Below are 72089 nucleotides of genomic sequence, written 5' to 3' on the forward strand. Positions count from 1 at the left end.
CAAAAGCAGCTTGGAGAAAACAGAAACTGTAAAGGTAGATAAATTTTTTTTTTAATTAACTTGATCCTAGAGAGATTTTTTAAAATTATTATATCCATGAAAGGAGAATAGGATGCCACAGAAACAGAATAATCATGGACTAAGAAAGAAATTTGGGGAGTTAAAACTGTGACGGCAAGAATGTAAAATGCATTCGAAAAATTGGAAAATAAAATTGAGGAAAACAGGAAAAAAAGAAAAGAAAATTAAAGGATCCATCCAGGAGATCTAATATCTAAATAATAGGAGTTCCAGAATGAGTATAAAATTGAGGGAAAGAAATTAACAAAAAGAATAACTTAAGTAAATTTGAAACATGAGTTTTGAAGTTGAGAGTCCCACTGATGCAAAGCCCAATGGATAAAAGTAGATCCACACCAAGGCATGTCATCATTAAATTTCAGATCACTGGGAAAAAAACAACATCTTGTCAGTTTCCAGAGAGACGTAACAGTTCCTGTATAAGGCCCAACAATTAGCATTGCTTTGAATCTCTAAACATCCTCAGTGGAAGTTAAAGGACAATAGAGAGTTTGCCTTTAAAATTGTGAGAGCTCTCTTACCCAGCCAAACTTTCAATTTAATATGAGAGCAGCATACAAATATTTTCAAACATGCAAGGTCTTAAAAAGAGAGAAGTAAAAGGGACACATGGAATTATAATGAAGAGAGATTCTAAAGATGACAATTGTGTACTAAGGTAGAGAGCAACCAGTCTGGAATAGAAAATGTCAGAACAATTCCATCTGGAAAAGATGTCTTTGAGAAGTTGAAATTGATAGAATATTTGATATATTTGAAAATATAAAGAGAACATTTAAACATTATGGGAGTATTTGGAGCTGAGGTTTGTGAAGAGCTCCAGAAGCACTTTTTGGTGATATCTATTTACATATTGGTTCTAATTAATGATAAGTACATTGAAAACTAAGCAAATTATAAAATAAGACAACTAATTACTAACTTTTAGGAAAACAGAAAATGTATAAGACAGAAAAAGTAAGAGCATCTATCTATCTATCTATCTATCTATCTATCTATCTATCTATCTATCTATCTGGAGAGAGAGAGAGCATGGTTCCATGGTGAGCAGTGTTTACATAGTCCTAATTATATAAACACTGATTATTGATACATTCTACATTATCATATAAATATACTGTATCGAGAGAATAAGGGGATGAGAACTGGGCTTGTAGGAGGGGGTTGACGCTATGAAGAAAAGTTAAGTCTTGATTCTTTAGTTTTAGCCATTATGGAGAATGAACTAGCAATATAAGCATGTTACTCAGAAATATGAAGGTAAGTATCAAAAGTAAGACTTAAAATTGCCGCATTACTTACAGAAGACATCATGGCTGAGGCAGACTTAGAGGCAAACGCAAGTTTCCCATAGGCAAAAACGGTGGGAGATTTCAGCCATTAAGAATGGACTGAGTCAAGATACAGATATTTGGAAAGACAAAATTCAGCTGGAATACCAACTATGTGTCGTTATCAATATCAGCCTCATATGGTGCTAAAGACCAAGCTTCCCCTTCTGTAAATCTACCCAGAATCACCTATTAGTCTGTGGCAGGACCAGGATTCAAACCCTGGTCTGCCTATGCAAAATTTGTGTGTTCCTACCATCCTGTGCTGCCTCTTATGTAAACATAACACAGTGTAAAGTTATTGGAAAAATAACTTTGGGTTCCCCCCCAAGCCAGACCAGATAAAACTCAAGTGCAAGTAATTTATTTTGCAGTTGATTCCAGGAAACTTTGGTAAAGGAATGGGGAAAGGAGACAGAGAAGGAAAGAGAACTGATAAAGCGTTCTTTATTAAGCAAGTTGCCATTATAGCTAGAGCTGCGGAATTCAGGGATCCAGTGCACACAACCAGCTGCGGAATTCCAGCTGTGGAATTCAGGGATTCAGTGCACACAACCTGCTCCTCCTGGCTATACCTCCCCAAGGGGGTGAGGGGGCTGGGGTAGTTATGTGTTCCAGTTACTGGCTAAAGGATGCTAAGGGGGTTGTTAATTCTCTAACACTTTAAACAGCCTGCCATATGTGTGACAAAGTAAGCTCTGTGGCCCAGAGAAAACCCCCAGGCAAAAAAAAAAAAAAAAAAAAATGCAAGCACTGTAAGTTGGACAGACATATTGAAGTGGTGAGGGGAGATGGGTAGGAGATCAACGAAAGCTCCATGAAAGCAGGGACTGTATCTGTTCTATTTACCACTGTACATCCATCGCCTGACACATACAAGATGCTTACTAAATAGCTGTGGAAGAAAGGAAGCAAGGGAAAGAGGGAAGAAAAGACAGAGGATTAGCAGAATCAGGGCAATCACATTGCACATCTCCAGGACACTAGAGAAGAGGCCAGAAGGAAGAGCATAAAGGTCCTGAAAGACGTTGTTCGGTGTGCATGGAGGGCTAGTGAAAGCTTTGCAGGTTAGAAAGTTTGCAAGAACTTTGGAAAGTAGAGCAGAAATATGACATGACCACAGCAGAGTTTTAAGGAAATGAATCTGCTACTCTTCTGTTCAGCAAATGTTTACCAATCTTTTGGAGTCAAGAAGCGTTTTATTTTTAGTAAGGATGGGGCAAAAAGTAGAAGATCTACATTGCTGCAGAACATTTTTAAGTTATCTCAATTGTTCATGGAGGAGAACAACTGCCAAATATTATCAGCTTTCCATCTATTTCTTAGAGCTCGTTTGAAAGTATGAAGAGTAGCACTTACCAAGAGACTAGGGACTGTGAAGACAGAGACTGGCAAGGCCCTCTGCTGCCAAGATCAAAGAGGAGGCAACAAGAAGCATGTCCCAAGTGATCTGAGGGTTGTCTCTGGCATAACATCTGGTACATCTCAAATTCACACTTTTTTCCCCCGAGTTGTAACACTGGTAAACTGGTAGAGAAGAAAACAGGAGGTGACGCTTTAGGAAATATTGGGAATAGAACGAGTGTGAACTCCACAAGGGGATGGAGTCTACATGGGGATATTTAATTTCATTATATCACCTCCCTAATAGGCGATTCACTCAGAGTCCCCCATGGACTTCAAGTCCCAAATCCCTTCTCCACAATTCAAAAAATTCCAAAACTCTAAGCACTGATTTACTTTCATAAATTTGCACAAATTCATCTGACATCAAAAGTTGACCTTGCTGTGAGTTCATTCATAGTCTTCCTTTTCCTGTCCTACTTTGGGTGAGTACTCATTTTCCTCTAGAAAATTTTGCGGCTCTGAATTCCAAAACACATGTGGCCCGCAAGGATATCAAACAAGGGATTGTGAACTGTAATTAAAAATCAAGTATTTGGCTTTTTTGCCTGCAAATAGGCAAAAACGTTTGTTGTTGTTGTTGTTGTTGTTGTTGAAAGGCAAGACGTGGAGCATCTGTTTTACTGATGTTGATTATACTAAATGTGACATACTCCTGGTACTTGGCAGCAGTAGGGACATCTCCTGACCAGAGAGGCTCCTCTCAATGGCTGCAGTGGTGACAATGATGATATGGTTTGGGAGCCAGCATTTTCCCGATCTTAAGAAAGGAAGACAACTTCTTGGAGGCCTGATCTTGGGGTACAGTTTTGGGAGTCACTATTGGAAACACAACCTGAAATTTGTTCTCAAACCTCCATTTTACACCCTGTAATAAATAATTTCTTGCTCAAACTAGCTAGAATAGAGTCTGTCTTCTGTAACTGAGCCTGAAATGGTATCCCAGCCACACAGCAACACCGATCCAACCATGCTATAATTTTTTTTAACTCAAACTGTTGTCAGATGCATAACTGCCAGACTTGGTAGCCATAAAGTAAAATAACAAAATAAATGTAAAAATAAGGCAGGTGGCATGTGCCTGTAGTGTCATGTGCCTGTAGTCAGGAGCTGAGTTGGGAGGATTGCTCAAGCCCAAGAGTTTGAGACTGCAGTGTGCTGTGATAGTGCCTATGAATAGCCACTGTACTCCAGCCTGGGGAACATAGAGAGACTCTGTCTCAAAAAATCAATCAAATCAAATCAATCAATCAATCAATCGATCAATCTGCTCACAAAACAAATATTTCCTGCTACCAAGACTGAGACTGCCCAGTGGAAGCAGATGCGGACAAAGATCTTTCAGCAGTTGTTGAAACCACTACATTGCCTCCAAAAGTGATCCTGTTAAAAGAGAACTATTCATCCGGATGTAGGCTTTCTGTCACTGTGTTAGTCAATACAAATCTATTTGGTAACCATTGGAGAGAATGAAAGTAATACAAAGAAAGATAATACAGAGTATTTATTTCCAAAGAGTTTCTTCTCTCCTAGGCTTCTGGTCAGACACCCAACCAAGCATTATGCCCACTCTAAGTGCTGTAATGGGTATGCACAAAGTGCAATTACTTAGCCATCTCCTCCACTCAGCATCCAGGCGTTTCACAGCTTGTACAGCCTGAATCCACAGCTCACTCCTACAGACAGATGCTTAATGTAAACACTTAATCCATGTGTCTGTAACAGTAATAACATCTTGAGAACCCTAAAGGCAAAAAGCCTGTAAGGAGTAGCTAGGCAGAGAGTAACAGATTTATACCAGGAAAATGTGTTTAATGGGGAGTCTGAGTACATGAAAATAACATCAAATCAACCTTATCTCTAAAAATGAGAGAAAAATTAAATAAGTAAGACCGATACTTGAAATATTAGTGTTTATTAGCAGAGTTTTTAGTGCACAAACATACCCACCCTAATTTTATCTTGAGAATTGGATTCTGAAAAACTGTGATCAGCACAAAGGCGTGTCGGTACTCCCATGAAAGCATTGAAAGGGAGAAAAATGATTGGATTGACAAAAATCTTGACAAGAGAGGCCAACAGAAACCAAAAGGCTTCGCAAGTGTAACACAATTTGTTTTTGAGCTCAGAAGAGAATGACAGTGTGCTAGATGGATTTCAGTTTTCCTTCCAGATCTGCTCTCCACTTCTCCACACGGACCTGCACCCTTCATGTGCTTCTCACAAAGTTGAGAGCCACAGAGGAGCAGGCAGGGTGAGCTGTGATGAGTGATTTTCATTTACCTTTCCAGATCCTCTGTCCACTCTGCTCTGCTGATAGACATTTACGGACCATAGCGACAAGCTCCTTTGTCCCCTGGCTTCTGGTTAGAGGGCCAATGAGATACACAGGCAGAGACTGCATGGAGGGGGAAAAGTGAGGTTGGGGCATTGCCTGCTCTCCCTGCAGGGCTGTGAGTCTGAGTCCGTGTTCCACCATCTAAGGCCAAGCACCTGTCAAGCAGGTGGCTCTCTTTCATACCTTTCAGGTCCAGTGACCTTCCCTCTAAGGGTTGTAACAGCACTCAATGCTTAGCAATCACTATTCCTCGCTGGTTTCTTTTAACCCAGTACAACTTTGCAAATTAGCCCTTTTTGAAACTCTTCAGTTTCCCTCATTCGACTGCTTCACTTGTTTCTCATGGAAACCCTGACTTGGGGATTATTATTTAGTGAGCGTTTCCACAGTATTTTTGAAGAGCTAATGGGAAGTTAATTTGCCTACCCTTTATACACCTCAGTTAGATCAGCTTTTGTCTGGAAAGGAGCCTGGCAGGGCTTGGCTTTGTATCCTGTTGGGATGATCATCTCTTCAGTGTCATGACTAAGGGTTGCATCCAGTTAGTGCACTAGCAACTGAAGTTAGGAAGGCTGGGGTGGATGCTGCCAACCAGCAATCCAATTTGCCTGATGGCCAACCCTCTGACCACTGGGAGCCTGGGGCTTTCTGAATCAGACAACTTCCAGACTTCACATGTGCTGCCAAGCACAAGGTATGAAAAAGATTTCCTTTCTTTAGATTCTGCTTTTTCACTAAAGCTGCACCTTTATCCAATTAATTAGAGAAATGTTACTCAAAGCGTAGCCTGGGGACCACTGCTGGTATGCACAGCAGTGGAGCTTGCACCAGAATAAGTTCACTATGTTCCACTGACAGACGTTTGTTGTTGTTGTTGTTGTTGGTGGTGGTGGTGGTGGTGGTGGTGGTGGTAGCAAGACTTTTTTTGGTGACTTGTGGATTTACAATTTCATAAGCTTTTTTTCTTATCATAGATGAGGAACAAATATTTATCAACCTGCAACCTGGTGTTTGGGTACTTGCAGTAGCACTGAATTAGCAGACTATAAAATCAAGCCTAGGCAATAAACTAGGTCAGCATTTCCCATGTTGTGCTCCATGGAATCCTAATCTTGTGATGGCCTATTAAAAGGAGGAAATGCTTAGACAGTCACAAAGGACATGACCATGTTAATGGCTCTGATAAGTCCTGCAGTTAAAGAATGTGCTTATTTTTGTTCAGCACAGAATTTCCCATACTTGTTTGAAATAATTATGTTATGTCATGGCTATTGCCACTTGTGAAATGAGTGTTCTGTGAAACTAACACTGTTGGCAAGGAAATGCTTCAGGAAGTGCTCAGCCAGAGGATCTCTAAAGTCTCTTGGGAAGATATTTATCTTCTCAGGGCCCCTGTTTCCTTAACTATCAATTAATGTCTAACATCTGACTAGTGGTAAGCATTTTCATATGCATGTCCTCAATGAGACTCAGGGTTATCCTGTGAGAAATCATGCAGGAATGGTGCATCCCAGTCCACACAGGAGTAATTGAAGGGTCAGATTATGTGACTTACTCAAAGTCACACAACTTGTAAAAGGTGAAACTAGAATTTGACACTCAGGTCTTCAAATTTTAAAATCTATTGTTTCCTACTATACTGCATTGAATCTTTGAGCTGGAAGGACTCTTAGAGCATAATATGTCTAATCAGGAAAGTAATACTCTAGCAAAGGAATGATTCAATGTGAAATCAGTGCTGGTCATTTAACTTTTAGCTGAAGTTTAAACTTGTTTCTTTACATCATTTCGACATCTTCCTCTTGTTATGGTCAAAGGGAGTTTTCCAATGTCCTGTGTGCTCACCATCTCCGGGGATGGGTCACATCGTCATATTCTTCTTCTGAAGTGAGTAGAAGACTGCCTGCCACAAACATTGGACCTCTGCGTTTGTTCACAGAACAAGGCAATGACATTGGGGAGACAGGAGGGCACTCTACATTTATATTCTGTATTCCTCAGTCAAGAAAAAGGAGTGTGGTATTTAATAGCACTTGGCTAAAACAATTAAGTCACAGCCTATCTACTTGTGGTCAACTAAAAGAAAAGAAAGCGGGATTATTTTTGTGTTTTTAAAAACAAAGGCTAAGAAATAATCTGGTCACAATGTTCTCCATTCTGTATGTGTGTGTGTTTCTAACTAGTTTTTAAAATTCTAATGATTCATTAATTCATTTGTTCATGTATTCAGTATGCTTTTCTTGAGTACTTACTTTGGGCCAGGCAATGTGCTAGGGGTTGAGGAAACAGAATGAATAAAATTAATTTGTCACCCAAGTCAAACATGAATCATCATTGCCATCATAAACAAATATTGAGCATCTTCTGTAAAAGGGGCCAGTACTGGGCACTTCAGGGATCTATAATAAGATATAGCAAGGCAGGGTCCTTGTCCTCCAAGAGTTCGGTCTCCTTCAGGAAATAGCCATGCCCATAAAAGGCTAAGCGTCATTGTGCAATGCTGAGTGCCAGCCCAGTAGCATGAAGAATAAGAGTAATCAGCATTCCAGGGATAAGAGGTCACTCTTGGTCCAGGCAGGTGGGAGCTGTCAGAGTGGCATAATTGTGGTCAAAGCTAATAATAACTGTATTATAAACCACAGCATTGCAAGGAAGAAGGAATAATTTTTCTGAGAGAATGAAATCTTTTTGGTTTAAATCGACCTCACGGAAATAAATCTGGCACTTAAAAGAGTTTCGGCTTTCATTTATGTCATGAGGGTCCATTTGTGGGTGACTAGTTCCCGAAATAGAGAACTCGTCTCTCTAGGCTGGACTAATCTTGAATCTGAGAGATGAAAGTTCATAATTCTTTTGAAACTTAGTCAACGTTAATTGTGTTTGGCACTTTTTAGGTAAGGAAAATTATCCTACACTGGATGGTTACAATTACATTGTTATGTCTGAGAGGTTTTTCTCATGTAATTACTATGTGCTGACTCTCTAATTATAAGGAGGGCCTGAATTTTCTTCCTGTCACTGAAAATGATGTCTCTACTATATTGAAAAAATAGTGAACTTTCTTATCCTCAAGAAGGTATCAAAACTGGTAAACTATGAAGAACTTAAAAATACCATTGATGATATAGATATTGCTACAGCTTTATTTTAAAAGTTTAGGTATCATATCCTATCGGATTGGGAGAAATTTTGATAGTTTGATATAAAATTTTATGTTTATGTTGTTACATTCTAAGTAGAAAATCAGATCCATGCTTAGTATGGGTCTTAAATTTTATTTCTAAATTCTTAGAAAAATGCACAGCTAATATATGACTTACCTGACCTCAACTTCAACAAGCAAAAGAAGCTTGCAAACTTAAGGTATTTAATAAAATGCCTCCCCACCTACCTTGAATTCTCATAGAAAATACTACAGGGTTTGACTATAAACAAGAAACACTAGAGGTTTCTTCCTTCCCAATAAGGACAGTTTTTAAAAAGCTGGGAGAAATAATTTTCTTACTTATTTTTTTCTTAAAAAATCCAAGAGTTAATAAGATAGTGAAGATTTAATCTACAAAAGTATAGAAGACAAAATCCCAGGAAGGTAAGTTGAGTACACAAAGCTACTTTGACCCCAATAGCATTTTCCAAACCTGAAGAAACATGCAAAACTGAGGTGCTGTCTTGGTGGCCTAACAAAGCAAGTAGGAAAAAGTGAAAGCTTGGGTCCACCCATGGTGAGGAGGCCATTCTCTTCATAGATATTAAACTGGGTCCAAGGTCTATGCCCTCAGGGAAATGGAAAGCCTAAAGGAAACCAACTTTTGCTTGGATTTGCCGTCCAGGTTTGCATCAACTGGATGGTCCAAGGAGCCTCAATCCTTGAACTTAGACTAAGCAGATCCCTTACTGGTAACGCTCCAGGAGCAAATAAGAATGGTCTCCAGAGAAAAATTCTGTCATGAGTTCAATCACTCTCAAATTATTTTTCAAATACAACAACCGGTCTACAGGCAAATATGACCAGTTGCACAAACATGACAACATAAATGAGAACCAGCAGAAAAAAATAGACAATAGAACCAGATCATAAAGACCTAAAATATTAGAATTATAAGATACAGACTACAAAATGTGTATTTTTTTTTTTTTTTTTTTTTTAGATGGAGTCTCGCTCTGTCCCCCAAGCTGGAGTGCAGTGGCCGAATCTCAGCTCACTGCAAGCTCCGCCTCCCGGGGTCACGCCATTCTCCTGCCTCAGCCTCCCAAGTAGCTGGGGCTATAGGTGCCTGCCACCTCGCCAGGCTAGTTTTTTGTATTTTTTAGTAGAGACGGGGTTTCACCGTGTTAGCTAGGATAGTCTCGATCTCCTGACTCAGTGATCCGCCCGTCTTGGCCTCCCAAAGTGCTGGGATTACAGGCTTGAGCCACCGTGCCCGGCCAGTGTATTATGTTTAAAGAAATAAACATGTTTCCAAGGAATGAGAAACTACAAAGAGTCCAACAGCACCACCCAACTTTTGTAAAAACAAACAAAATGCCTTTAAACACTTCCTGGGTTCCTTCTTGGGTGGCTCATATCCAGTGACTAATGAACATGGGGACATCATATCCCCTTTCTCTCCTCTTCTCCATGTGGGGCACCTCTAAAGATGATTTCACCTTCAGAACTCCCTGCAGGGTTGACCGTGTCTTCCATTGAGATATCCAGCATCACTGTTCAACTGTGCCCAGTCCTACTTTCTTCTCTTCTCTTACACGTGTTCAATCCCCAAAGCACTCCTGTGTAAACTTCCTGTGTTCAAGTCTGTTATTCAGGAGACTCAGCCTGTGACACTCGGGTCTTCATTGAGTTGAGCCTCTGTACCTTATTGGGGTACAGATGTTTCTTCTTCAGACATCCTCTAATTTTAAGAACCTTATCTAAGGGACAGGAAGTCTTTGTTCTTTCTGACAATCTGGACAAGCTTCAGGACATTTCCTAGAAATCACTCTGCAAGGAGAGTTTTGGTATATGCCCTACCAAACTCATCCCACTTCTTCCCATATTTGACAATGACTTCAGAGAAACCAACAAAGTCTAGATTCTTAGGAGGGGGAAGCAAGTGATCATCCCTCTTCACAGTCGAAAACACTCAATTGATTCAAAGTATTTGCATTTTAGCTTTAAGAACCCAGGCCATTTCTCTTAATGATAGTGGGCCACTCTAATGCCAGCAGCATCTATAACGAGGTGGAAATTGTAGGAATAGCACTAAAATAGGGACATGGGGGACAAGCCGCTGACCAAGTTGCTTTAGCTAAAATCACTAAGTGACTAAGGGTCACTTACTATGAGCGTTGGTAGAGACAAAGTTTTATTCCTTCCCCACAACAATGCCCCATCCCCCAAACCACTGAAAATAGACTCTGATTAAATTAGCCTATATTCGAGGACACTAACACATTCGTATCATTTTGAGGTTAATGTAATCAAGTAGAAACGACAGCTGTGGGAAGCACTTTAATGCGGAGCCCATTTGTTCTTGTCCCCTCCAGATCAATCTAAATGCAATTTCTTGGCATTAGGTTCTTTGCTGGTTTGCAAATAAGCTTTTAGATTTTTTAATTTTAACAAACACTAAGTTTAGAAACATCTATTTTTAACAAGAAAAACAGACACTCTTAAAAACAGAGCTGGCTATTTTTTGGTTTTGGGAGTGGAGGTAGAAGAGCAGTGGGGAAGTTTTACCGACCATGGCCTGTTTTATTGGTTCCAGTATAACATAGGTGTTTTCAGTTATGAGCTACCTCATGGACTTATTTACCTTTAGATGTTTTTATTGGTTTGGGGAGCCATGGGGTTAAAGGAAAAGAGGGAACAAGTAAGTTAAAGCCTTTTAAGGAAGACAACCAGTGGTGTCATCCAGGCATCCCAGCATTAAAACTAAATAGGATTCTGTAAAGTTTCCCTGCAAATTGGTTACGTGGAACCCAGAGCCCTGGAGAAAGAGACTTGCCCAGGCTGCCAGTCAAAGGAATACATATGCATATGAATTCCCTGCAATTAATGCGAGGGGGAAAGTCTATTAGGATTGTAAATGATCTAAGTGCTTAATGCACTTTCTTGACAGATCCAAAGCAAAATTGTTTCCTCAAATTCAGGCCTCAAAGGCTGTGAGCCAGGCAGTTGTCAGTGGGTCTTGTAGTTAGTAGATACTTCTTCCTCTCCCCACACCGACCTTCCCCAGCTTCCCCACGCCGTCCTTCCCCAGCTCTAAAGCTGAGAACCTTGCCCTTTTGCGCTCTGGCCTGCTGGCAGCAGCAGCTCTGCACTTCTGCCTGGAGGGCAAGAAAAGGAGGGGCTTGAGGCTGACGGGACTCACAGAGTTGGAGGGGCGGGCCACTTTGCCCGTTTTGCTTATTTCATCAGTGACTGGTTTTTCATGAGAGAAGGAAAAATGAGAGGCAAGAGTGAAGGTAAAAAGGAAATTCTGCAGCCCTGGGAGAATGTGTCTGAGGGACATTCTGATTCCGGAGTTTACAGCTTGGGCAGGTTGGCACTGATACTCACATGATGCATGAGAACCAGGCTGATGAGTTGAAAATTAGCTTCTGTTTTGATTTTGTCCCAGAATACGAAAACATTCACTTTCCTCTTGATAGAAAGCAGAGTTGAAAAGACTTTCTAGCTGGCAATATTTATAAACTTTATGGGATCCTTACATAATGAGATGAAACAAAGTTTTATTATCTTAATAGCTGTTGCTTAGAAATGGGACTCCAAGGGCTTGGGTGTTTCTTGGCCACAAAACTTCAAAGTATAATGTAAAACTGGTTTGCACTGGATATGAGAGAAATTCACATTTTGCTTTGAGGATAAAGGGAGAAGATACACAAGAAGAGAAGAAATGCAAGGAGGAGGGAGACAGAGCATGGAGCCAAGTGGACAGAGAGGACCAGGTGCGGGTACTGGCAAGTGAAGCACGCAGTCATGGGGGTGGCTGAGGCTGTGGGAGAGGCATGGTGAGGCTGCTCTTCCACATGAAGTTCCTTGCCTTGCTGTGTCATGAGACTCCATTTCTGCTCCAGAATCATCCATTAAAGACTCTTCTGTTCATATTTTCTTTTCCGTGGAACTCAGAAAGGGGGCAGGTGTTCTGTTGTATGGTCCTCATGGTACAGCACGTAGTGTGGGACAAGCATAGGAGGAGGACCTCATGAGAAAGTGGAGACTCGTTGGACTCATGGGCTCCTGCCAGTGGTGGATTTGGGAGAGCAGGGTTGAGTTAATTTGATCCAGATCTCCAAGGGCCAGGGACTCAGGACACAACTTTTGAGTAATAAAGACGATGGGAAGTAAAATATCATTTGGTAAAATCTGTATGACGTCCCAAACAGTAGGATCCAGAATACGTGGGAACACTCTTTCTCTTCCAATGCATTTAGGCTTGCAATATCATCAGTGCTAGGCCCTGCCTGGCACAGAGTAGAAGGACACTGACCCTGCTCTCAAGTAAGAGTGGGTATGTAAATAAATGAATACAAGAAGACGAGTACACTGATACAGCAATGAGGAAAAATGCAGCGGTTGTAGAAGGCAGTTCATGCCTTATCAGGTATAAACACACTACAACATCTGACCTCAGCCTTGATGGGTCAGCCCTTCTTAGTGTGAACTTTGTTAAGAACCTGTGTCTGAAGTAGCTTTCTAGGCACTGCAACTTTCTGAGTATTTCCCTTCAGGACTGTATGTTAAAACAAACAAACCCAAACAAACAAACAAAAAAAAACACTTCTGTATTTCCATGGAAGTGATTTTTTAAGAAAAAAAAAATAATAAAAATGAGTGACTCTTGGGTTGCCGTATCAGGGCAAAAATAAACGAAATAATGCCTAGAAAGGGATTGTGAAGGCAGTGGCACCCTCTTCAAATGGCACCTGTTGCTACAGGTACAGGATTTCTTGGGGAAGAAGATTTCTTTCTGACAGGCAGGTCCACAGTGCAGTGCAGGCCATGCTGATACAACCTGGAACATCTCACCATTAAGGGATATTCCACATTAGGGAACATGCACATTTAGAGATTTTTTTTTCTTTCTATTCTTCTAACATTTATACCTTGCATACTTTTGCTTTAGAAGATATAATTGACATAATTTTTTAAATGGCTTGCTGTGTGCTATGATGACAAGACAGGATTTAGAGTCAAAAGTCCTGGATTTTTATCCCAACCTTTTAACAAACCAGTTACCTGAACTCATACAAGCCACTGCTTTCTGAAGCCTCAATTTCCTCATCTATAAAACTGGCTGCTAATAACATCTGACATTTTTACAAAAGCCTTTCTCAGGCTCAATGCTAAGTGTCGTGCAATTGACAGTCTTTAATTCAAACCTCCTAGGCCTCAGGAAAGCAGTTTGTTAGTTTATTATTTATATAATCTTCTCTGTCTTTTTGAACACTTTCTATGCTTCAGGCACTGTATCCAGTGTTTGAGTTGATTGTCTTCTTTCTTTTCACCACCACTCTATGAATTTGGCACTATCATGACCCCATTTTACAACCAGGGACACTGGGTCTGAGAGGTCAAACAGCTGGCCGTGATCACCCAGCTGGGATCCTGGCCTGACCCAGAGCCCACACCTCAGAGCCCCCTCCAGGAAGCAGTCACCTAGTTCTGTATCTGTCTTGAGTTTCTGTCTAAAGCTGTCCTTACCCCTCCTCCTTTGCCTGGAAAGACAGAAGTTGCCCGGCGCCATTCAACCACTTACATTTACTATAACTATGTCACCAGCATCTCTACTTCATGAAACCTCTGAGTGGTATCATCTTGGGCCCTCAGTGCATAGATTTGCTACAGAGCCCCCGAGCACCCTTCAGTGTTTGGAGAGCTCCGTGTGATGAATGGTACCATTGGTCTTTGTGTACTTGACGCTGGAGCCCCTGATGTTGATTAGACCAGGGCTGATGAGCTGCTTGGCTCCTGCCCAGCTGGCAGGCACTATCCCCCACTTCTCACATCTAATTGGAGCCTGCAGCAACACAGCCCAGGCTCTCCAAGACCACTCGCTGCCAAATGATGAAAAATCCTCCGACCTGCTTCCTGATTGTTTTCAAATTAAAAGGTACTTTAGGGACAACTGAAATTCCCCCAAGTGCTTGTCTGAGTGATTTTGGCAGCTTCTCCCAAAGTGCTCTGGCTCCCAGCACAACCACCCGGTCTCAGACTCTCCACCTAATGCAGGGCCCAGACCCTGTCTGTTTTCTGAGCTCAGGCCCTAAGCACTATGCCAGCTCCTTGCCTGCTGGGGGCTTCCTCCTGCCCCAGCGGAACTGATACCTTTGCCCCACATTGATATGTGGAAAGAAGAGCAAGGGACGGGCCCTGGGATCTGCTCTAGGCTTCTGGGGGAGCAGCTTCTAGTACCACAGCTGAGGAGCAAACCCATCAGCACTGGGCATGGGATGCTTGGGGGCCTGCGCTTAGTCCTATCTGTCAGGGAGGACCCTCACTGATTGAGGGATGCACAGAATCGTTAGTTTTCCTCCTCACCTTCAAGGATCAGATCCACAGAGAGTTAGAGCTGAAAGAGGCACAGAAGAGCTTGCTTTTCTCACTCAACCATATGTTTTGAGATTTATATCTGTAGATACATGCATCTCTTTATCAATTTTAACTACTGTAGATGTGTCCATTGTGAATATGCGGCGTTTATTTATTTATTCTTCTGTTGATGTACATTTATTTTCATTTTTTTACGATTAGAATATACCACAAATGAACTTTCTCATTAATGTATCTTTATATGTGTATGGGAGTCTTTGAGGGGTAGATAAATAGAATGAAATTTCTGGGTCTAAGAGTAGGCACATCTTTATTTTTCTGTGTTGTCAAATTCTTCTCCAAATTGATTGAACCAATTTGGACCATCTCCCACATTGTGTAAGAGTTACCATTTCATACTCATTAGATTGACAAAAGTGGAAAAGTCTAACATTCCCTAGTATTGGAAATATTGTGGGGAAATGGGAGCTCATGGCTGTTTTAATTTACATTTTCCTACTCTTAGTTGATTTCACATTCTGGTTTCTTTGTGTGTGTGTGTGTATGTGTTGCTGGTTTATATCCATTGCCTATTTTTCTATTGAATATTTTGACTTTTTATCCTACTGATTTATAGAAAGTCTTTTTATGTGTTGGATACTTTTCCTTAGATGATTACACGAAGATCAGTTATCTTCCGCCAGTCAGTGGCTGGTTTTTCACTTAGATTACATTAAATTTTAAAACTTAAAACAACAAAAACACAGTTAAATAATCTTTTGCTTTGCAGGTGCTGCTTTTGTGACTTATGGAAAAAATCCCTCTCTATTTTGAGATCATATTCTTCTTTTTTTATATACAATTGTAATCTGATCCGGGCTGCAAAACGAAGTATAGCAGTTTAAATAGCAGGAAGTAGTCAACAACTCATTAAAAGCAAACAGAAAACACGGAAATGTGCATCAGAAAGTCCCACCAGTTTCTTCCAAGTGTTTAACCTTGAGAAGATCACTGAACTCTGTAAAGCAGGCAATATGTTTCCCTGTGTTTCTCACTGGTTAGTTGGGAAGCCCTGAACATATATCATGTAGGGTTGCTATTCATGTGGCCTGCCCTCAGCTGCTATTGTAGTCTTGTCCTCTGGGATTTTCTGGACTTGTAATACCTCAAGCTGCAGTTAAAACACCATCCTCCACACCCTAAGCCAGAATGCCTGGTGCTCATCTGGCTGACTCAGCTGAGACATGGCAAAAAACTCTCAAAACTTTGATTCTGAGCCGGCTTCTTTCATTCAAGTAAGGGCCAGTTTACAGAGCCCCTCCTAGGGAGATGGTGCTTGGAGTACGGAGGTAGAAAAGGGTTGATACGGTTTGGCTCTCTGTCTCTACCCACATCTCATCTCCTGTTAGGGAGGTGCCTGGTGGGAGGTGATTGGATCATGGGTGCAGTTTCCCCCATGCTGTTCTCACGATAGTGAGTGAGTTCTCACAAGATCTGATGGCTTTAAAGTGTAGCACTTCCCCCCTCACTATTTCTGTCTCCTGCCACCATGTAAGATGTGCCTTGCTTCCCATCACCTTTGTAAGTTTCCTGAGGTCTCCCCAGCCACACAGAACTATGAGTCAATTAAACCTCTTTCGTTTGTGACTTAGCCAGTCTCAGGTAGCTCTTTGTAGCAGTGTGAAAATGGACTAATATAGGGGTCCACAATGAAGTCCTGGGTTCCTCAGAAGGAGGAGTGGGGAGAAATGAAATCTTAGTCCTCACTGTCTCCCTCAGCCACATTCCTGTAGGTTTTCTGGAGTAATTGATCAAGACTAAGTCTAGGAAAATTGGAGATAGAAGAGATGAAATTTGTTTTGAACTGAACTTCAGCTTTTGCTATTCTGCAACTCTTAGCCCCTTTTTTGGTGCTCTTTCTCTTTCTCCGGTGTCATGCTCATAGCAGTCCCACCCCCACCACCAATCTCTCCTATTCTGCCTACCAAAACTTGCACCTGGAATAGCATCTGGCCTAAAAGGCCTCAGTAAATGTGGCCATTACTAGTAAAGAATAAAGGGGTGGCATCCTTTTGTAATGTACTTTACATGTAGGTACTATGATCATCACCCCCATTTTATAGATGAAGAAAATGAAGAAAGAGAGGATACATTACCAGCCTAGTTCATGGAAATATTAATTAAAGAAGCAGATTCACATTAAGGTGGAGCCCACACTCTAAACAACTCTGGCTTCTCAGGCCATGTTGACCTGCAGGTGCCTAGTTCCCTCCTAGGGAAATGGGTGAGTTATCCTTAGTGGAGTCCCCTCTTGGGGTGTGTGTGTGTGTGTGTGTGTGTGTGTGTGTGTGTGTGTGTGTTGTGTATATTCAAACAGAGGAACAGGGATGAAGGGAAATCAGAGAGCAGTGAGAACAGAATTTGAGAATGTTGGCTCTGTAAGGATCAGCTTTGAAAAAGAATTTTAAAAAATAATGGGAAAAGAAAGGCCTTATCTTATTTAAAAGGCATTCTTTAAAAATCACCATAACCCACAATAACAACAGATAAGGAGAAGGCAGTAAATACTGATGGATTTCAGAAAAATTTGGGAAAATGTTTAGGAACAGGGAGTCCATACTCATGCCCCTACTGAATCTACCCACATTCATATGGACCAGAAGACAGATGGAAGAGCAAGCTCCTCCTGCCCTGGGTCCAGTGGTTCAGATTGTAGTCACTGGTTCTAGAAGCCTTAGGAACTCCTAGAAGTTAGGAACTCCTAAAGGAGAAGGAGCCGAAGTCCATTCCCAGCTGAGTGATTCCAGGCTCTGGAAGGTGGGAAGTTTGAGGGGAAAGAGGAGCCTCACCAGCTCTTAAATCTATCCCGAGACTCTAATTCTTGCCTTTCCCATGTAAATACCCATAACAGAGAACATCACAACATGGAAGAGAGAAAACATCCACCTCACCCTAGAGAGAGCTTGATTTAGAGATCATAAAACAATTGTGTGTGTGTGTGTTTTTAACACCACTATAGTTGAATTCTGACTCATTTTATAATGTGGGGTGTTCATTCAATATTTTAAAGTTTAAAAACCAGTGAGAGGGGCTTCAAGTTTTCAGCCCAGCACATAAGGAGCTTAGAATTCATCACTCCATCCTAACAATAAGCAAAAAGCTGAACTAGCTGAAAAATTAGCATCTCTTCTTAGGTCTGCCAAAGAAGTGAGGTCACAAGGAAAACCACTGTCCCCAAAATTAAAGAGACAGACAACCACATCTACAGAGAATCACAACTTACTGTGGCAGAAATCCAGAAGTAGAAACGTCTATAGGAATCAGTTCTGTGTAGAGAAACCTGAACTGTAATTGATAAATTGCTGTAGACTAGATGTGAACAAGTGTGAAGAATAAAACTCCAGGAGGACCTAGTCGTGAGGGAGGTGGCACACTTTCATGGGTTTTACCTCCAGGAACTCTACCAAGTTCTCACCATAAGTATCAGAGAAAAATCCTCTTGGGTTTCTGGTCAGGGAAGGGGAAAGAGTACCATCTTAACATATACCAGAGCATTTTGTTCTTCTTAACAAGGCCTGTGCCCAGGAGAAGCTATTGTACTAGAGTCTCACTTGCTGTGGTTTTATAACAGCCTAAACCTACTGGAAAAAGGAAAATAACTCAGCTGTAGCCAGCTCTAGCCTTCCACCTGGGTAAAGGGAAATATACAACTACAGTTCTTTCTAGCCTTTCACATGCGGTGAGGTAATTACCCAATTCCAGCTCACTCTAGCCTTCCAGGTGGAGGAAGAAAAATACCCAACTTCAGTTCTTCCTAGTCTTTCATATGGGGGAAAATAATTACTCAACTCTAACCCACTCTTCCCCACTCGGAGAGTGAAGAGAGAGAGAGAGAGAGAGAAACTAAGAAACACTGGCAAAATTCACAGCCCAGGGTCACAGACTCACCAAAAGACTGAGACCTAATCACAGGGCTGTAGAATACCTCCCCTCCCCTCACACCTTACCACACTACATTGCTAAAGACCTACTTACCATAGTTTCCTTTGCCGAGCACATTGTGTCCCTTTTTCAAGAAAAAATTATAAGGCATACTAAAAGCCAAAATACACAGCTTGAAAAGACTAAATAAGCAATGAAACGAGTGTCAGATATGGCAAGAATGTTGAAATTATCAGATTCAAAATTTCTTAAACCTATGATTAATATGCTAAGAGCTTTCATGTAAAAACTAGACAACATGCAAGGACAAGTGGACGATGTATGCAAAGGGATGGAAATTCTAAGAAAAAACAAAAAAAAGTTCTAGAGAAAAAAACATTGCACAAGGAATGAAGAATGCCTTTGATGGATTCATTAGTGGACTGAACACAGCTGAGGAAAAAAATCTTTAAGCTTGAGGATATGACAATAGAAATTTCTAAAACTAACCGAAAAGCAGGGATTAAAAAAGAAAGGCGGGGGGCGGGGGGGGGGGGGGGAACTTAACAAAATATCCAAGAACTGTGGGGACAACTACAAAAGGAGTTATTTATGTTTATATAAATAACTAAAACAAATTAAAGAAATGCCAGATGGAGAATAATGATAAAGGGGAATAGAAAAAGTATTTGAAGCAATGGTGACTGAGGGATTCACCCAAATTAGTCAAACACCAAACCACAGATCCAGAAAGCTCAGAAAACATGAGGCAGGAAAAATAAAACATACAAACAAACAAAAAACCCAACTACATCTAGACATATCATGTTCAACTTCAGAAAATCAAAGATAAAGAAAAAAATATTGAAAGAAACCAGGGGGAAAATACATCTTACCTATGGAGTAGCAAAGATAAGAATTACATATAACTTCTCCTCGGAAACCATGCAAGCAAGAGGAGAGCAGAATAAAATATTTAAAGTGCTGGGAAAAATGACCAGCTTAGATTTCTGTATCCTGTGAAATTATCCTTCAAAAGTGAAGGAGAAATAATACCTTTCTCAGGAAAAAAAAAAAACAAAACGGAGGGAATTTGTTGCTAGCAGATATGTTTTGCAAGAAAAGTTAAGAGAAGCTCTTGAAATGAAATGAATATAATAAAGGTCAGAAACTCAGGTTTCCAAAGAAAGAAAGAGCATCAAAGAATGAATAAGTAAAGGCAAAACGAAACTTTTATTTTTCTTATTCTTAATTGATCTAACAGATAACAGTTTGCTCCAAATAATAGCAATAATGTATTCAATAGGTATACATATATCCACAAGTGAAATGAATTACAGCAATGATACAAGGGATGGGAGCAATGAATTAGGAATATTTTCTTGTAAGATACTAGTACTACCTGTGAATTGGTAGAGTGTTATTTAAAAGTGGACTCAAATTAGTTGTAAACTTCAAACTCTAAAGCAACCACTAAAAAATGTTAAAGAAATATAACTGATATACTAAGAAAGGAGAGAAAATGGAATAATATAAAATGCTCAGTTAAGGCCACAAAAGGCAGAAAAAGAGTGGAAGACAAGAAAAGGAACAAAGAACAAGGGCAACAAATAGAAAATAGTAATAAATATGATAGATACTAATCTAATTATATCAATAATTTTAAATGTCAATGGTCTAAATACACCAATTAAAAGAGAGGCTGTCAGAGTGGGCCAAAACATAAAAATAAAAAAATTAAGATTCAACTATCTGTTGTCTATAAGAAATCCACGTTAACTATAAAAACCATGACATGTATAGATTTAAAGTGAAAGGATGGAAAAAGATATACCATGCTAACACTGATCATAAAAAAAAGAGAGCAGTTATATTAATATCAGATAGAACAGACTCCAATGCAAGCAGAGTTATCATGGTTAACGAGGCACATTATATAATAATAAAGGGATCAGTACTCCAAGAAGACATAACAATCTGTAATGTGTAAGCTTCTAACAACAGAGCATCAAAATATGAGACAAAAACTGACAGAACTGCAAGGAGAAATAGATTATCCACTACTATAATTGGAGATTTTAACACTCCTTTACTAGAAATGAACAGATCCAGCAGGCAAAAAATCAGTAAGGGCATAGCTGAACTCAACAGCACTACCAATCAACTGGGTATTATTGACATCTATAAACTACTTCATCCAATAACAGCAGATTACACATTCTTCTCAAGCTTACATGAAACATTCACCAAAATAGACCACATTCTGGGCCACAAAACACACCTTAACAAATTTAAAATAATAGAAATCACACAATGTACTCTAAGACCACATTGAAATTAAACTAGAAATTAATAACAGAAAGATAGCTGGAAAACTTCTGACCTCAGGTGAGCTACCCACATCAACCTCCCAAAGTGATGGGATCACAGCCATGAGCCACTGTGCCTGGCCAACAACACATTTCTAAATAACATGTGAGTCGAAGTAGAAAAGAGAAAGTTAAAAATAATTGGAAGCAAATGAAAATAAAAATACAAATTTTCAAAATTAGATGCAGCAAAAGCAATACTTAGAGGGAAATTTACAACATTGAATGCATATATTAGAAAACAAGATTTAAAATCAATAATCTAAGCTTCCATTTTAGGAAACTAGAAAAAAAAGAGTAAATTAAATATAAACTCAGCAGAAGGAAAGAACTAATAAAAATTAGAGCAGAAATCAATGAAATTGGAAATAGGAAATCAATGAAGAAAATTAACAAAACTAAAATGTGGTTCTTTGAAAAGATCAATAAAAATCAATAAGCCTCTATCCAGGCTAAGAAAAAAAGAGAGAAGACACAAATTACTGATATAATTGACAGAGGGAGCATTACTGCAGATCCTGTGGATATTAAGTGACTAATAAAATAATATTATGAACAATGTTATGTCCACAAATTTGATAACCTAGATAAGATGGATCAATTTCTTGAGAGATACAATCTGCCAAAACTCATACAAGAAGAAATAGAAATCTAAATAGGCCTACATCCATTAAAAAAAAAAAAAGGAATCAACAATTAATAAGCTTTTGAAAGAGAAAGCACTAGGCCAAGATGGGTTCACTGGTGAATTCTACCAAGTATTTAAGGAAACAATTATACCAATTTTCTACAATTGCTTTCAGAAGATGAAAATATAGGGAACACTTTGTAATTCATTCTATGAGGCCAGCATTACCCATTACCCTAGTTACCTATTACCCTAAAACCAAACAAAGACATTATAAGAAAAGAAAACTACGGACAAATAACTCTCATAAATATAGATGCAAACTTCTCAACAAAATATTATCATATCAGTTCCCACAATGTTTAAAAACAATTACACACCATAACCAAGTGGGATTTATGCAAGGTATGAAAGACTGGCTCAACATTAGCAAATCAATGTAATCCATCGTAACAATGAGCTAGAGCAAAAAAATTACATGATGATATCAATAAATGCAGGAAAAGCATTTGGCACAACCCAACACCCATTCATAACAAAAACCTTCAGCAAACTAGGTAGAGGAAAGCTTTCTCCATTGATTAATAATATTTACAGGAAGCCTACAGTGGCCAGGCATGGTAGCTCACTCCTGTAATCTCAAAATTTTGGGAGGCCAAGGCAAGAGGTTGGTTGAGCTTAGGAGTTCAAGACCACCTGAGCAACATAGTGAGACGCTGTCTCTACAAAAAAAATCAAAAAATTAGCTGAGCATGGTAGTGTGCACCTGTAGTCCCGGCTACTCAGGAGGCTGAGAGGGGAGGATTTATTGAGCCTAGGAGGTTAAGGCTGCAGCGAGCTGTGATCATGTCACTGCATTCCAACCTGGGTGACAGAGTGAGACCCTGTTTTTTTGTTTTGTTTTGTTTTGTTTTTTAAAGCCTACAGGTAACATCAAACTTGATGGAGAAACTAGAAGCATTCTCACTAAATCAGGAGCAAGATCAAAATGTCTCCTTTTGCCATCACTTTTCAACATTTGTACTGAAAGTCTTAACTAATACAGTACAACAAGAAATGGAAATAAAAAGTATGCAGATTAGGATAGAAGAAATAAAACTCTTTTTTCACAGATGACATGATTATCTATTTAGAAAATCCAAAAGAGTTGACAAAAAAAAAAAAAAAAAAAAAAACCTTAAACTATAAGTGATTATCACAAGTGATTATCATGCTGGATGAAAGAGAAATATACAAGGCCCATTGTTTTTCTATATACCAGCAATGAACAAATGGAATTTGAAATTTAAAACACATTACTTTTTATATGAACACCCCCGAAATTAAATACTTAGGTATAAATCTAACAAAATATGTATAAGACCTATATGTGGAAAACTACAAAACTCTGGTGAAAGAAATTTTAAAGGAACTAATAGAGAGATGTTCCATATTCATGGATAGAAAGATTCGATATTGTCAAGTTGTCATTTCTTCCTTACTTGATCTATAGATTCCAAGCAAATCCAATCAAAATCCCACCAAGTTATTCTGTGGATACTAAAAAATTGATTCTAAAGTTTATATAGCGAGGCAAAATACTCAGAATAGCCAACTCAGAACTGAAAGGGAAGAACAAAGTTGGAGGGCTGACCATACAAGACTTACAATAAAGCGACAGTAATTAAAACAGTGTGCTATTGGCAAAAGAACAGACAAATAATCAATGGAACAGAAAAGAGAGCTCAGTAATATAAATATAAATATAGTTAATTGATCTGTGACAAAAGAACAAAGACAAAGCAATGAAGAAAAGATAGTCTTTTCAAGAATGGTAGCAAAACAACTGAACATTCACATTCAGAAAAACAAAAATACAAAGAATTAAGGCATAGTCTTTTTTTTTTTTTTTAATACTTTAAGTTCTAGGGTACATGTGCATAACGTGCAGGTTTGTTACATATGTATACTTGTGCCATGTTGGTGTGCTGCACCCATCAACTCGTCAGCACCCATCAATTCATCATTTATATCATGTATAACTCCCCAATGCAATCCCTCCCCCCTCCCCCCTCCCCATGATAGGCCCCAGTGTGTGATGTTCCCCTTCCCGAGTCCAAGTGATCTCATTGTTCAGTTCCCACCTATGAGTGAGAACATGCGGTGTTTGCTTTTCTCTTCTTGTGATAGTTTGCTAAGAATGATGGTTTCCAGCTGCATCCATGTCCCTACAAAGGACGCAAACTCATCCTTTTTTATGGCTGCATAGTATTCCATGGTGTATATGTGCCACATTTTCTTAATCCAGTCTGTCACAGATGGACATTTGGGTTGATTCCAAGTCTTTGCTATTGTGAATAGTACTGCAATAAACATACGTGTGCATGTTTCTTTGTAGTAGAATAATTTATAATCCTTTGGGTATATACCCAGTAGTGGGATGGCTGGGTCATATGGTACATCTAGTTCTAGATCCTTGAGGAATTGCCATACTGTTTTCCATAATGGTTGAACTAGTTTACAATCCCACCAACAGTGTAAAAGTGTTCCTATTTCTCCACATCCTCTCCAACACCTGTTGTTTCCTGATTTTTTAATGATTGCCATTCTAACTGGTGTGAGATGGTATCTCATTGTGGTTTTGATTTGCATTTCTCTGATGGCGAGTGATGATGAGCATTTTTTCATGTGTCTGTTGGCTGTATGAATGTCTTCTTTTGAGAAATGTCTGTTCATATCCTTTGCCAACTTTTTGATGGGGTTGTTTGTTTTTTTCTCGTATATTTGTTTGAGTTCTTTGTAGATTCTGGATATTAGCCCTTTGTCAGATGAGTAGGTTGCAAAAATTTTCTCCCATTCTGTAGGTTGCCTGTTCACTCTGATGGTAGTTTCTTTTGCTGTGCAGAAGCTCTTTAGTTTAATTAGATCCCATTTGTCAATTTTGGCTTTTGCTGCCGTTGCTTTTGGTGTTTTAGACATGAAGTCCTTGCCCATGCCTATGTCCTGAATGGTACTACCTAGATTTTCTTCTAGGGTTTTTATGGTATTAGGTCTAACATTTAAGTCTCTAATCCATCTTGAATTAATCTTCATATAAGGAGTAAGGAAAGGATCCAGTTTCAGCTTTCTACTTATGGCTAGCCAATTTTCCCAGCACCATTTATTAAATAGGGAATCCTTTTCCCATTTCTTGTTTTTCTCAGGTTTGTCAAAGATCAGATGGCTGTAGATGTGTGGTATTATTTCTGAGGACTCTGTTCTGTTCCATTGGTCTATATCTCTGTGTTGGTACCAGTACCATGCTGTTTTGGTCACTGTAGCCTTGTAGTATAGTTTGAAGTCAGGTAGCGTGACGCCTCCAGCTTTGTCCTTTTGACTTAGGATTGTCTTGGCAATGCGGGCTCTTTTTTGGTTCCATATGAACTTTAAAGCAGTTTTTTCCAATTCTGTGAAGAAACTCATTGGTAGCTTGATGGGGATGGCATTGAATCTATAAATAACCTTGGGCAGTATGGCCATTTTCACGATATTGATTCTTCCTATCCATGAGCATGGTATGTTCTTCCATTTGTTTGTGTCCTCTTTGATTTCACTGAGCAGTGGTTTGTAGTTCTCCTTGAAGAGGTCCTTGACATCCCTTGTAAGTTGGATTCCTAGGTATTTCATTCTCTTTGAAGCAATTGTGAATGGAAGTTCATTCCTGATTTGGCTCTCTGTTTGTCTGTTACTGGTGTATAAGAATGCTTGTGATTTTTGCACATTAATTTTGTATCCTGAGACTTTGCTGAAGTTGCTTATCAGCTTAAGGAGATTTTGGGCTGAGACGATGGGGTTTTCTAAATATACAATCATGTCATCTGCAAACAGGGACAACTTGACTTCTTCTTTTCCTAACTGCATACCCTTGATTTCTTTCTCTTGCCTGATTGCCCTAGCCGGAACTTCCAACACTATGTTGAATAAGACTGGTGAGAGAGGGCATCCCTGTCTTGTGCCAGTTTTCAAAGGGAATTTTTCCAGTTTATGCCCATTCAGTATGATATTAGCTGTGGGTTTGTCATAAATAGCTCTTATTATTTTGAGGTACGTTCCATCAATACCGAATTTATTGAGAGTTTTTAGCATGAAGGGCTGTTGAATTTTGTCAAAAGCCTTTTCTGCATCTATTGAGATAATCATGTGGTTCTTGACTTTGGTTCTGTTTATATGCTGGATTACATTTATTCATTTGCATATGTTGAAAGAGACTTGCATCCCAGGGATGAAGCCCACTTGATCATGGTGGATAAGCTTTTTGATGTGCTGCTGAATCCGGTTTGCCAGTATTTTATTGAGGATTTTTGCATCGATGTTCATCAGGGATATTGGTCTAAAATTCTCTTTTTTTGTTGTGTCTCTGCCAGGCTTTGGTATCAGGATGATGTTGGCCTCATAAAATGAGTTAGGGAAGATTCCCTCTTTTTCTATTGATTGGAATAGTTTCAGAAGGAATGGTACCAGCTCCACCTTGTACCTCTGGTAGAATTCAGCTGTGAATCCATCTGGTCCTGGACTTTTTTTGGTGGGTGGGCTATTAATTGTTGCCTCAATTTCAGAGCCTGCTATTGGTCTATTCAGGGATTCACCTTCTTCCTGGTTTAGTCTTGGAAGAGTGTAAGTGTCCAGGAAATTATTCATTTCTTCTAGATTTTCTAGTTGATTTGTGTAGAGGTGTTTATAGTATTCTCTGATGGTAGTTTGTATTTCTGTGGGGTCAGTGGTGTTATCCCCTTTATCATTTTTTATTGCATCTATTTGATTCCTCTCTCTTTTCTTCTTTATTAGTCTTGCTAGCAGTCTGTCAATTTTGTTGATCTTTTCAAAAAACCAACTCCTGGATTCATTGATTTTTTGGAGGGTTTTTGTGTCTCTATCTCCTTCAGTTCTGCTCTGATCTTAGTTATTTCTTGCCTTCTGCTAGCTTTTGACTGTGTTTGCTCTTGCCTCTCTAGTTCTTTTAATTGCGATGTTAGAGTGTCAATTTTAGATCTTTCCTGCTTTCTCTTGGGGGCATTTAGTGCTATAAATTCCCCTCTACACACTGCTTTAAATGTGTCCCAGAGATTCTGGTATGTTGTATCTTTGTTCTCATTGGTTTCAAAGAACATCTTTATTTCTGCTTTCATCTCGTTATGTACCCAGTAGTCATTCAGGAGCAGGTTGTTCAGTTTCCATGTAGTTGAGCGGTTTTGATTGAGTTTCTTAGTCCTGAGTTCTAGTTTGATTGCACTGTGGTCTGAGAGACAGTTTGTTATAATTTCTGTTCTTTTACATTTGCTGAGGAGTGCTTTACTTCCAATTATGTGGTCAATTTTGGAATAAGTGCGATGTGGTGCTGAGAAGAATGTATATTCTGTTGATTTGGGGTGGAGAGTTCTATAGATGTCTATTAGGTCCGCTTGTTGCAGAGATGAGTTCAATTCCTGGATATCCTTGTTAACTTTCTGTCTCGTTGATCTGTCTAATGTTGACAGCGGAGTGTTGAAGTCTCCCATTATTATTGTATGGGAGTCTAAGTCTCTTTGTAAGTCTCTAAGGACTTGCTTTATGAATCTGGGTGCTCCTGTTTTGGGTGCATATATATTTAGGATAGTTAGCTCTTCCTGTTGAATTGATGTCTTTACCATTATGTAATGGCCTTCTCTGTCTCTTTTGATCTTTGATGGTTTAAAGTCTGTTTTATCAGAGACTAGGATTGCAACCCCTGCTTTTTTTTGTTCTCCATTTGCTTGGTAGATCTTCCTCCATCCCTTTATTTTGAGCCTGTGTATGTCTCTGCCTGTGAGATGGGTCTCCTGAATACAGCAGACTGATGGGTCTTGACTCTTTATCCAGTTTGCCAGTCTGTGTCTTTTAATTGGAGCATTTAGTCCATTGACATTTAAGGTTAATATTGTTCTGTGTGAACTTGATCCTGCCATTATGATATTAACTGGTTATTTTGCTCGTTAGTTGATGCAGTTTCTTCCTAGCCTCGATGGTCTTTACATTTTGGCATGTTTTTGCAATGGCTGGTACCGGTTGTTCCTTTCCATGTTTAGGGCTTCCTTCAGGGTCTCTTGTAAGGCAGGCCTGGTGGTGACAAAATCTCTAAGCATTTGCTTATGTGTAAAGGATTTTATTTCTCCTTCACTTATGAAACTTAGTTTGGCTGGATATGAAATTCTGGGTTTAAAATTCTTTTCTTTAAGAATGTTGAATATTGGCCCCCACTCTCTTCTGGCTTGTAGAGTTTCTGCCGAGAGGTCTGCTGTTAGTCTGATGGGCTTCCCTTTGTGGGTATCCCGACCTTTCTCTCTGGCTGCCCTTAAGATTTTTTCCTTCATTTCAACTTTGGTGAATCTGGCAATTATGTGTCTTGGAGTTGCTCTTCTCGAGGAGTATCTTTGTGGTGTTCTCTGTATTTCCTGAATTTGAATGTTGGCCTGCCCTACTAGGTTGGGGAAGTTCTCCTGGATGATATCCTGAAGAGTGTTTTCCAACTTGGTTCCATTTTCCCCCTCACTTTCAGGCACCCCAATCCGACGTAGATTTGGTCTTTTTACATAATCCCATACTTCTTGCAGGCTTTGTTCATTTCTTTTCCTTCTTTTTTCTTTTGGTTTCTCTTCTCGCTTCATTTCATTCATTTGATCCTCAATCGCTGATACTCTTTCTTCCAGTTGATGGAGTTGGTTACTGAAGCTTGTGCATTTGTCACGTATTTCTCGTGTCATGGTTTTCATCTCTGTCATTTTGTTTATGACCTTCTCTGTATTAATTAGTCTAGCTGTCAATTCTTCCACTCTTTTTTTCAAGATTTTTAGTTTCTTTGCGCTGGGTACGTAATTCCTCCTTTAGCTCTGAGAAGTTTGATGGACTGAAGCCTTCTTCTCTCATCTCATCAAAGTAATTCTCTGACCAGCTTTGGTCCGTTGCTGGCAATGGGCTGCGCTCCTTTGCAAGGGGCGATGCGCTCTTATTTCTTGAATTTCCAGCTTTTCTGCCCTACTTTTTCCCCATCTTTGTGGTTTTATCTGTCTCTGGTCTTTGATGATGGTAACGTACTGATGGGGTTTTGGTATAGGTGTCCTTCCTGTTTGATAGTTTTCCTTCTGACAGTCGGGACCCTCAGCTATAGGTCTGTTGGAGATTGCGTGAGGTCCACTCCAGACCCTGTTTGCCTGGGTATCAGCAGCAGAGGTTGCAGAAGAGAGAATATTGCTGAACAGCGAGTGTACCTGTCTGATTCTTACTTTGGAAGCTTCCTCTCAGGGGTGTACTCCACCCTGTGAGGTGTGGGGTGTCAGACTGCCCCTAGTGGGGGATGTCTCCCAGTTAGGCTACTCAGGGGTCAGGGACCCACTTGAGCAGGCAGTCTGTCCCTTCTCAGACCTCAACCTCCGTGTTGGGAGATCCACTGCTCTCTTCAAAGCTGTCAGACAGAGTCGTTCGGGTCTGCACAGGCCTCTGCTGCTTCCCCTGTTGTTTTTTAGCTGTGCCCTGTCCCCAGAGGTGGAGTCTACAGAGACAGGCAGGTTTCCTTGAGCTGCTGTGAGCTCCACCCAGTTCGAGCTTCCCAGAGGCTTTGTTTACCTACTTAAGCCTCGGCAATGGCGGGCGCCCCTCCCCCAGCCTCACTGCTGCCTTGCAGTTAGATTGCCGCAGACTGCTGTGTTAGCAATGAGGGAGGCTCCATGGGCGTGGGACCCTTCCAGCCAGGTGTGGGATATATTCTCCTGGTGTGCCCATTTGCTTAAAGCGCAGTATTGGGGTGGGATTTACCCGATTTTCCAGGTGTTGTGTGTCTCAGTTCCCCTGGCTAGGAAAAGGGATTCCCTTCCCCCTTGCACTTCCCAGGTGAGGCGATGCCTCGCCCTGCTTCAGCTCTCACTGGTCAGGCTGCAGCAGCTGACCAGCACCGATTGCCTGGCACTCCCTAGTGAGATGACCCCAGTACCTCAGTTGAAAATGCAGAAATCACCGGTCTTCTGTGTCGCTTGTGCTGGGAGTTGGAGACTGGAGCTCTTCCTATTCAGCCATCTTGCTCCGCACCCCCATAATCTTATACCCTTTACAAAAAAGTAACTCAAAATAAATCATAAACTTAAACATAAAACACAAAATTATATATAAAACTCCTAAAAGATAAAAAGTAGGGAATAACCTAGATGACCTTGGGTATGGCAATACCTTTTTAAATATAATATCAAAGACATGATTCCATGAAATAAATAATTGATAAGCTGCACTTTATTAAAATTAAAAATTTTTGCACTGTGAAAGAAGACGTCAAGAGAATGAGAAGTCAAGCCACAAAGTGGGATAAAATATTTTCAAAAGTCATATCTGATAAAGGATTGTGATTCCAAATATACAGGGAACACTTAAAACTGAAGCATAAGAAAACAAGCAACCCAATTAAAAAATGGACTAAAGATCTGAATGGACACCTCACCAAAGAAGATATACACATGGCAAGTTAGCATATGAAAAGATGTTTAACATCGTATGTCATTAGGGAATTACAAATTACAACAACAATGAGATACTACTACACACCTATTAGATTGACCCGAATCTAAAATACTGACAATACCAAATGCTGAAAACAATGAGGAGCAACAGGAACTCTCCTTCACTGTATGTGGGAATGCAAAACAGAATAGCCAATTTGGAAGACAGCTGGGCAGTTTCTTATAAAATTAAACATATTCTTACATTTGATTGATAAATTGTGCTCCTTGATATTTACCCAAAGGAGTTGAAAATTTATGTCCACATAAAAATCTACCATGGATATCTATTGTAAATAATTGCCAAAACTTGGAAACAACCAAGATGTCCTTCAGCAGATGAATGGATAAATAAACTAATATACATCCAGATAACATAATATAATTTAGCACTAAAAAGAAATGAGCTATCAAGCCATAAAAACACATGGAGGAAATTTAAATGCATATTTCTAAATGAAAGAAATCAATTTAAAAATGCTGCATGCTGCATGATTCCAACTACGGAGATGATGAAAGATCAGAGGTTGCAAGGTGTTTTAGGTGGAAGGAAGGATGAACAGGCAGAGTACAGAGGCTTTTTGGGGCAGTGAAACTATTCTATAGGATACTACAATGGTGGATACATGTCATTTTATACCTGTCCAAATCCATAGAACGCAAAACATCAAGAGTGAACCCTGATGTAAACTACGGACTTTGGGTGGTAATGTGTCAGTGTATGTTCTTCAGTGTAACAAATGTACCACTGTGGTGAGTGATGTTGATACTTCGGGAAGTTGTGCACCTGTGGGGACAGGGATGTACAAACTCTCTGTACTTTATACTCAATTTTGCTGTGAACCTAAAGCTGCTCCAAAAATAGTTTATTAATTTTTTATAAAATGAGACTTTAATTTGCTTTACAAAACTCAAGCTCTGGGTAGTTTGCCTATGGGTCTTTATTTATACTCACACTGACTGGGTAAAAGGTATGCTAACTTTTGAAATAATTTTTCTTTATGGAGAAATGAGGAATGGAGAATGAGGAGCTCTGTGAGTAGGACTTAGCTAGTTCCTTCTTTTCTCACTTCTGTCCTCCAGAAAAATCTCTATACATCCAGCAGTCACAGCAATTCCAGAGCCCATTGATGTATGGAGCCACTCCATAAAGATTTGGGGCCAACTTTTTCTCTAAAGCCAGGTTTTTCTCTTTGCAAGTTTGGATTTTCATCTTGTCTGTCCTCAATGAAAATTTAAACTAGAGTTTAAATTCATTCCAACCTCTGATGCTTTCTAATTATAGGATGGCTTAAAGAAATTTCTTGATTGTTCAATATTCAGAAGACACGACTCCATACTGGAGATTGCCTTTTTAAAATAAACATCCCACCTGGCTTCAGAAAACACTTAACAGATAAAAAATAAGAGTGACAGGGAAATCAGTGTGTGCTTGGATCCAATGTGAGACACTGTGTTTAATGCCAAATTATTACATTCTTCAAAAATCCGAAGAATCAACATTGTGAGACACTTAAGGGGAAAAATGTAAAAATGGAAGGATAAAAGTCAGTTGATCCAAAATAAAAAGTAATGAATTGGAAAATAAGAAAATTAGGATGGTTTAGATTAATGTTCTCCCAAACTACTCCTCTCAACTGAATACAGATGATACCAAGAAAGGAGGATTTTTTTTTTCTTTTTAATTAAAACCATTTGGCAGGAATTATTTCCCTAAGCTACAAATATATGAGGCGTTCCCAAAGCAAAAATGCTGGAGTTGTTCAAGAATGAGCAGCTTTATTGGTGAGGAGAGATCAGAAGGCAGATCACCCTTCCGAAGAGAAATGTTCTCTCATTCGGACTTGTCCGATATTCACACACTCATCGTCCATCACGATTATATTCCTGAAAATGTTCTTGTCAGGTGAATTTTCGGACAGCTCAATCTGGGTCAAGATGACCAAATGTACTTTGATTATAGCACTGTTTTTGTCCTCGAAATCTAGGACAAACATGGTGAAACCCCTTCTCTACTAAAAATAGACAAAATTAGCCAAGTATGGTGGCGGACACCTGTAATCCCCGCTACCCAGGAGGCTAAGGCAGGAGAATTGCTTGAGCTCAGGAGGCAGAGGTTGTAGTGAGCCGAGATTGTGCCACTGCACTCCAGCCTGTGCTGAATAACAACAACTGTACTGGTGAAAAGTACCAGTGCCTGCCACACCCACCTTTGTTGAAAGTTTGTTTTGGGGTTCAAAAGTGAGTTGCCAGATCAAGCAATTAGAGAGAACTGAGCTTGGCATTTGGGAGTTCCTGGATTTAGAGGATGAAAACAGTGCTAGAATCAATGTGCATTTTGTCATCTTGACACAGATTGAGCTGTCTGAAAATTTGCCTGACAGGAAAATTTTCAGTACTATAACCTTCTAGGCATTAGTAGGATTACTCTTCCCAGGCTTCCTGATGTTAGACACATAGCCATATGATTTGCTTTAACCAATGACATTTAAATGGTAGTCATATGTATCTCTTCCAGGTGGAAGTCTTTAAGGGTTTGCCAGTGATAGTTTGCTATGGTCCTTTCCCCCTTGTCAATGTGATCAGCAATGTTCCATTTAGTGGAGGCCCATCAGCCTACCTCCCTGAATGCCTACGTGGAGCAGAGGCTCCTGCTGGAGTGCAATGGACATGTGGCCTGAGTGAGAAATGAACTTTGTTGGTTTAAGCTACTGAGAATTTAGTTTATTACTGCAGGATTATCCATTCTATTTTTATTTAGAGTAACTGATCAGCAAGGCAGCAATAACTAAAGCCAAAAACTATTTCATACTTCTTTATTTTCAGAGAAACTTCTTTTTGTAAGAATCAGACATTTTCCCATTTACTAGGGACCCTGAAAAGTCAATCACTTTAAAAATGTGATTCCCCTACTGCAAATGTTATCAAAGTAAATGTTTATGACACTAGCTAGGCTTGTGAGATATTATATGCATGGTTAACTATTGCTGCCTAATCTATCCTAAGTCTTGTCTGCAAAATCTTGCCTTGTTTTCGAAATGCTTTTCTGATCTTTATTCACTGATACTATGCTGTCTATTAATAGAAGAATAACTATTTGTACTTCAGTGTGTAAATATGGAAATATTTTAAAGCCACCATAATTTTATTTAAAATGTTTCAGCCTGAAATTAACCAAATTCCCTTAGAAAGGTAATTAGATAATTAGATGGTTATAGTGATAAAGATAATTATTATAGATATTTGAGTACAAAGATATTTTCTAAGTGAATGGAAATGTGGGGCTACACATGGATTACTGCCACCCATAGTAAATTTCAGACTTGTTTACTTGTATTCAACTTAGAATTATATTTCCAATATTCAGTCAAGAATAAGTTTGATTATTGAGTTTGTTATACCAAAGTAGTCTTAATTTTGGGCAAATATTTGACAAGCAAGAAACTGAGTTTCATGAGCTGTTTTATGGACTTTTATGTTTTTAAACAAGGAATTAAAGAGAGATGATTTGAGATTTAAAATATGCATTTGAGACAAGGGCTAAAGTTTACACACAAACTCTAATTTAGTTTTTTCCCTTTGGGAGATAATCTAGCATGCACTTTTAAGTGCAATTTAAATTTTAGGTATCCCATGTTACCCTATACTCATCCATAACATGCATCTTCTGTAAACAAGTGCAATATAGCATCACATAAAAAAATTTTAAAGATATGGAATTCATATAAAATGTTTTTATTATCCCCAGATATTTTTTTAAGAGGAAGATGGTTATGATAGGTATCTAAGATTTTGCTTTGAACCAGGTCTAACTATCCATGTATTTTTGAGAGCTTTCCAGAAGGGAGAAGAGCCAGATGACAAAATCAGTTCCCCTGGGGCTAAACTAACTCAGAATATCTCCATATGGATGTCCCAAAGCAAATTATACCCAACATGTCCCCAAATGAACTTATCATTTGCCTTTCAAAACCATGATCTGAGAGTCCCCTTCAACTTTCCTCATGCCTGTCATATCTAACCATTCATCGATTCCAGTTTTCAACTCTTACCTCTAGTCCTGTGATTACCCCTCTGTCCTGGCCCTCCCTCCCTAAAGGTCTTCCTGCCTCCAATATCTGCCCCCTCCCATCCTCATTTCCACTGCTACCATATTAGTCTCTGTAAAGCACAGGTGCTTTACAGAGTGTGCTGTTTTCACCTCTAAAATGCTGCTATCTTTTGTTTGCCTTTGGAGACTCATTCTGCGCCCTTCTTCCCATTTTCTGTCCTGATGGCCAATCTGTATCACATCAGCGAACTCCCTCCCCTCTGGCTACTAGTTCAGTTTTGACGACGTGGAGCCCTGGAGAGGGAGAGTGAGTTCAGGGTATATATTCCTCAGCTACCTCCTTGCCTTACACACAAATCATCTGCATCTCTCACCCGAAGGCACAGATCCCATCTAGAAGCCTTCCCCCCACACTTGGTTTAAATGTCATGTACTCTATACTTCTTTGCGTCCCTGCTTTTGTCTTTCCTTTATTTCTCTGTCAGTCTGAAAGTCTCTTCCTTCTCTTTACTGAAATATTTTCCATTTAATCCTGCATTATCCTTTGTATTGGGTTTATTAGGAAGATTCCAGAACTGCAAAATAGAAGGGGTCTTGAATTACTGCTTGGGGAGAAGACGGGCTGCAGATCAGGAACACCCCTTGCAGACTTGACATGAATGAGAAACAAACAACTTCTACTGGGTTAAGTCACCAAAAATGTGGGGATATATCTGCTTCAACTGCTAGCATTACCTTAATTCATGAGTAAAATTATTTTAGGAAATAGAAAAGTTCTATTTCTCACTGAGGTTCCCAAGTGTGGCATTAAGGTAAGTTATAAACATCCAGACAGGAAAACTGTGATCATGAGAAAGCTATAAGAGTTCACAAAGAGCATGTTTCCTACTGTGATTGTTTACTAGATCGGTAGAGAAAGAAAACCCACCAGTTCTGGTCTTTCTGGACTTGCCCAAATCATTTGACAAAGCTATGATATTCTTTTATTTTAGAGGAAAAATTATGGCAAGATAAAATGAAATTAAGTGAATTATTTACAGGTTGAATTAATTTATTCAAAGATAATGGCTCATAGATAGGGATCAGCCTGAAGAAAGTTTTCTAGTGGTAGCAGGTCTTGGCTCTGTACCACGACCTTGGAGGCATTTTTGTTAGTTTTAGCTTTAGATAAAAAGAAGTAGGCTTGTTTATGAAATTTGCTCACACTAAACAATGATCTGAATTGAACAAATACAATTGTATAAGATAAATGGAAATTCTGATGCTTAGGCGCACACACACACACACACACACACACACACACACACAGTGTGAGTAAAGGATGGGGGAGCCATAGATTAAAACCATTTAATACTCTGAATTTACTTGTGGGTAAAACCTAGGAGTCAATAGTGTGATGTTATCACCTTAAGGTCTAGTGCCACCTGAAACTGCATTGACAGAAGAATAATAGCAATTGATAGGCAGATACCAGGTATTGACACCCCTTTATACCAGGCACTGTAGTAGGCACTTTATGTGAAGCTACATATTAAACCATGCTTCCTAGAAGGGAAGTAACTTGCCAAAGCCACATTGCTAGTGAGCGGCAGTCTCTGAAATCAGATTTAGCAGAGTCTCTTCCCTTCTGCACTGGTTAAGTCACATGGAATTATTTCTATTCTAGGCAGCCTATTTTAAGAGTAGGAAAATAAAGCTTCTTAATGGGAAAAGGACCAGGATAATTTGAAAACCTTATCCCATGGAAATGTTTGAAAGGCTAGGGAGACAGAGGCCCTGGAGAAGAGAAGACTCAGATAACTTGGCCCCTGTCTTCCAATATTCAACAGATTGCCAAGAAGGAGGATTAGAATAATTCTGTTCTGCCTCCCTGTCCCTCATACAGGGTTTATTGGAGCAATAAAGAAAAGCTATGAAGTAATAGATTTCAACTCAATATCAGGAAGAGCTTTCTAACAGAGTTGTTCAAAGACAGACTTGGCTGCATCAGAGACTGGACACTTCCAACCTCAACTTGCAGCACTTGGCAGGATTTTCCTGGGCAATTGACCTCGGGTCATTTTTAAAGGTTCCTTCCAGGTTTGGGAGCCTTTGATTTTCATGCTCACTGTGCTATACTTGGGCAACTCAGGAAATTTGCAAACCAGCTGGCAGTCACCTGCATCATTTTTGTGGTGACTTGGCATTGCCAAGAGATAGTTCAGGAGGCAAATAAAATTCTCCTCCTAGAGATCAGAGTTTATGCTTATAGTATGAATGAAAGAAACTATGAACCAAACATTTATGAACAATGTCTGTGAACCAGGCACAGTGCTGAACATCTTCCATGTCCTGTGCCTTTCCTCCCACAGAGTGTGGGACTGAAGTTATTTCCTTTGAGAAATAATCATTTTCGTGAAGGATAAAATGCTGTTTTTGTTTTCTGTTTCTCTTCAAGAGTTTTGACTGAAAAAAAAATCTCATCATTTCATTTTCATGCCTTATTATGATTGCTGTTGATAACAATAATGGATTAATTCTTTCCAACCTCCAGAGAAGACCTGCCAGATAATGAACATGGGAGGAATGCTGAGAAAGCATTTTCCTTTTTGAGTAGGGTCTGGATTTAGGTAGGGAGGGCAGGGGCAGAACAACCAGAAATAGAGAGATTCCTGTCTTCAAGAGAGGCTTGAATGGGGGGCACAGAGTGAAATTCTGAGAGTACGTGGCAGTCTGGACACACACACACAAATCCACTTTTAATAACCACCAAGAGCACTGGACCTCGGACAGAGCATGTACACTGTGAAAAGGTATGCTGGTGGTTTTTCAAGCCTTTGTTTGTCCAAAGCAGGTCCACATGGTTGAATGGGGTCTCTAAAGCACCTCTGGAAAACCCGAGGGATTTTTGAACACAGTTTGAAAAAGCACTATGATAAATAAGTCCAAGTGAATGTAGGGCAAGTAGATGGCAATCCCTGGGCTTGTTTATTTCTAAACAGAGTTCTCTCCCAGGCTCTCCTAGTACAGCATAGGCTAAACTGAAAGACAGCCTCTTGGTTGTCTGTTCTTTTTTGTTTAATTAATTTTAATTTTTATTTTAAGTTCTGGGTACATGTGCAGGACGGGCACGTTTGTCACATAGGTAAACATGTGCCATGGTGGTTTGCTGCACAATCAACCCATCACCTGGGTATGAAGCCCTGCATGTATTAGCTCTTTATCCTGATGCTCTGCCCCCATCCCACCCTCCAACAGGCCCCAGTGTGCGTTGTTCCCCTCCCTGTGTCCGTGTGTTCTCATTGTTCAGCTTCCACTTACAAGTGAGAATATGTGGTGTTTGGTTTTCTGTTCCTGTGTTAGTTTGCTGATGATAATGGCTTCCAGCTCCATCTGTGTCCCTGCAATGGACATAATCTCATTCCTTTTTGTGGCTGCATAGTATTCCATGGTGAATATGTCCCACATTTTCTTTATCTAGTCTGTCATTGATGGGCATTTGGGTTGATTCCATGTCTTTGCTCTATCTGTTCTTTATTCTCTGTTTTCAGGGACAGCACTCTGTTCCTTGTCCTCACTACTACTAAAATTCCCTTGCCCTTCTCCCTACCTCTGGTCTCTGTCACTACCGATGCATGCTGAATATAGGAAACAGTCTGTTTTTTTTTTTTTTCCTAAAGTATATTTATAAGGTCGTGCTCTTGCCCAAGAATCTACTGAAGTACCCTATTACCACCACTTTATTCAGGCTTCCCCACTTCCACACCCTTGTCCTCATGCAATCTCTGTTGCAACTCACCTGTCCTCTCTCACTCTCATCTTTAGGCCTCACCCAGGCTGTTCCTTGCCTGGGACACTCTCTGTAGACCCAATCCCACCTCTTCTTTCCCTGATCACTTCTGCTGCTAACTCTTCTACCTTCCTTTGTACAGACTAGGAACAACCCACTGCCCCCACCACCATGTGCACTATAATAGCACTCTATAATTTCTATCCAAGGCAATCTGATTATAGTGCTTTTAGGGTTGCTTTATTACTTGTATCTCCTACTAAACTAAACAGCAGAAAAGGAATGTGTATACTTTATTTACTCTTGTACCTCCAGATCCTGGCGGTATAATATTTGTTGAGTAAGTGATTAACTTCGATAACTATTTGTTGAACAAGTAAATGAATGAATGAGTGCGTGGCTGTTGATAGGATGACAGCTGATTAGCGGCCTCTTAAAGGTGTATTTTTCTTTGTGACACTCTTTCAGGTGGTCTTTGTGTTGTGATCCCCACAGTTTTGGAGTACCTAGTAAATGTTCCTTTTCTCTGTTCATAGATGGGACAGCATGGCAGGAGTCATGAGCCTTCTGGAAATGAGACACTCTGAGTGTGGAGGAGGCTGTTGAACACCTATGAGAAAAAAGAAGGAATTCAGGACACAGTCTCCCTGGTAGCTGGTGGTGGTGGTGGGACAAACCCTGGAGGAGCTGGAAAAATGGATTTTGTGTTCCTTCTTGTTTCCAAATAGATATATCCAGGTGGTAGCAGCCATTGTGCCTTATCTTGTTACCCAGAACCTCCCCAGTTTGTCATTGAAGAAATCAAGGTGTAGAGAAGCATAAGGACTTGTTCAAATATGATGGCAGTGCCAGGTCTAGAGCCTAGTTCTTGCAGCAATACTTTCTGCCACCCCTTCTCTTCTCCCCACTGCTCTCTGAAAGTCCTCTTTCCTATTTGCTAACTCAGTTATGCATGCAATGCTTCCTCCAGGGCGCTCACCACCACTGACCTGTGATGCTGTGAAAGCAAGAGGTCAAGTCCAGGGCACTTCCTCCTGTCTAGCATTTCCTGCATACACATTTTGCAATACATTATTGCAAAATGTATATGCAGAGGAGAGCTGTTCCTGTGTGCGTAGTAGGTGGGTGGGGCAAGGACTGGGACAAGCAGCACCAGGGGAGATTGCAAGAAATCCATCCACATTTATGCAGATTTTTTCTCCTGGGGCTTCAGTAACAGCTTCACTTTTTTCTTTTGAAACTCCCAACAGAAAATGTTGTCTTAGATGGGTGCATGTGTGCAAGTACAAATAAATGCACATAACAACATCAGATACTCATGATAGGCATACTGTAAAGGATGAAAGGCCCACACCTACTTCAACCACCTTCATTCCCTCCTTCTCATGATTCATTTGTGGAGCAGGAGGCTGCTGACATCTTGCTACAAGCCTCTCTGAGCTTGGAGTCAAGGGGCAACATTTCTGCAGAGGGCACCTATAGACATCCGTTTCCCCAGTGCTTTATTTCCAAGACCCTGATTTACAGATGAATAAATTAAAGTTTCTTTTGTTTATCACATGATAAGAAATGCAAGTTCATTTGCAGGATTCTCTGTGAGTTGTTCCTTGCTCTGCAGATGTCATAAGTTCTGGTGGAGCTGAACTCCTTTCCACTAAATGAGCACTGTTTCTGCCCATGGATTTTGGTATTGAAGATTTCTCAAAGGATCCAGCTCTTTAATTGGAATGTCCATGAATCAGGAAGAGCAATGAATAGCTAGTTAAATAGCAATGGCCTTAAACAAGTCCTCAACACGTATGAGCAACAGATTTCCTTTCCCTTTTGTCTTTTTGTCCTTTCATTCCTTCAACCAGTTTTCTCTTAGGGATCAAGGAGCTCACAATCTAGGGAGAGAGACAACAAAAAATTTGACCATTATTGCAAAATGTATATGTGAGATGCTTGTATTGCAAGCAACAGAAAATCTGGCTCAATCAGACCCAAACCAGGAAGGAAATTGATTGGTTCACATGACTGAAAACTCTCAAGGAAGGTTTGCCTCAGACAAGCTCACTCCCAGCAGCTCAGCCATTGGGTTTCTTTTCCATTTCTCCACTTGCCTTCTGGGATATTGGCTGCATTCTAAGGCTGGCCCCACTCAGAGTCCCAAAATGGCCATAAGCAACTCTCAGAGTAATATGCTTCCTTTTTCAAATCCCATGAGAAAGAATGTGTCTTTGTCCCAGCACTCCCAGAAAATGTCCTGAGACTCAGTGTGGTTCAGGGTGGGGCTGATGGCTAAGCTGAGCTAATCAATTACATGATCAAAAGATGGTCACAGGCTCCACCCTGGAGGCAGATATGAGAGTCAGCTGCATAGGAATCCCTAAATGGAAACAGAGCTGTGGGACAGGAAAAAGCAAGATAGCAAGAAATGTTGATTTCAGGGAAAGGGTTTTCACAGGGGTATTAATGTGATTGCCTGATGGGTTCTTCTTGCTGGCTGCACAGATAAACCCAATTTACTGAGACAGCAATGTTGCAATAAAGAAATAATTTAGTTAATGCAAGACTGACCAAGCAGAAGGACAGGAGTTTATTATTATCAAATCAGCCTCTCCAAGAACTCAGAGGCTGGAGTTTTTATGAATAATTTGGTGGACAAGTGGGTAGGGAATGGATGCTGCTGATTGGTTGGGGATGAAATCATAAGGGTGTGAAAAATGGTCCTTGTGTACTGAATCTGCCTCTGAGTTGGGACCACGGGTGTGATTAAGTCATGAGTTACGTGTCCAGGTGGGGTCAGTCAGTTGCCAGAATGCAAAAGTCTGAAAAATGTCTCAAAAGACCAATATTAGGTTCTACAATAGTGATGTTATCTATAGCAATAATTGGGAAAGTCACAAATATTATGGCCTCTGGCCACATGCTCTTGTGCATACGGATTATAAAAACTATGCCTACATTTTAGCAGAATTTGGGCCCCTTCCATAATCCTAATCTCATGTCCTTCCATTAGTTTTACAAAGACAGCTTCTGTCCCTGAGCAAGAAGGAGGTTAGTTTTAGGGAGGGACTATTATCATCCTTGTTCTAAAGTTAATCTATAAACTAAATTTCTCCCATGGTTAGCTTGGCGTATGCCCAGGAATGAGCAAGGACAGCCAGCCTATGAGACTAGAACCAAGATGGAGTCAGCCATGCTAGACCTCTCCTGCTGTCATAATCTTTGCAAAAGTGGTTTCAATCACATGACACCTGGAAGCACAAGAAGAGGGGTTTCCCTCAGCCTGAGTCGGCTCAGGGTTTTCTGAGCCAAGAATGAATCGTGGAAATGGAGGAAATTTGAACTGATCAACTACTAGAATTTATTCCTGTTGTATTTGAGGTGGAAGCTACCCTAGGTTAGAAAATGATGACAGTATGAAATCTGTCTAAAGAAAAGAAATCTGAGAACAGACTTTATGCCAGGACTCAAGAAGCTGTGTGTTTGGGAGTTCACATTCATCTCTTAAATTCTCAGCAAAGAGGATGAAAATATTTGAATATGTCCTAAGAGAGCTGTTCCTGCGCAGATTCTGGTTCCAGGGCCCGTGTAATACTGAACTGTATTACACAAGACAAGCCTAGGCTTGATTCCAACCAATCTGGGTTTGAGTCTTAGCCTGACCACTCATTGTGGCCTTGGAGAAGTCACTTAACCTACCTACTTGACCTCTTTGTATTTAAAATTTGAATAACAGCACTTTCCTGGCAGTGACTGTGAAAAGCAGAAATAATGCCTCACAGTATATGGTGTGAAACCGGCATTAAGCAACTGTGACTATTGCTATTTAAATGGAGCTGCCTCTCTGGCATGATGCAAGGTCAGAAGAGGAATGTGCACTTTCTGGAAAAGCCTGGCTTTGGACAAGATCTAGGCAGTAAACACAAACATTGGAGAGGTATTAAGGACATGCTGATATGGGTGGAGTCTCTGCTCGGGTTCATGCCATGTTCCTCATGGAACACATGCCTGGACATTCCTGGAAGATGGTCCTCCTTTTGGGAAAGGAGCGTTTTAGGGATATAAAGTCTGGCATACAGGCTTGGTTCAAGGTAATAGACCCATATCAGAAAGGAAAATTCATAAACTCCACACTTTCTTCAAAATCAGAACATTTCTGGTCTAGCCCCCCACAGCTGAGTCCTAAAGAAGAGACGCTGTAGGAACATGTAAGACTAAGAATATGACTGTCAGGCAGCCCAGAAGGCAGTTTTTGGATGGTCCAGAGGAGAGCACAAGAAAGTGTTATGGTGCCATCTGGTTGGGGTTCGGATTGGAGTTGTGTGGAGTCCAGAAAAAACAGTTTGCAGTGGGGCCACCTTGCCCCAATCTGGGCAGAAGAAGGAGAGGGAGGCATCACATTTGGTGGGCATGAGAGACAGAGAGGGGTCAGTGCCAACAGCTGCAGCAGCAGGAGATACATTTTGTGGCTTTGAAGCATAGCCATAGCAGCTTGGAGGTGTCAGTATCCTCACTGGGGGTGGGTCTGTGGTGCCCCAACACAAACATCACTGCAGTGAACTGTAGCAGGGGGAAGCTGAGTGCAGGGTCACATGGTAGCTGAAAGGGCCATATGGTGAGCACACATGTGCCATCCCCTGGGGGTTCCCAGGAGCAGCTGGAGGGATTCTGCAGTGTTGATGAGGGTCAGGGCCAGACAGACCCTGTTGGTTACTCTAACTTTGCCCCAGAGTAGTGTGACCAAGGAAACTCAGGCTACACAAATCCATCACATCCTCTAGGACACTACACAACTGCTTCAAAGCCAGGAGTTCGTCTATTACATTGTGCCTTTAAGAAACCATGACTTAATGTTGTTATGTCTTTGCCTTTTGCCAGGAATCATTGAGAATGTTTCACATATACTATAAAACCTCCTATAATGACAAATTCTATTACAATGTTTAAAACCATATGTAAAACAAACCCTCCTGATCACTTTCTCTTAATATGCTAGGAATGTTTTTCTCTCATGTTGCACTAGCACACTTCCTTCCTTTTTTTTTTTTTTTTTAATGAGCTAAGCAATTTCTGAAGTTTCTTTTTGCCTTGGCCACCAGGATGGTAGTAATAGTTAAGTGTGGTGCTCAGTTTGTTTAACTTTCTTTAGCATAGACAGATTTTATGTTGAAACTGTTACCTCTCACCGCTCTTGTCGTCAACATGGCTCTTGTTTGGGGTGTTGTGGTTATCATTGCTGTTTTTGTCATTATTTTGATGTCTTTTAGGTAAGCTACCTACAATACTTGTTGGAATTAGCTTGTGGATGGCCCAGAGTTTATTTCATAAATGCACTATTTGCTTTGAGAATCTGTAAAAATTTAATCTTTCTCAGGACAGAAAACTCTTTTAAACCTCATATCATTTTTCTCCTAGGCATTAGGAGTTGAGAATAATGCTGCCTTTTTCTCAACATATTTTCATATGAGGCAATTCTTTGTTCTGTCAAATAGATTTATTTTCTTTATCAGGCAGAAATGTGGGCAAAAGAAAATGATCTCATTGCATATGATTCCTGACACAATACCCGGGGCTCCAGACTGCAATAAAATTTAGTTTCACAAATGACTTAGGAAACCTTTTTGGTTTTGAACACCTGTTCAAAGAAATCTTGTTTGGAAGTGTTCACTGTTGTTACTTCCTCTTATGACAACACAGACATGCTCTTGTCCTGATCCTTACATTACTATTGAATATAGAAGGGCTAGTGTTCACGTTCTTGCCCCAGCTTTTATAAAAAGAAAAAAAATTATTTACTGAAGTCAACAAATTTCTAAGTCTTTATTTGTAAGAATAAGCACAAACCAGCTGGGCACAGTGGCTCATACCTGTAATCCCAGCACTTTGTTAGGCTGAGGTGGGAGGATCACCTGAGGTCAGCAGTTCAAGAGCAACCTGACCAACATGGTGAAACCCTATCTCTACTAAAAATACAAAAATTAGCTGGGCATGGTGCTAGGTGCCTGTAATCCCAGCTACTCAGGAGGCTGAAGCCAGAGAATTGCTTGAATCCGGGAAGCGGAGGTTGCAGTGAGCCGAGATCACACCTTTGTACTCCACCCTGAGCGACAAGTACAAAACTCCATACCCCCACAAAAAAAATATTGGCACAAATCAGTGTATAGCTCAAAGAGGTTTTGCTGTAAACACACTGATAGAACCATGACCATAATCAAACAAACGAAAAGTTACCAGCACCCCAGTAGCTGTCCTCTTGCCCCGACCCCAATCCCTACATCCTCCCAACAGGTAATCTTAACCCTGCTTTCTGACATCATTATTGCTTGCCTGTTTTTAATCTATGTAAAAGTAATCATTCAGTATTTGCTTTTCTGTGTACTTTTCATTAGTTTCAGCCTCGTTGTTGCATGTAGCAATTATTTATTCATTTTTATTGCTCTACATTAGTATTTAATTATATAAACACACCTCAAGTCTTGTATCCACTGTACTCTTGGTTTCCACTTTCATTTTTCCAGTTTTGCTCCCTTACATATAAGGTTGCAATGAATATTCTTGTATATGCTTTTTAGTGAATATATACATGCATATCTTTTGTGGATATACCTATTTGTTCTGGGCCATAGGTTTTGTATATGTTCAACTTTAGTAGATACTGGAAAAGTTTTCCAAAGTGGCTATACCAATTTTCATGCTCACTAGCAGAGTACGAGAGTTCCAGTTGCTCCACATCTTCATCAACATATGTTACTGTCAGTCTTTGTAATGTTAGTCAACCTGGTAACCACCAGTGAGGTTAGATGCCTTATCTTATGTTTATTGGCCATTTGGATATGCTTCTTTTATGAAATGCTTTTTCAAGTCATTTGTTCATTCTTTTACCTTATAGCAATGCCATGAAGATACTTTCTTATATTTTCTTTAGGAGCTTTGTTTATTTTGCATTTAGGCTCATAGTCCAAATATAATTATGTGTGAGTTACATGTTAAGATTTTTTCTGCATAAGAATACAATTGACCTAGCATGATTTATTACAAAGATCATCCTTTTGCCACTACTCTACAGTGCAATTTTTGTCATAAAATCAATTGTTCATATATGTGTGGGTCTGTTTATGGACTCTTTAATATGACCCATTGTTCTAGTTGTCTTCCTTTCCTCAATTAATATAATTTTGAGTTGCAAACATTGGTCTATAAGACCTGATGCTCAGGAATGCCTGACTACAGGTAACAGGAAGGTTTGTAAAATGCTCAAATGCAGAAAATCCACTGAAATATCACAACCAGAAAGGACAGTAGAGATCATTCAATCTAATTCCCTTATTTTAAAAATGAGAAAGCAGGTCTACCCAGGTGTGCTCGATATCTCTACTCCACCCGTTAATCCCCTGGAGATGGGCCTCCAAGGGTCACATCAGTGGGCTCCCTTCTTTTCTGATTTATGGTTGGTTCAGCTTATAGGGAGCATCTATTTGAGGATGCAGAAGGGTGAGGGGTCAGATATTTGTTTTCTTTGCTACATCCCTGTAGGCTACTAGTTCTTTCCATAGAGAGTTATGGCTCCTGATGGGCAGCCCTCTCCAAGAACACTCTTCTTCCAGGTACCCAATTAAACACCTCCTTTCTTTTGCCCCAGGCCTGGAGTGGTAACACTATCTCACTGTTACTAGTCCCAGGGTACTGCACTGGGATTGTGATGACACATGACTAAAGGCATCTATGTTCCAAACTAGAGGATGAGAGACAGAACCCAAAGAATAGTTAAAGGGCACATTGCATCCATCTCTTAACAAAGGTTTCTAGAATCTGCCACCTGACACTTCTGCTCAAATTTCATTGACTGTAACATGATCACTTGGCCATACCTAGCTATAAAGCTGAGAAATGTTCTAGCTAGCTAGGTGTCAAGGTAAAAATCTTATAAGTTAAAAATACCACTAACCAGGGGATAGCAAGTAGTCTCTGTCACCCATGCCATTTAATTCAAGTCTAACCATTAAACACATATGCAGTGCCACTCTGAGCCATCATGATTCTGAGATTCAGGAATGAATAGTGCATGATCTTGGTCCAGTCTAATGCAGGACAGAGATTCTCACATCCAGAAAATGACTGTGCCATATCTATACTTTGCATTTGGGATTCAAGAGGGCATGAGACATTGTCCCTGTCTTCAGACAGATGACCATGAAGACATATCTGTTAGAACTCTTAGTAAATGCAGGTTACCCAGGGAGACGCAGACAGGAATAGAAGAAGAGAACCATTCTCTGAAGGAAGACTGGGACTTTACCACAAAGCAAAGACAGACCTTTCAAGCTCAGAAGCAGCAAGAGAAAGACACAAGGAATGAAAGCACAGTGTTTCAAGGGATCGGCAAGAATTCCAGGGATCTTGGAATATAACCTGGGTAAGGATGAGGCTGGACAAGTCCACAGTGACCAAGGAAGGTAGGACTCTTGTGTGCCAAGCACAGGCATTTCACAAATGCCTCCACCCTCCCATCCCCCAATCTCTTCTGTAGTACTTGCCTGTGGAAGATTTCCACTAAGCCACCAATGAACAGTAACGTCATATCCAGAAGTATGTCAGGCTCAGGCCCAATTTGCATCCCTCAGTGAATTTGCCAGAGATACAAATCTTGGAATTTCACCCCTTTCCTGGCTTGAATGATCTGATGGAATTCTGGAATAACTTACTTGGCCAGACTCATTCTCAACCTTGGGAAAAAAGCAAGCTGGTGAGGGGAGAGGTGCAAGAGGACTCTTCCGCCCATCCATTTAAAAATTGCTCCAAATGGTTTATTTTCCAATAAAAACAAACAGTTTAAATAAAATTTTTTTTTTTCTTCCCACAGATATATTCTGGAAAGAAGAGGAGGAGGAAGAAGAAAGACTGTAAAGGAAGGAGCAGTACTGTTTTCATGAGGACCTACTATGTGCCAGATATTATTCTAGGTGCTGGGGTCACCATGGTGAGCAAGACAGTCCCTGCTGTCTCTAGGAATTCATATTCTAATGGAAGAAAACTATTTAAAATTGTACTTATTATCTCAGATTTTTTCAGGTATTGATAAATACTATGAAGATATAAAATGGCACAGTAAAGAGTGACTGAAGACTCCTTAATTGGGGTATGAAGAAGTTCTAAGAGGTGACAACTGAGTTATGACCTTGTATTAGTTTCCTATTGCTGCCATGGTAAATTACCAGAAATTTAATGACTTAATCCCACAAATTTATGAGCTCATCATTCTGAAAGTCAGATGTCCAACACAGGTCTCATTAAGCTAAAAGCAGGTTGTCAGCAGGGCTGCATTCTCTCTAAGGGTCTAGGAAGAACCCATTTCCCTACCTTTTCCCGCATTGAGAGGATGTGAGCATTCCTTCCTGTGATCCTTTTCCTCCAACTGCAAAACCAGGAGATTGGCATCTTTGGACCCTTCTCTGCTTCTGATACTCACTTTCTTATCTTCTTATACTTAAAAGGACCCTTGTGAATACATTGGGCCTACCTAGATAATCCTCCCATCTCTACATCCTCAACTTAATCACATCCATAAAGTTCCAAGGATTAGGACATCATCAGGGGTTGGGTGTAGGAGGGCATGGGGGCAGAAGAGAGTTGTTATTCTGCCTATCACAGATCTAAATGATGGAACAAAGGCAGTTATGTGAAGATCTTAGGAAAAACCATTCCAAGCAGAAGGAAAAGTAATGCAAAGAACCTGGAGTGGGAATGAACATAGCACTTTTAAGGGACAGAAATATGAAAACAAGGCCACATCTCTGGAATCTAGTTTTCTCTGTCATATCCTGGAAAGGAGGTTTTTTCTGTGGGCATGTCACATCTCAGAAATCAGAGAGAAGCACAGCAAAGCCCCCTGGCTCAGATAACACGGCTGGCAGGTATTTCCCTATACACAGACCTGCTTGTAGCCTATCTCTGACACTTTGCCAAATTCTTCAAAATCTTACATTCTATTAAGAAATAACAAATCGAGTGCTATTTTTAACACACTTGAAAGTTTTCACTGGAAATGCCCACCTTTTGATTTCATGTTGGAACCCATTAGCATTGATTTTTCAAACATACCACCATTGATTCTCTACCAGCATGTCAGATCTCCAGCTGAAGGAAAATAGACTCTGAAGAATAAAATGATGACTCAGAGAAGGTTTAAAATGTCTAGAAAATAGATGTTTATCTTTCCACATGGATATGTGGTTCTTTTAAAAAGTGAACGCATACAGTTTGAATCATAAAGTAAAACAAATCAAACTGTATTCTACAAACCTCATAGAATAGATATTTTCAATATTTCACATCAGCAGGACGATGGAGCAAGGAGAAGGTCAAAACTGAACTTCTCCAGGGTTTATTTTTCTGTTGTTGATTCTCTCACACCAAATGAGCTAATCAAGCTTGTCCAACCTGTGTATAAGTTGCTGCCCTGCATGAAAACAAATAGACACCCTGTCAGGGATGTCCAATTTTTTGACTTCTCTGGGACACAATGGAAGAATAAGAATTGCCTTGGGCCACACATAGAATACAATAACACTAACACACTAACAATAGCTGATGAGAAAACAAAACAAAAATCTCATAATATTTTAAGAAAATTTGTGTCCGGCTGCATTCAAAGTTGTCCGGGGCCACATGTGGCCTGTGGGCCGCAGGTCAGACAAGCTTGATTATATGTTGAAATCCGAGCTCCCAGCACCTGAGAATGGGACCTTACTTGGAAACAGTATCAATGAAAACATAATTAGCTCAGTTAATTATTCTTTCTTTCAAAAGAAAAATATTTTTTATGTGTGAATTTTCCCAGTTTTAGTGAACCTCAGTATCTACTAAAATGCTATGGTATATACATCCTAACAACCACCACCACCATAGTAGTAGTTCCACATGTGCTGTAATTATGATGTCAGAAGGTAGAAGAGATGTTGTGGAGACTTTCAGAAGGCTCAGTCACACCCCAGCAATGTGCTCTGAGCTCCTGACAGCTCAGTGTATGGTATCAAAGGAGATGAGACAGTACATGAAGATGTTCACATATAAGGAGTCAACTAATCGCTGGTGGATGAGCAAGTTGGGGGTGCTGGGGTCCATTCCCGCTGGACAAACCCAGCCTCCTTATCTGCTATTCTTTACAATGTGGCAACTCTCTTTTCTTCTCTATTTTCTTTACTTGTTCATTTTATTATTTTTAACATCGCTAACATAAAACCTTTTGAAATATAATATGTAAAAGACACCATCATCCCCAATTTATTCTTCCCAAAAGCAACAATTATTAACTGTTTCCTTTGGGTCTTTTCAGAATTGTCCTTCTACATAACATAATATAGTATAGTATTATATCAGGTCATAATACATCTTATCGTATCGGTTTTCCCCTGTGAATGGTGTCACACTGCACGCATTGTTGTGCAACTTGCATTTTTTTTCACTTTGCTCAGTACCCTGGGCGAACTTCCATGGCAGCAAGTCAGCATTTTGAAAGTGCCCCATGCAGAAATGCAGACTTCATGCTTTCTCTGTGGTTCACTGTTTATGGCTAAAGAAGAAAGTTACTGAAATGTGTCCAGACCACGGCTTTCAAGAGAAAGGAATCTATTGTGTATGTAACTGACTTCATCCCAACGTATGATTTTGATTTGTCAGTTAGGATATTATTTTCCTTATCACATCATCTGAGATAATTAAAGGACTCTGAAATGTCGCCTTCATTCCTCTGATGACTTGTGAACAGAACTCTTGAAAGGCTTTCAAACTTGTCATCTCAGTGCATACCCATTTTAACACCCCAGGTCAAGTAATTTTTCTAAGAGAGTATATTACAAAATGAGCTACAACGTGAATTCATTACCATAAATTATGAAACAAGAGATCATCCTGCTTGCAAACTTAGAAGAAACTTTTAAAAACAGAATGAATATTTCTTCATAAATCTTATAATGTGATGATCCACTTTGCATTTAGAAGGACATAAAAACAGTATGAATTCCTCCTAGTGTATTTGGTGATTCCCTCTTCAAAGTGGTACCAGTGCCTTAAATAAGGGATTAAATTAAGATTTTTATTAATATCACACAAAACATAGTTTTGAAAAGTGATGAATCTGGCCGGGTGTGGTGGCTCATTCCTGTAATCCCAGCACTTTGGGAGGCCAAGGCGGGTGGATCACTTGAGGTCAGGAGTTTGAGACCAGCCTGGCCAACATAGTGAAACCCAGTCTCTACTAAAAATACAAAAAATTAGCCAGGCATGGTGGCACATGCCTGTAATCCCAGCTACTTGGGAGGCTGAGGCAGGAGAATCGCTTGAACCTGGGAGATGGAGGTTGCAGTGAGCCGAGATCGCGCCATTGCACTCCAGCCTGGGTGGCAGGAGAAACTCCATCTCAAAAAAAAAAAAAAAAAAAAAAAAAGAAAAAGAAAAAAGGAAAGAATAGTGATGAATCTAAGTTAATGTCCAAAGCACTAAAGCCACATTGAATAATACTAAGTGAATTTTCCCCTTTCTTAAGCAAAGCGGACTTCAGTATGGCCTTAGTGCTTTGAGGAGACAATGTAACTCTTTATGGAAGTCTCATCCCAGTGAATGCACAAGTGCAAAATGTTTTTGTTTTTCCCTTTTTTTTTCCAAACGCAGAACTTTCATCAGTTTGTTTTGTCAGGCCCTGGCCTTTGAACTGTTTTTAATAGAAAATTAATAAATCTCTGCTTTGGGATATATCACACTCTCTTAAAAAGGAAAAATGCGACCTGAAGTAACCTATTTCTTCCTATCAGCAATAGCCCAACTTAAACCAGATATATTCTGTGGTGTATGGTATATGGGTTTTATGACCAAACAGACGTGTTTCATTTTGTTTTGTTTTGTAGCCGCATTTTTGAGATAAAATTCACATGCCGTACAATTCACTCAAACTTGGTTTTGAGTCCAAGTTTTTCAGCTTCCCTAGGCTTCAGTCTTCTTATCTGTAAAATGGTAATAAAAATAGTACCACCCTCTGATTTGCTGTGCAAATGAGATGCTTGTGTTCAGTCTATCCCATGGCTAAATAAATGAAAGCATAACAGAAAGAATAGTTTTTCATCTTTTACACACTCAACTTGGTCATTGAACTTTATAAGCAATCAGATCTCTGATTCTGATTTTCCACTTCGACAGTGAAAACTTTAATTCTGTTAATTTATGTTAATTTCAGGTACCAAATCTAGCTTAATTGAGTACTTTATCAGTCTCTGCTGATTAAACACTCCATCAATGATAGATTCTGCCCCTCCCCTGCCTTGGGATGGACCTGGGTTCACAGGCAGCCGCTATGGCAGTGTGGCTGGTTTGCATCTGTCCACTGGTGCTGCTGCAGTGCAGACTTCCATCTGGTCTCTTGGGACGGGCAGTGCGAGGAGATGAAGGTTCCAGGGATCTTGCTGGTTTCCTCTGTCATCTTGGGCCCCAGGAGCCACTTGTTGCTGTCTCGATGCCCTACAAATACTCATGGCAACAGGGGCCATCTACAGGGCTTTGTCTCTCAAGGGGCCCCAGAAGAAAATGAGAAGTGAGGTAGAGGTCCACCATCACTTTATTTATTTATTTTTTTGAGACAGCGTCTCTCTCTGTTGCCCAGGTTGGAGTGCAGTGGCGCAATCTCGGCTCACTGCAACCTCTGCCCCCCAGGTTCAAGCTATTCTCCTGCCTCAGCCTCCTGAGTAGCTGGGACTACAGGCACCTGCCACCACGCCTGGCTAATTTTTTGTATTTTTAGTAAAGATGGGGTTTCACCATGTTAGCCAGGATGGTCTCAATCTCCTGACCTCGTGATCCACCCACCTTGGCCTCCCAAAGTGCTGGTACTCTTGAATGCCAAACTACAAGCCCCCTTCAGCACTTGGAGATAGGAGTGGAAGCAGGGCTTTTCACCATTGCACCTGACTTCTTCCTCTCTCCAAAGTCTCTCTGCTCCCCTTTCTTGTTCAGGTTTGCTGGGAAGCACAAGAAGCTGCATTTTTTGTTCTGTTGATTTCCATTAACACCCCCTACCCACCCCACCCTCACCCCTGGCAAATAGAGGCCACTAAATGGAGGTGAGCATGAGGAAGAAAAATGGAGCAGGCTCAGCAGGTTGACGTGTCTGATTTGCCACTACAGCCACAGTGGTATTTCACATTAATTTATATTCTACATGTTTGATGGTTATCTTACCTCTACTATCACAAAAAAAATCCGCATTTCTTTCTCTGTATGTGGGTTTTGTTACTTATTTTTCTCTCCTGGAAGATGAAATCTGAAGGAATTCATAATTCTAGTTCATGATTCTTTGCCCTCGCCTCTCGCCTCCATTCTTTGATCTCTGATATCTTGTGTACGAGGTACTGTCCTATATGAAATCTTATGGGTTGGGTAGACCCTTTCAGGGGTGTCCAATCTTTTGGGTTCCCTGGGCCACATTGGAAGAAGAAGAATTGTAGTGGGCCACACATAAAATACACTAACACTGGCCGGGCGCAGTGGCTCACGCCTGTAATCCTAGCACTTTGGGAGGCCGGGACGGGCAGACCACGAAGTCAAGAGATCGAGAGCATCCTGGCCAACATGGTGAAACTCCATCTCTACTAAAAATACAAAAATTAGCTGGGCGTGGTGGTGTGCACCTATAGTCCCAGCTACTCGGGAGGCTGAGGCAGGAGAATCGCCTGAACCTAGGAGGCAGAGGTTGCAGTGAGCCAAGATCATGCCACTGCACTCCAGCCTGGTGACAGAGCAAGATTCTATCTCAGGAAAAAAAAAAAAAAATACACTAACACGATAGCTAATGAGTTAAAAAATAAATCACACAAAAAATCTCATACTTTTTAAAGAAAGTTTACTAATTTGTGTTGGGCTGCATTCAAAGCTGTCCTGGGCCACATGCGGCTTGCAGCGGCCTCGGGTTAGATAAACTTGATTATATGTTGAAATCCTAGCCCCCAGCACCTCAGAATGAGACCTTACTTGAGAACAGTGTCATTGAAGATATAATTAGCTCAGTTAAGATGAAGACATATTGGCGTATGGTGGGCCCTAATCTAATATCACTGATGCTTTGTATAAAAGAGGGAAACTTGCAGCTAGTTGGGAGGCTAAGGTGGGAAGATCACTTGAGCCCAGGAAGTCGAGGCTGCATTAAGCCAAGATCGTGCCACTGCACTCCAGCCTGGGCAGCAGATGCTGTGTGAAGATGAAGGCAGAGATCAGGCTGATGCTTATGGAAAGCCAGAGATTGCCAACAAACCACCAAAAACTAGGAGAGAGACCTGGAACAGATTCTCTCTGAGTCCTCAGTAGGAACCAACCCTGCCAACACCATGATCTTGGACTTCTAGCCCCCAGAACTGTGAAATAATAAATGTCTGATGTCTAAGCCAGCCAGTTTATGGTAGTTTGTTACAGCAGCCCTAGAAACCTAACATATGGTACATATAGTTTTGTCTTCCCAACCCACTTATTTTTCTGGGAATTCTCTCTCCCTCCCCAGTTACTGCAGGAGCAGCCATGTTGATCAACATGGCCTCCTGCCCCAGTAGAGTTCATTGAAAATTGGCATTTGAAACCAGAGAACAAGTCTTCAGTGACTAAAGCTGAAAAGTATGAAACTCAGGAACTGCCAACAACCATGTTTTCTACAACAAAAAGAAAGCCAGTCTGCAGAAGACAAAGCTGGCATCCAGAGCGGCAGAGGTGAGGCGAGGGGAGAGAGCTGAGGGTTTCCCGCTCCAACTCCATTGGTGCCCGAGGTCTCAGCTCTGTCCTAACTTGGCTGTGACTTGAATTCCAAGACACTAAAGTGGCCATCCAGTAAATTCCTTTTTTTTTTTCTCAAGCCAATTAATAAACAGTCTGTGGTACTTACAACTCAGACTTCTATTTAACATCTCCAAAACTCACTCAGTCTCATTTTTCATAATAAGTGGAAGTTTGCTGCTCTAAGTAACTGTGTCCTTACCAGACATGGGTGCGGGATCCAGAAAAGAGCATTAATAAAAATTAATGTTAGTCAAGAAATATGGCCAGAGGCAGTGGCTCACGCCTGTAATCTCAGTACTTTGGGAGGCCGAGGTGGGCAGATCACTTGAGGTCAGGAGTTCAAGACCAGCCTAGTCAACATGGTAAAACCCGGTTTCTACTAAAAATACAAAAAAATTAGCCAGAGGTCGTGGCGGGTGCCTGTAATCCCAGCTACTCCAGGAGGCTGAGGCACGAGAATAGCTTGAACCTAGGCGGCAGAGGCTGCAGTGAGTTGAGATTGCACCACTGCACTCCAGCCTGGGTGGCAGAGAGAGACTCCGTCTCAATTAAAAAAATAAATAAATAAAAATAAAAGTCAAGAAATATATAATAACTTTTGTTGAACTTTCTTTCTTAGATTAAACTTTAAACCATCATTAAAATACAAGAAATTTGATTGATTTCTTTACCTTTTAAATTAAAACTCAAAATAATTCATTAGCAAGCAACTTTGATTTTCCTTAACAGATGGGACTCTTTTTTAACCTCTAAACACAGCATAGTTCCTTCATTAAGATAAAGAGTCATTTTGCAGAGTTGATTGGGATATCTGTGAAGGAATCATTTCAAAGATTATGTTTTCATTAGCTTTATTTTCATTATTTGTTTATTTTATTATTAAATATTATGAGAGATGGAGTCATACTGTATTGACCAGAGTGATCTTGAAGTCCTGGCCTCAAGCAATCCTCCTGACTTGGCCTACCAAATGCTGGGATTACAGGTGTGATCCACCATTTCCAGCTAGCTTTATTATTAAAGGACATATTGGTCCTATGATAAGTTTCAAATGCCTGGCATTTTTCCTGAGAAAATAGATTATATTTAGAATGTTAACAATAAGGAATTTTTCAGTCTGCCCGTTACCACATTTTTTTTAAAATCTCATAAACGAAGTACTTAATCTTAATTCATATTTACACACTTCTTAATGGCTTCCGATATGTCTAGAGATACAATCTCAAAGGCTACCAGCTTCATGTCAGAAAAGGACAAGCAAATAAAATTTGATGCTGGAGACTAGGAAACAAAATTCAGCAATTCTCATGCTATTTCGTGTACTAATCAGGGAATGCATTAATTTTCTGTTGCTGCATAATTACAATTTACCCCAGAACTTAATGGCTTAAAGCAGCATTCAATATTTATGATCTCATATGGTTTCTGTGGGAGAGGAATTCAAGAGTGATTCAGATGGGTAGTTATGGCTCAAAGCTTCATGTGAGGCTGCAGTCAAGATATCAGCCAGGGGTGGAGTCTCCAGAAGGATTGACACGGACTGAACCCTTCACTTCCGAGGCGGCTTGCTTACTCATTCATATGGCTGGCAAGTCGATGCTGGCTGTTGGCAAGAGGCCTCAGATCCCACCATGTGGACCTCTTCATTGTGCTTCTTGAGTGTCCTCATGATATGACAGCTGGATTCACCCAGAGTAAGTGATCCAAGAGAGAACAAAGATAGAAGCTGCAATTTTTAAATTACCTAGCCTTGGGTGCCACATACTGTCATTTGCACGCTATCCTATTCGTTACACAGGTCAGCCATATTCAACATGAGAGGATGACAATACTGGGAGGCAAAACTCATTGGGGGGGTATCTTGGAAGTTTCCTATTCTTACTCTGGGTATCAATGAGAAAAACATTATTATGTTAAAAAGTATGGAAAATGCTTTTCAAAATGAACACACCTAAGAAAATTTCAACAAAATTTGTACTAGAGCCATAGAATTCTAGAATCAGAAAGAAACTTGGTTATCAACCAGTGTAACTTGGTCTTGGAGACTGAATCTCTGAAAGGTGAGAATTTTTTTAACTTTGTATAGCAAATTAGTGACTGGATCAGGCTTAGATCCAGGCCTCTTTACTTCTCTGGTTAGGGCCGGTGGTGAATAGGCTGGCTTGGAAATTAACATCCGTTCTACTCTCCTTATAGTATGCCTTCCTACTGCAGCAACTGGAGAAACTAAAACCATATGTTTCCCAAACTCCTTTGCAGCTAGGGTTTTGGATATGATTTGGGTTAAGGCAATCAGACTGTAGAAGTGAGAGCTGGAAACTGGAAGTGATATAGCAAATAAGCTACTGGAACTTGTGCAGCTGCTGTTGCCAAAGGTGGTCATTGCAATGTTGGGTTATACTGTGGCAGAGGTAGCAGAGGTTGTGCTGCTTTGGTCACTACTGGTGACAGCCAAGAGGCAGGACTCAGAGGAGTTACTATGGACCTAGCAGGTGTTGTATGGCTTTAAAGGTAATCGTTGAAATTAGCCTACAGTCCTAGCTAGCTACTTGGTTGGCTGAGGTGGGAGAATCTCTTGAGCCCAGGAGTTTGAGGCTGCAGTGAGGTATGATTTCACCACTGCACACCAGCTTTGGTGACAGAGAAAGACGCCATCTCTAAATAAAATAACACATACAAATATAATAAATAAAACATAAAAAAAAAAAGTAGACCGGGTGCAGTGGCTCTTGCCTGTAATCGCAGCACTTTGGGAGGCCGAGGTGGGCGAATCACAAGGTCAAGAGTTCGAGACCAGTCTGGCCAAAATGGTGAAACCCCGTCTCTACTAAAAATACAAAAATCAGCCAGGCATGGTGATGCGTGCCTGTAATTCCAGCTACTCAGGAGGCTGAGGCAGGAGAATCGCTTGAACCCAGGAGGCAGAGGTTGTTGCAGTGAGCTCCATTGCACTCCACCTTGGGCAACAGAGAAAGACTCCATCTAAAAATAATAAAGATAATTAATAAATAAATAAAAGTAATAGTTGCAACAGCAATTTCCTGATCCCTGAAGAGCAAATTAGCTAATGTGTTCTGGAGCCAAGAACTTCAGTGGTGGTCACCACAATCACAAAGGTGGAGAAGGAATACCTGGCAGCTTCCATGGAGGACTAGCTCTATGGAGTAGTTCTTGGAGTTGTTCCTGGATTCCAAGCCAGAGCTGTTATTCCAGTCCTTCCAACAATTTTGTAAGCACCTACTTCCCTATATTAAGTCATGCTCTCATGAGATAGCTAGAGTGGTATCTGTTGTCTGCACCTAAATTCTATTACAGAGCATGCTAATACATAAGAATGAGAAAAGCAGTCTGACCTCTGGAAACTGGCCTGACACTTACACCTAGGTCTTGTTGTTGTTAGGAACTAGCCTGGCACTTAGAAATGGGTCATAGTGTTCTTCTGTTGAATATAAACAATTTCTCAGAACATCAGCATCTTCAAGGTCGCTCTGTTGACCGTGATGGATCAAGACATAAACAAGACCACTGTGTATCACGTCTGAACACAGACAAAAATATGAACATTGCCCAAACCACAAGGACCAAACATCCCCCTGTTCTTGCTACTCTGAGTGACTGCTGCTTCTTTACCAATTATTATCTTAGTCTCCCTCTTTTTACAGAAGATTTGTTAAGATACCCAATCGTAGAATTACCCCTTCTTCCTGAGATCATCCAACCCATACAAAAGCCCTATTTCTTTTACTGCTCCCTAAGTCACCTAATGTAAGCCTAAATCCTGTAAGTCCTTTCTAACTCCCTCTTACTAAGAGGGTTCCCCATGGTGTGTGGTTTCCTTCTTTGCAATAGTAATAAAATCAACAGATGTGTTCCTGCCAATCTTTAGCTGAAAGGCATACTAAAGTTTAAAAAAAAAAAAATGTCTGGGTAGCTGTCTTCTGCCACCCAAAGCACAATCATATGTATCAAATGATAATAAGAAAATTGTAAAAGAAAGGACAGACAGTAACATATAAGGCAATTGAAAATTACAGGCAAGCAAATATACAGTGAATTGAACAATAATACAATTTCTTGAATGTCCATTATAGTAGCATTCTCCAGAGAGACAGAACCAATGAGAGAGAGAGAGAGAGAGAGAGAGAGAGAGAGAGAGAGAGAGAGAGAGAGAGACAAGAGGGGATTTATTAGAATTGGCTTATATGATTATAGAGGCTGAGAAATCTCATGACATGATGTCTGTAAGCTGGAGACCCTGGGATGCTGGTAGCATGGCTCAGACCAATTCTGAAAGCTTTTACAGAACTAAGAAAGCTGATAGTATAATTCTCAGCCCAAGGTTGAGGGCCTGAGACCCAGAGGTGGGGGCCTCTGGTGTAAGCTCTGGAGTTTAAAAGTAAGAAAGGCTGGAGTTTTGATGTCCAAGGTCAGGAGAAGAAGAGTGGCCCAATTACAGGAAAGAGAGAAGAAAAATCACCTTTTCCCTGCCTTTTTTGTTCTATCAAGTCCCCAGCCAATAGGATGGTGCCCACCCACATTGAGGGCAAATATCCCCCACTCAGTCCACAAACACGCAAACCAGTCACCTCTGAAAGCATTCTCATGGACCGTCCCAGAAGTAATCCTTCACTGGTTCTCTAGGTGTTCCTTAATCCTGTCAAGTTGACACCTAAAACTAACAGTCACACTCACACTATGGCAGGCACTCATGACAGTCATTTACATACATCATTGACTTAATCATCTCACTACTCTGCAAAATAGGTATTTTAATTCCCATTTTATAGGTGAGAAAAACTGAGGCTCTGCAGTCCAGTGACCTACTTGACAGAGGCCTACCACCTACTAAATAGCGGTTCTGGTATGCAAACTCAAGTTGCTAACAACTGTGTGTTTCCACCCAGTAATAGAAATAATGCCAATATTTCTGAATAAAAACAGTATTAGGTCTTCCACTTCGGTCTTATTTATCAGACTAGGAACACATCTATTCTACATATATGTAATGGGTACCTACTATGAGGAAATGTTTCAAAAAAAGTATTTGATTGCGTGCCCATTTCCTAGTTAAGGCTGAAGGTTAGTTAATAGTTTTTTGATCTCTGTCCTGGGAAAAATATAAAACCCACAAAATGAGAATATAAGTAAGCTACACAAAAATCTGTGTGCCTCTCTTAAAAGATAAATTTCACATGAAATGGACAAATAATGTACCAGCTTGATGCTTAATGGTAAAATTGAAGAAATGAGAGGAGTTCGCTACATGGAAGAAGTGTCATTAATACATACAATGTGAGTTCATGATTGAATTTCATCACCACCAGTCATTTCTGCACTAGGAGAGGTTATAAAAGTGATTAGCTACTTCCTACATTTTGAAATAATCCCATGGTTGTAAGTAAAAGCCTCTGTGACCATCCCCTCAAGTCTAGGAGAGTGAGGAGTGTCTAGATCAGCTCAGGTATCTGGGGGTAAAAAATGAGCTTTTACAAGCAGAACAAAGAAACCAGCACAACTAATATTTGAACATTGTTTGTTTTTATATGGAAAACACTGAAAAAAAGAAGCATAGTTACCCCTTGACCTGACTCTTGTTACCCTGTGACAACAGAAATTGTTCAAGAAGCTGCCAGCGATCCAGAGTAACCAGAGGGGAAAGGAGGATGTAGGGGACTGTGGTGTATACTTTGGTTATAAGCAACAGAAATCCAACCTCATTTGACTTAGGCAAAAGGGGGCTTTACTGGTGGTGGAATCAATGAAAGGGTAGGAATAACTACGTTGCAAGGAAAGTGGGGATGCAACGGACTTCAGGAGTGACTGAGCCAGTACCTGGAACATACTAAGCCTTCAATAAATAATGTTGAATAAAAGAATGAACTAGAGATTGGAATGAAGCTAAGACTATCTTTGTCTGGCTTCATCCTTCTCACAGATTCACCTTCCCTACTTGAGATAATATATGGCCACTGACTGCTTATGAGGCTTGCATCCTGTAACTCCTGCTGCCAGAGAGGACTAATGTCAATCACTCTCAGTTCCAGGTGGAAAAATCCCAGGAAAAGACTGACTGGGCCCGCTGGGGTCAGGTTTTTGCCTCCAGGCCAATTAGCTGTGGCCAGCATGACAAGGTCACATAGCTCCCACAATGGCCATGTGAATTTCAGTGGGATGTGGGGGCAGGCTTGGGAAGTGGGGAAGGAGGAATCTGGGTACCTTAGGGTGCTATCTTCAGCCTGAAAAGAGGGATAGCACTAGAGATAGCCCTTAGGAAACATATTACTGTATCTCTGTATTAGTTTGATAGGGCTAGCATCGCAAAGTACCACAAACTAGGTGGCTTACACAATAGAATTTATTTCCTCACAGTTCTGGAGGCGAGAAGTCCAAGAAGAAGGTATCAGCAGAGGTGATTTCTTCTGAGTCTTCTCTCCTTGGCCTCTTCTTGTCTTCGTATGGTTTTGTCTCTGTGCCTGTCTATATCCTATGGACACTAGGCATGTTGAATTAGGGTCTACCCTAAAGATCTCACTTTAACTTAGTTGCCTCTTTAAAGACCTTATCTTTAAATATAATTACATTTTGAGACACTGGGGGTTAAGACTTTAACATATAAATTTAGGACAAGGGGTGGGATGGAGGGGACACAAGTTAGCCCGTAACAGTCTCCAATAAGAATATTGTTAACGATGTTTATTACATAGTGTCTTCTTTAAGTTCTTCCTGATGTGAGTATCAGAAAGAGTTGTGTGGCTTCTTTTTAGATTATTGGAACTACAGTTTGCCCAAATGGTCATGTTTTTCCTTTATTACTGGCTTTTCTGAGCCTTATTTACTGATGTGCAACCCATTTGGAGCAAGTATATAGGACTTCATGGTATGAATTTCTGTGAAGTCCTATTTTACAGCTATATTTTATGTTACTAACTTGTGTTTCCTTTTTCCTTTCTCACACATTTGTAATTTGTGTTACCTTGTTGTATGGCGTAAGTATCTGTATATCTTGTGCATACCATTTATGGCAGCAGTCTGCAACCTTTTTGGCACCAGGGACCAGTTTTGTGGAAGGCAATTTTGCTACAAATGTGGGGGGAGGTTTTCTAATGATTCAACCATGTTATACTTACTGTACACTTTATTTCTATCATTATTACATATTCACCACAATGGAGAATCAATGGGAGCCCTGAGCTTATTTTCCTATAACTAGATGGTTCCATCTGGGAGTGATGAGAGGTAGTAACAGATCATCAGGCATTAGATTCTTATAAGGAACATGCAACCTAGATCCCTCACATGTGCAGTTCACAATAGGGTTCACCCTCCCATGAGAATCTAATGCCACTGACCTGACAGGAGGCAGAGCTTAGGCGGTAATGCTCACTCGCCCATCACTCACCTCCTGCTGTGCAGCCGGGTTCCTAACAGGCCGTGGATCTGTAATGGTCCATGGCCTGGAGGTTGGGCACCCCTGTTTTATGGAATAAAGTAAAATATCAATACCTAGATAAATAAGCTCTAATTAATCAACTATAGTTACATAAGTAGAACATTATCAAGAAAAAGCAGAGAAAACTTCCATGCTAATAATAAGTGTCCTTTGTAATAAGTCACCTCAAATCTTTTTTTGGAAGGAAACAGAACCTATGAAAGACTATATAAATCAGGAAAAAAACAAGATGTGTCACAAAACATTTTTTAAAAATCCAACAGTAACTAGGCAAATTGATGCTTAAATTAACACAAACTGGTAAAAATAAGCATCCCTAAATTGATTTTTCCATATAGTTGCCTCAAGGCAGACAAAGTGTGGAAGGAGTTGGATTGTTGCCAGACTGAAAGCGTTTTTCTGAGCTCCATCAACTTCTATTAATGGGCAGTGACGCCACTCTGGCCCCAAGCCAGCCACCCATCACACTTCGATTTGTTCAACAGGCTGGCTGGAGGCAGGCATTGCATCAGAAACCTGGCACCATAAACAGCACTGGTTTAAGCAAAGCACCTCCAGAGAGAACTGACTTCCTGTGCCGTCAGCAGAGACAGCACAGGGCTTCCTCCCAGGGAGCTGCTTGGTGCTGAAGGGCAAACTGACTGGACCCTCCCGGGGTCTCCGTGGAGCCTCTAAATCACTGCCCCCCAATCCCCACACTGTGAACAGCAAAAGTAGAAATTAACCCAAACAGGCTGGGAACTGTTGGTTCTATTTCATTTGGTTAATGTGGTGGTCCTCTCAAATGTATTTTCAAAGGTACGTGGGCTTTTTCTGAATTCTCTGCTTCATAGGCTGTCCCAAATTACATTCAGTGGTGCCTTGGCATGAGTTCCAAAATGGCAGTTTAAAGGGAATCCAGCAAGTGCCCACAGTGCTCCAAAGGGTGATAGAGGTATCAGTGCTCCTAGTGGGGACATGTGTGCTCTGGTATCCTTTCCCAACTAAGTTGGAGCATGGGAGATAAAGAGAGGAAGGCAAGGGGAGGAAAGGGTTTGAAATGTCATACAGGCTTCCTAGACCTGAAAAACTCACAGATAATAGATGAAGTGGAGCATGTATCCCAAGTCCACAAGGACTTGTTAAGGCAGAATAAAATATCCCTCCAACAGGCTCATGCAACGCAAACAAGACATTAGGGAAAAACTGATGACATCTGAAGAAAGCATGGACTTTTGTTAACAATCATGTGTCAGTACTGGTTCACTAATTGTTACAAATGTACCATCCTATTGTAAAATGTTATTAATAGGGGAAATAGAGCGCAGTAGAGGCAAATTTTCTGTACTATTTTTAAAATAATTATTTAAATCTAAAACTGTTCCAAAATAAAAAGTATTTCTAATACACAGGTACACATACATACACATGCTTCCAATATATTTGCTTTAAAATAGTCCAGGAGGCAAGAGGAGATATTGGCGGGGGCATTGTCAGAGGAAACAAGATTAACTAGACTTACTAATGATTACAACTGGGTGATGGATACATGGATGGATACATTACATTATCTCTTCTACTTTCATACATATTTGAAATTCCCCATAATAAAAAGTAAAAAAAAATGCTCCCATTAAATTGCGAACTAAAAAGATAAGTATATAACATACATTTACGATATATATATATATTCATCTCTTACAAAAACCACTTTATATATACGTATACTTAGACATATACAGCCGGCCCTTTCATATCTGCAAGTTTCACATCTGTGGATTCAACCAGCTATGGATCAAAAATATTCAGAAAATATTCAGAAAAATATACAAAACAATTAAAAAATAAAAATACGACAATACAAATAATACAAATAATGCAAATAAAAACAATACAGTATAACAACTATCTACAAATCATTTACATTTTATTAGGTATTATAAGTAATCTAGAGATGATAAAAGTATATAAGAGAATGTGTGTAAATTATATGCAAATACTACACCATTTTATACAAGAGAGACTTGAGCATCCTCAGATTCTGGTATCCATAGGGGTCCTGAAATCAATCCCCCATGGATATTGGGATGACTGTGTGATATTCTGTATATACATATATGTGTACACCAATTTACATATCACATAAACCATTTATATATACATATACATACATATAAAACAGCAAACAGTAAGAAGAGCTTTAGTCCAGGCCACTTTTTTGCTATGTGAGTATATGCATACTTTGCAGCCAAAGAGTAGTGACTTTTATTGGTGCTACAGAGTGTGGACTTTTCGTTTTGTATGGCACATCAATCGTATTAGCCTGTGTCAAAGAATATGCTTTGGTGGCTTTACTTTGACTGGGATGTCAGGCCAAGTCCCAGCACCATCTTCCCCCTAGAATCAATGGCACACACTGGCTTCTTCAGTGTGATGAAGTGTGACCCTGATGGGGTCAGAGCCAATGGAGCCATAGCTTTGGAAGGACATTTTTCTCTGTGGTGTTAAAGCAGGCAGCTTCCGTTCTGGGGTTTGATCTGAGTGAAAGCTCTTTAGCCACCTACGCGTGAAGCTGGGACTGATAAGCTCCCCTGCACTTTGCCTGCCACACCCCTCACGGCTGATAGAGCAGTGCCATCAACAGTTGGAAGCCATTAGTAAGAGAGAACCTGGCATTCTCTTTCTGAGAGTAGCCTATTAAGCTCTTCTTCCTACATCCCTTTCAAATGAGAGGCACCAGCATTCCTTCAGGTGCCTAAATAATAAACTGGGAACCATTCACCCTTGACTTCTCTATCTCCTTAATCTTCGAGAATCCAGTCAGTCTCCAAGTTCTGCAGATCCTGCTCCCTTCACTTCTCTCAAATCCATTCTCACCTCTTTATCCCTGTTGCCTGTTGAAGTTTCAAGCCTTCATTCTTCTGGACTATTGCAATGACCTGCTACTTAGCCTAACCCTGTTTTCAACCCCTACTGTTCAATTTGCTGCTGTCATGAAGACAAGAAAATATCACTCACTTTCTGGGAACCTCCTCAGTATTGCCCCCACAGCCTTCAGGATGATGACTTTGGTTCTTAGCTTGGAATACAGCGTTCTCTACAATCAGGCCTCTGCCTAGCTCCGCTTCCTCTCATGCCCCATTCACCACCAACTTCAGCTACTTATAGTTCCCAGACCATGCTAGGCTATGTAATATCTCTTTGCCTTAGCTCCACAGTCCTCTCCTTCCAGAATGCTCTATTCTTTCCTCCCCTCTAGGTGAACACTTCTATACTTTTCAAAACTGAGATCAAGCATCACTCCTTAAAGAAAGCTCTCCTCTAGGGTTTTTATGGTATTAGGTCTAACATTTAAGTCTCTAATCCATCTTGAATTAATCTTCATATAAGGAGTAAGGAAAGGATCCAGTTTCAGCTTTCTACTTATGGCTAGCCAATTTTCCCAGCACCATTTATTAAATAGGGAATCCTTTCCCCATTTCTTGTTTCTCTCAGGTTTGTCAAAGATCAGATGGCTGTAGATGTGTGGTATTATTTCTGAGGACTCTGTTCTGTTCTATTGGTCTATAGCTCTGTGTTGGTACCAGTACCATGCTGTTTTGGTTACTGTAGCCTTGTAGTATAGTTTGAAGTCAGGTAGCGTGACGCCTCCAGCTTTGTCCTTTTGACTTAGGATTGTCTTGGCAATGCGGGCTCTTTTTTGGTTCCATATGAACTTTAAAGCAGTTTTTTCCAATTCTGTGAAGAAACTCATTGGTAGCTTGATGGGGATGGCATTGAATCTATAAATAACCTTGGGCAGTATGGCCATTTTCACGATATTGATTCTTCCTATCCATGAGCATGGTATGTTCTTCCATTTGTTTGTGTCCTCTTTGATTTCACTGAGCAGTGGTTTGTAGTTCTCCTTGAAGAGGTCCTTGACATCCCTTGTAAGTTGGATTCCTAGGTATTTTATTCTCTTTGAAGCAATTGTGAATGGAAGTTCATTCCTGATTTGGCTCTCTGCTTGTCTGTTACTGGTGTATAAGAATGCTTGTGATTTTTGCACATTAATTTTGCATCCTGAGACTTTGCTGAAGTTGCTTATCAGCTTAAGGAGATTTTGGGCTGAGACGATGGGGTTTTCTAAATATACAATCATGTCATCTGCAAACAGGGACAATTTGACTTCTTCTTTTCCTAACTGGATACCCTTGATTTCTTTCTCTTGCCTGATTGCCCTAGCCAGAACTTCCAACACTATGTTGAATAGGAGTGGTGAGAGAGGGCATCCCTGTCTTGTACCAGTTTTCAAAGGGAATTTTTCCAGTTTTTGCCCATTCAATATATTAGCTGTGGGTTTGTCATAAATAGCTCTTATTATTTTGAGGTACGTTCCATCAATACCGAATCTATTGAGCGTTTTTAGCATGAAGGGCTGTTGAATTTTGTCAAAAGCCTTTTCTGCATCTATTAAGATAATCATGTGGTTCTTGACTTTGGTTCTGTTTATATGCTGCATTATGTTTATTGATTTGCGAATGTTGAACCAGCCTTGCATCCCAGGGATGAAGCCCACTTGATCATGGTGGATAAGCTTTTGGATGTGCTGCTGAATCCAGTTTGCCAGTATTTTATTGAGGATTTTTGCATCGATGTTCATCAGGGATATTGGTCTAAAATTCTCTTTTTTTGTTGTGTCTCTGCCAGGCTTTGGTATCAGGATGATATTGGCCTCATAAAATGAGTGAGGGAGGATTCCCTCTTTTTCTATTGATTGGAATAGTTTCAGAAGGAATGGTACCAGCTCCTCCTTGTACCTCTGGTAGAACTCAGCTGTGAATCCATCTGGTCCTGGACTTTTTTTGGTGGGTAGGCTATTAATTGTTACCTCAATTTCAGAGCCTACTATTGGTCTATTCAGGGATTCAACTTCTTCCTGGTTTAGTCTTGGGAGAGTGTAAGTGTCCAGGAAATTATCCATTTCTTCTAGATTTCCTAGTTGATTTGCGTAGAGTTGCTTATAGTATTCTCTGATGGTAGTTTGTATTTCTGTGGGGTCGGTGGTGATATCCCCTTTATCATTTTTTATTGCATCTATTTGATTCCTCTCTCTTTTCTTCTTTATTAGTCTTGCCAGCGGTCTGTCAATTTTGTTGATCTTTTCAAAAAACCAACTCCTGGATTCATTGATTTTTTGGAGGGTTTTTTGTGTCTCTATCTCCTTCAGTTCTGCATCTAGGTAGTACCATTCAGGAAATAGGCATGGGCAAGGACTTCATGTTTAAAACACCAAAAGCAATGGCAGCAAAAGCCAAAATTGACAAATGGGATCTAATTAAACTAAAGAGCTTCTGCACAGCAAAAGAAACTACCATCAGAGTGAACAGGCAACCTACAGAATGGGAGAAAATTTTTGCAATCTGCTCATCTGACAAAGGGCTAATATCCAGAATCTACAAAGAACTCAAACAAATATACAAGAAAAAAACAAACAAACCCATCAGAAAGTGGGGAAAGGATATGAACAGACATTTCTCAAAAGAAGACAATCATACAGCCAACAGACACATGAAAAAATGCTCATCATCACTCGCCATCAGAGAAATGCAAATCAAAACCACAATGAGATACCATCTCACACCAGTTAGAATGGCAATCATTAAAAAATCAGGAAACAACAGTTGTTGGAGAGGATGTGGAGAAATAGGAACACTTTTACACTGTTGGTGGGATTGTAAACTACTTCAACCATTATGGAAAACAGTATGGCAATTCCTCAAGGATCTAGAACTAGATGTACCATATGACCCAGCCATCCCACTACTGGGTATATACCCAAAGGATTATAAATCGTGCTGCTATAAAGACACATGCACACGTATGTTTATTGCAGCACTATTCACAATAGCAAAGACTTGGAATCAACCCAAATGTCCATCTGTGACAGACTGGATTAAGAAAATGTGGCACATATACACCATGGAATACTATGCAGCCATAAAAAAGGATGAGTTTGCGTCCTTTGTAGGGACATGGATGCAGCTGGAAACCATCATTCTTAGCAAACTATCACAAGAAGAGAAAACCAAACACCGCATATTCTCACTCATAAGTGGGAACTGAACAATGAGATCACTTGGACTCGGGAAGGGGCACATCACACACTGGGGCCTATCATGGAGGGGGGAGGGGGGAGGGATTGCATTGGGGAGTTATACATGATATAAATGATGAATTGATGGGTGCTGATGAGTTGATGGGTGCAGCACACCAACATGGCACAAATATTCATATGTAACAAACCTGCACATTATGCACATGTACCCTAGAACTTAAAGTATAATTAAAAAAAAAAAAAAAAAAAAAAAGAAAGCTCTCCTGGGCCAGGTGTGGTGGCTCATGCCTATAATCCCAGCACTTTGGGATGCCAAGGCGGAACGATTGCTTGATGAGATGAGACAGAGATTTGAATTTATAGCCCAGTAAGGGCAATACTATCTCTTTCCTGCATTTTAACTGTTGCACCAGGCATAGTACTTGGCATATATTTGGCACTTAGTAAATAATTATTGAATAAACAAAGATGTAAATGATGCTCTAGTTCAGAGCACTATATTGTTAAATATCCTGAATATATTTATTTAAGGCATAGTTTGCAAACAAGCCGTGTATTACAACATCAGAATTTCACATCTGACAAAGCACGATCTGGCTCAGTGAGCCAAGTTGGTAAATCTCCAGCTGATGACAAATTGCTCTTGGGACCCTTGTTATAGGCAGCCTCAGGAAGAGGCACAGGCCAGTTATACTGCTTCGAGCCGCCAGTCCCAGCTCTCTTGGAGAAAGGCAGCACAGTTGGGAGGGCTCACAATGGGAGGCCTGTTGAAAACAAGTGGTAGTTTCACCCTGTGTTTGTATTTCTGTTCAGGGAAGGGCACTTCCTCTTGCATTTGTAGGAGCCAAGTAATACATTCTGGGTGGAGGGAACTGGGAACTATGGTAGAAAGCCTAATGTTGGACACATGAAAAGGTGGCAGCATCTTAGAACTGGCTAAACACATATCTTGGCATAAGAACTTGGGTGGCAGGCAACCAAGATTTGGGGAGTGCTTTTCCTGCATCATTTTCTGCTGGGATTGCAATATGAGGGAGGCCTTGTTGATGTGTGTAGTTTGTTATGCTTGGCAACACCTTCTAGTTAGTAGTGGTTGAGTGTTTGCTAACTTGTGAATTCTTCAGAAGAGAATAGAATATAAAAAGCCTTCAAGCCTCTCCTGTCTTCCCCGCATTGTGGCTAACTCAGGGCAACCAGCAGCAGTGAGCTGTGGACCCAGGCACTGGCTAGAGAAGTTGACAGACCACGAACACGGGGCAAGCTGAGTCTTTCTGTTTCACTTCCGGCATGTTTTTCACCCACAGGGATATTTTGGTCTATTTCAAAGAAGAGGAAATCAGCCCCTAGCAGACTGTTTCAGAAAAACAGCAGAAAAAAAGAAAAAGGATTAAAGCCATATCTCTTGGAGAGAGAGATAAAAATCTGGATTTTGTTTGAAACAATGTTTTCATTTCCAACACCTCAATTCCATAAGAAGTAGGAGAAAAAAAAGTCTTTTTGGGGTTTCAGTATGCACAGTGCATTTATTCTCTCTCATTTCTTAATTTGTCAGTTTCTCCAAGTGCCAAATCCAGTAAATGTTCTTTAAATGGAAAGAAAAAAGCAATAATGAATGCCAGAAAACAGTTTCCCAACCAGCCAGCCAAACCACAAGTATCCAAAAATGTGATTTCATTTTTAATAATATAGAAAACTGAAGAATGTCAAGTAGAAATATAAAGAGATGGAAAACATTGACTTATTCTAAACACCAATAAAAACTTCAGATTGTTTGTAGATGACAGATGAAGAGAAATAGCTACTCAATGAAGGAATTCAGAACCCGGTGTTCACAAAATTAAGAAGATATTAGCGATCAATGAGCTCTAAACCCTCATATGGGTTTGCCTTCTCTGAATCCTTTGAAATTCACTCTCTATTCAATGTCCAAATTTCCTTTATATGTAAAATGGAGCCAAGGAACCCACATTGTGAACTCAGAAACTAAAGAGAGTGTAGGGCGAAGACATTCATGTTGTAACCTGTGTCTTTTATGCCAACTCTTAGAATTTAAGGAGCAGTTGGGGAGGCCAGTAGGCTGACTTAAGCCCACAAAGGATGGCCTCTGATCCCTGAAGCTGGGGGAAGAAGCAAGATAATTCCTAACTACTCAAGTGACATCTCTTCCAAGAAGTTTCCTCTAACCTACTCCCTAGCCCAGGAGGGAAGGCTTAGACCCCTCATCTGCTTTCCCAGAACACCTGGGCATATCTCTTATTGCATACAAATGGTTCTTATAATGCAATGCAACACAATACACAGTATCTATATGTCTCCCTCGTTAGACTATGAACTCTAGAGCAGGGATATCTTTACTTCTCTGGTGCCAAGTATAGTGCCTGGAATATCAATTAACTAATTGACATGAATGCTTTCTTTCTTTGTATCTAAATAACTCAAGCCATTTTAGTTGTTCTATCCTATGGTTATATCATTCTTACCATATTTTAGTACTGGCAAATAGAATTCATTATTTCCCGGGATATATCAGTTAATAATTTCATAAACAGAAAAACTAACTATATCTGGACCAGTGCTTCCCAAACTTTACTGTGCATGCAAATCATCTGTGGATCTTGCTACAAAGCAGATCTTCATTCATTTGCCCTGGAAAGGGGCCTGAGGAACTGCCTTTCTAACAAGCTCCCAAGTGCTGCCAATGCTGTTGGTCCATAAAGTAACAGTGGCTTGAGCCAGATAGAGTTTAATTTTGTTTCCTGAAAGTTAAGTCAGAGATTAGCAGTCCAGGCCTGGTATGGCAGTTCTGCCACATCATCAGAAGCCCAGACTCTTCTATCTTTCCGCTTTACTATCCTAGGATCTGTTTCCCCAAGGTCTCGTCTTGTCCCAAGATAGCAGCTGCTGCTCTAGCCATCACACCTATATTGTAGTCAGCAGAGAGGAGGAAGTACCAGAACAAATGGCTGCACAGCTGGGTCAGCCCCTTCTAAAGGAGCTGTCAGGAGGAGCCCACCTGACAACTTTCACTCATATCTCGCTGGTCAAAAGTGTAGTCACCTATCTAAAGGAAGGCTTGAAATGTGATTTTCCTGTTGGGAATATGTTGCTGATTACAATGAATTGAGTTTCTCTTAGTAAGGAAGAAGGGAGAATGAATGCTGGGTAGATGCCAGCAATCTCTACTATGAGTCAGATGAGGTTGTTGTGGATCCTCTGTTACTCACCTGTGGTTAGTAACCTCTGGATTGTGCCCCATTCCTGAAGAGAAACCAGTTACTCTGTTAAGGTCCATGTGAAACATCAGCTGTCTTTGTGACAAGTTCTGTCTCATAGGCTCCTTGATTGTGCTTATTGACACACCTTGGCTGTGAAACTTGAAGTAAGATGAGGGGGACCAGAACTTCCTACCCTCACTGCCTCCACTTTGCAATAACATTAATTGTCAGAGCTTAGTTTGGCCCAGGGCTTATTTGCGTCCTTGTGCTCTCGGATGCCGGGGAAACATGGCTACCGTGACATCAGATGAGATCCTGGCTCAAGGATACTGGCAGGGTCTCTAGCTTATTGTCCTTAAGGTTACGGCTTATAAATAAGGGAATGAGTCCAAGGGGATGTGCTGTTCTTCTTGCTTGGTGCCAATCAGTTCATTCCTTGAGTAACAGTGGAGTCACCCAAAGTGAAGAAACAATTCCAGCCCATTGATTTCAGCCTGAGCACTCACAGTTTTTCCCTGGCTCTTTGCCCAGGATTTCCAGGGAGTAGACAGGGGCTAAGAAGCAATATATATTCCTGAAAGGAAGGCTTCTTGAGTGATTAAAATGATGGTATCTGTCAGTGGCTCACAGGCAATAACAGAGAACACAGGCAGGGTGCCCTCTGAGATGCCCCCCCGATTCCTGAGTCATGATGTGGAAGACAGGGAAAGTGCACATCAGCCACAACAGGAGAGAAAAAGGTAGTTGTTTGTTTTCCTTCCCTTCTCCTCCCATCTCAAGGAATTGATCCCTCCAAAATCTCAATCTGAGATAACAAAAACAATTTCCAAATAGTCAATAAACAGTGCATTCATTCATTATTACTAGAACTATATTCATGGAAAATAATTTATATAAATTAACCAAAGTTGTTTTTTTTAAAAAAAGGTAATATGATTTATTTGGATGGTCAGATTTTGTGGGGGAGGAGGGTAATCCATGAATCTATATGTGTGCTAAGCATTGCTATAAATTGAATGTGTTTTTCACTTCTATTTATTACTATTTTTCAAGTCCTATAGGTGCAGTTTTAATTAGTGAAATGCAAATTTATTTTAAGATGTGACTAAATTTTTATCTGAGGAAATACATTATGGCAAAAAGCAATCACTGGATACTAAAAATACAATGACCATTATGTGAGAGTATGTAGCATTCAAGTATTAAAAAAAAAGAAGTCCTTCTACCTGAACATGTTGTTGTAACTGAGCCCATGTTCAGCTGCCACTGCTTGAAAGTGAGACACGAGAAATGAGGTTGGGTATGCCTTGTTATCCCCCCTGCCTTTATAGTTTAGACGCAACAACAGCATTAATGTTAAAGTAGAGATCATGAGACTGGCAGCACAGCCTGCGGCAATAAGATACCAAATTATAAACAGGACCTAAGGCCATACCCGGCAAGGGTTAAGTCTCCACCCCAAGATAAACGTGGGTCATGTGTTACATGCATGTTTGTTCAGTACACATGTGTCAAGACCACCTTCATAAATACGTATAGCTACTTCTGTAACCTGTTAAATATGTATGTTGAGCCAATCTATCATCATATCCCCACAGGAGCCCTAGATGCAACTGACAGTAGGGAACAAATGTATT

At 40.4% G+C, this 72089-nt stretch overlaps 1 long non-coding RNA gene across 1 annotated transcript; it reads left to right on the plus strand.

Annotated features, from left to right (window-relative positions):
- Positions 1 to 5622: 5622 nt before the first annotated feature.
- LOC115896532 lies at positions 5623 to 53323 on the plus strand. The gene is made up of 3 exons (XR_004056440.1): positions 5623 to 5848; positions 46765 to 46881; positions 53021 to 53323. It is a non-coding gene; the product is annotated as an uncharacterized LOC115896532 (long non-coding RNA).
- The last annotated feature ends 18766 nt before the right edge of the window (positions 53324 to 72089 follow it).

Source organism: Rhinopithecus roxellana, chromosome 3 (assembly GCF_007565055.1).
Source record: "Rhinopithecus roxellana isolate Shanxi Qingling chromosome 3, ASM756505v1, whole genome shotgun sequence".
NCBI lineage: Eukaryota > Metazoa > Chordata > Mammalia > Primates > Cercopithecidae > Rhinopithecus > Rhinopithecus roxellana.